Here is a 70826-nt window from a genome sequence, read left to right as displayed (position 1 = left end):
TGTCCTTGAACAAGGCTCCAGCCTGCAGTGCTCCTCGCTGGCAGTCTGCATCTTCTGTTTACAGTGGGAGCTCCATCTTCTGCCTTGGGAAGAAAAATAAAGAGGAGAGGAGTAAACAAGAAGCAGCTGTTGACTTTGCAGTCCTGCTTATTTTGATCCTTGCAGCCTGCTGTTTGATTCCACCTCCTGCCTCCACTGCAAGGATTGAGCTTTCCCAAATTCCCTTACACAGGTTATTAGAATAAACATTCGACTTGCTTTGTAAATAATATTGGTATAAACTCGCTAAAACAGAGCTTCCTTTTTACCTCTGCTCCTCTTAATGATATGTTGCAGTAGTTTATATCAGTGCAATGGTATGCAGCTGCAGGATTGCACCTTTATGACCTTGGGAAATCATTCCTGGATGCCTTCCACATGGGAGTGATGCAGTTGTAGCTCCACAGTTAAAATGTACGGCTTGATCACTTGCTTACTACATAAAAGTTCCTGCAGTGTTCTTTCAGGAGTTGGTGTCCAATTTAAACCTCCATTCTGCTCCCAAATATCAAAATATGCCAAATAGGTCATGTGCAGCTGAAGCAAAAGATTTTTATAAGCTTTCAATGGGAATTGAGGCTGAGCACCTTTGAAACAAAATAGGATTTCTATTCCTCCCCCCTCACCTTCCTCCAGTCATTTGCAATTCATGTGGCACCCGGGTGATGAGTCTGCAAGTGTTACTCGGAAATCATTGAAACATTAAAAAGGAGCTTGAGTATCTATTTTGCCCCCAAACTGTTTCTGTTTTATGAGCTCAGAACACAAGCTGCTGATGGAGTGAATTTGAAAACTAGGTCTTGCTCCATTCCCAGGGATTTGCTCCCTGGAGGTGAGTTGGTTTTGAAGCAGCAGTTGTGTGTATTTGACATTAAAATAGAGTAGTTTTGTTATGTGTTTCCTCTTGCCCTTGAAAATAATTAGTTAAAACCTTTTGGGGAAGCATTAACAGTATAATTTAACTAAGCAGGGAGTTTTCCAGGCTGGCAGAAAACAAAAGGGGAAGGTGTCCCTCCTGCGCAGGGTTGGAGTTAAATGGTTTGCAAGGTCCCTTCCAATCCAAACCATTCTGTGATCCTATGGAGAAGTCTGGTGATAACTGTGTCAATGAAATGCCTGTGGAAGAATAGTGATCTGAAGCAGTTTAAAATTTGAGGTTAATGCAGCTCAATTAGAATTATGGAAATATTTTTTCTTTAACTGAGAATGGATTTATTTTGAGCTCATCTTTCCCACAAAAAGCATTACCCTTAAGCTATATATCTAGACAAGAGATTTATAAAAATAAGAAATAGACAGAATTTATGAGCTGATGTACAGGATTTGTCAGCAAAAGTAGCTGCACTTTAATCAGATAGTCCAGTAACTGCATGCTGTGCATACAGAATCCCAGATTGGTTTGGGTTAGAAAGGACCTTAAAGCTCATTCATTCCCACTCCCTGCCATGGGCAGGGACACCTTCCACTAGCCCAGGCTGCTCCAAGCTCCATCCAACCTGGCCTGGGACACTGCCAGGGATCCAGGGGCAGCCACAGCTTCTCTGGGCACCCTGTGCCAGGGCCTGCCCACCGTCCCAGGGAACAATTCCTTCCCAATATCCCATTCATCCCTGCCCTCTGGCAGTGGGAAGCCATTTCCTGTGTCCTGTCTCTCCATCCCCTGTCCCCAGTCCTTGTGCAGCTCTCCTTTAGCCACTGGAAAGGGCTCTGAGCTCTCCTCAGGCTGAGAGCCTTTCCTTCTGCAGATGAACACCCCCAGCTCTGCCAGCCTGCAGTGCTGGACCAGTCCTGGCACGGGGGTTTGAGGAGAGCCCTCCTGAAGCAGACCCACCTCACAGGTGTGGTTCCTTTGGCTCTGAGCAGGTGACACACTGGTGACCAGTGTGCCATAACTGCCATGGGCAGATGAATCCAGCAAGAGAAGCATGCACCATTGCCTTGCACCCCTGCCAACTGCCAGCTCTTAGGTTTTTTGTTTAAATGCCAAATAAGTTTCTGTAGCTGACAGTGTGCTAAAGACATGACCTCGAATTGGCTCAAGCAAGCTGTTTGTAGAACTGACTGTGAGCACTTAAATGTAAGTTGCAAGTATTGACCAAACTACATCCAGTCTGCCCAGCAGTCTCATTAATTGTATTCATTAAGTGGATTTTAAATCAGAATCATCAGATCAACAAAAAAGGATGAGGCTCTCACTTTTCAACAGCACAAACAGTATTGAACTCTATCAGCTCTCCCTGTTGGGATGTAATGATCTGATTTTGTGCTTTTTCTTTTTTTTTTTTTTTCCTTTAAGTGCATATGTGTTTTTTCATTTAACTTGCAGCCACTATTTTGTGAACCCTTCCCAACCCATTACTAAATGTAGAGACTGACTTCCAACTGGCTTAGGAGGATTTGGACAGCACTGGCACAGCTCAGATTTGAAGTTCAGGACTAAAATACTTTAAGCCCTGTGTCAGATGTATTTTGAGTAGGGCTCGGTACTGTATCACTTAACCTCTGCACCCAGGCAGGTATAAATCCACTTTTTTTACTTTTATGGGCTCAAACTGTCAGAAATAATGGTGGCCAAACTGGACATTTGTTTTACATGCACTAATGGGTAATAAAGGAGGCAGGGAGAATGAGCTCTGAGTAGTGCTGTGCCCAAACCAGAGAGAAGAGACTTTTAATCTGCTCTTAGACATGAAGGCCTTTCCCATGCATACACTGGACACAATCCCTTAGCCTGCAGATAAGGAGGAGAGTGTTCTTTCATATCTGGCTAAGGGAAAACAAAAAGGTAGAAGGAGAGGGGGGAAAAGGGAAATCCCAAGCTTTGTTTAGCACTGCCTGGCTATCCTGTGCTCAGCAGTGATCATCCCCAATGGAGTTTGTGCTTCAGCACAGGCAATAGCTGGATCTGTTGCAGCCTGTGGAAGTGTTAACTCAGTTCCTAGGACTTAAGCTCGATCCCTTTTCTGTACATGAATGAAATGAATGAACCATCAGTCTTAATTTCTTGTCCTGTAGAAAAATACATGGAGTTTAACTCCTCACTTTAGCCAGAGCACATGGATATAACAACTCTACCAAAATTCTGGTGTGTTTTGACACTCTAGTAGCATGTCTAAGCACAAATAACTGCTTTTGATGGAGTAACTCGAGTCAGTGACACTCTGGAGGAGCTGGGGCACTGCTCTGCTGTGCTGTCCTCCATCAGGTTTATTTTGAGTGGCTATGACAATCACAGAATGACAATTTGCCTCCAGTTCAGGCTCTGCCTCGTGCTCCTCCAGGTAAGCAGCTGAAGTGCTGGGGAGCTCCCTGCATTTGGAGGAGGATTCCCATCTCTTATCAAGTGTAAAAGCTTAGCATTAGAGCACTTAGTGCTGTAGTGGAAGGAATTGGACATGTTTTTGCTCTTCCCTTCTGCTCTTGGGGAGCTGTGAGGAGGGAGCCCCTGCTGCCAGCTGGATAAGCTGTTTGGCCAGTGGTGTGCATCTGGTGGCACATCTATGGACATGTCCTCCAAAAGGCTGGGAATAAAACAAAGGATTAGAAAGAAATCCAGAGGGCTGCTCATACAGATTTGTTGTGGCTTTCATTTGGGGTTCCTGGGATATGCAAAAAAAATTGCAATTGGATTTCCAAGGAAGGCAGAGGATAAGGGAAGCCAAGGAGGCCTGCTTGGGGGAATCTGCTCTGCTGTTACAAGGGGACACTGGAGGCAGGGCAGGTGGAGACATAACAAGGTTGGTTCTCCTTCAGGGCTAAACAGCTCTGACTCAGGATTTGGTACCTGGAAAGTAAGACTCCTTCCAGGTGGGCGTTATGTTCTGGATCAGAAAACTTAGGCTGATCTCAGTGGAGAAGACATCTTTGTCAAGTGAAGAACATGGTGGAGTGGCTTCTGGCAATGCTTCCGAGTTCAAGCAGTAAACACCTTGGCATAGGTGATGACTTGCTGCTCCTCAAGGCATGGATTTGATAATCTTGGGGCTCTTTTCCAGCCTTAGTGATTCAAAGATTCTGTGACACTACTTACCAAAAGCCTTGAAAAGACTGGCTGAAACAGCAGGAAGGAAAGAGAAGGAAAACAACAAATGGCAACTGTGAAACAAACAAGGAAAGAACAAGCACAGACTGATCTGGGCAAGGAAGATGGGATTGGGATTGGGATTGGGATTGGGATTGGGATTGGGATTGGGATGGGATGGGAGCAAACAATTACCCAGAACATCCTGGACTCTGTTACAGCCTGAGAGAGAGAGACAGCTCCTCTTTCCAGACTGAGACACCCTCTTTGGCTGGGAATGTCCTCTGCCTCTCAACTTTCGTGGGGTAAATTACATTAGATGATCACAAATACTTGACAGTCATGGACCCTTCTATGTTGCCAGTGACCTGTCAGGTATTAGAAAGTGAGCACAAAGTCAGCAGAAAATGAAAGAGCACATCTGTTGCACCTGGAGGGACTTGGATTTCTGAGCTGCCACCTCAGTGTGCTGTGTCCTGCTCTGAGGAAGCAGTCTCTGGACGGATGGCAGAACAATACAGGTTTTAAATTAATTTCTACAGATGCACACAGGCACTAGATCTGGGCTTAAAAGCATCATCTGCTTTGCAAGCTTGGAATGTAAACAAGAGGTTTCAACTTTTAATGTTTTCAAAGGAGGTGGGCAGACAGTGACAGCACTGGGGGCAATGGTTTAAAAGTGACAGAGGGCAGGGTTAGATCAGATGTTTGGAAGAAATTCCTCCCTGTGAGGGTAAGCAGGCCCTGGCACAGGCTGCTCAGAGAAGCTGTGGCTGCCTCTGGATCCCTGGAAGTGTTCAAGGCCAGGTTGGACAGGGCTTGGAGCAGCCTGGGATAGCAGAAGCAGTCCTGGCCCACAGCAGGGTTTGGAACAAGATGAGCTTTAAAGTCCCATCCAACTCAAACCATTCTGGGATTTTGGAATTCTACAGGCACAAGATCATGGACACAAATCTAACAGCTCTGAGATGCTGAGCTGTGCTGTTCAGATGGAGAAAGGCTGGAAAGCCCAGGCTGCTCCCTCGCTGGGGTGCCAGCTTCCCTTAAGCTGTAATCCTCTTTTTATCTTCAGCCCTCACTCAAGTCTGTCCGTGGTACGTTGCTGTATTGTACAGGAATAACCTGGTTTCCTCCCTCTGAAGCCTGACGAGCGTGCTGACAGCCCCGTGTCAGCTGGTTTGTAGCTGGGCTTTGTTAAACCCAGGCGCTAATTCCCTTCGGTTCATCTGCCTGGCTCCGGTGAAAGCCATCAAACAGCAGGCGCCGCAGCTCTGCCCGGGATTTGTTTGCAAATGTAGACACTTAATGGTGAAAAAAGGTATGCCAGCACTTCCCAGCCTGGCGGGGGGAGCAGCTAAACCTGTGCTCAGCACTTTGAAACTGTAATTAAGAGTTCGGGAGTGTTCGGCTGATGAAGCCTGTTAGCTTGGCAGGAGAGGGGAATTGTATTCCCTGTCACGTCAAAGATTGTGACCTGCTTGAACGTTTGGTGTCATGCACGATGGGTGATGAAGGTGCATTCTGGGCCTGAAGATTCATTCTCACTTTGGGGGGTCGCTGTAATCTCTCTGCCGGCACTGTCACATTTTGCTGCAGGGACACACTGAAGTCCTGGAGATCCCCATCTCTTCTGCAGCAAAGCTGCTTGTTTCATGCATTCCTGGACTGTGTTGCTGCTGCACTATCCCAGCACCATCCCAGCAATGTGTGAGGTGACTGAGAAATATCTGTCACATGCTGTTTGTCCTCTCATCCTCTTCCCAGGAGTGAGTGCTGAGCGTCAAATGTGCTCAGTCCCCTATGTTAAAGCCAAGAGGGACACAGAAATGGATATGCACCCAAAGCTGCTGAGGAGCAGAGGTGAGCACATTGACAAATGATGCTGTTTGAAGAAAGACAGGTTTGTGGCCACTGATACCAGAATGTTATTTGGATTAGGTTTGGTCTGTAGCACAGAGGAGTATTCAACCTGCTGGAGAAAGTGAAGGTGTGTAGTTAAAGAGCTCTTATGATTAGATTGGGAGAGTCCCCTTGAAGTGGTCTCTGCTTCCCTGTAGTGCTTGAAAGCCCTTCCTTTGTTGACAGAGTCCTTCGAGAAGCTTGGTGCTGAACCTTTTGGGAGTATTCCTGGCCCTCCATTAGTGGGATGGGAAGACACTAAGGTTGCCTGCCAGCTGATCCCAGTCAGGAGGAGCCCTGCTCCAGGGATTTAGTTGGCTTGCTGCACCAGAGGGCTGAGGTGAGGAGACAGTGTGAGTCTAAGAGGTTCATGCAGATGGGCTGGAGACATTCCTGTCACACTCCTTTCCTGTAACTCAGGCCAGAACTGGCCTGGTTGCAGTGCAGAACCTGGGCTGGGTGTGGAGGTCCCAGGTGGGGCTGCTCAGGGCACTAAATGCTCGTTCTTTTCTGGTTACTGACCTCTCCCAGGTGAGGAAAGGACTTGCTGGTCTCTGCTGCTGTGTCAGTTCTTTAGGAACAGTCTCTTTCCCAAAGGGCAGCACAAAAACACTGACATGCAGGGGAATCCCTGCTGCAGCTGCAATGAGCTTGAAAAATCTGTGCTAAAAATTATTAGGGATTAAAAAAAAACCCAAAAACATTCTGAACTGGGATTTTTTCTGACTGTTGTACCAATATTCATTTGGAATGCTCAAGGATTAAATATAAACATAATGGTGGGAACAGACTGTGTTTCTTCAAAGGCTATAACAGGAAGGTAATGATGCCTGTCTTACTGTTCTAGTATGGATGGGATGGAATCCATTTTATTCACAGCAGCCTGAATAATGGTGTTTTAGATTTGGGACCGATGCAGTGTTGATAAGACTGAGGTGTTTTGGCTGTTGCTGAGCTGTGCTTGGGTTGAGTGAGGAACAGGGAGAGGGCACAACCAGGACACCTTACCTGAACCAACCAAAGGGATATTCCATGCTGCATGAGGATTACATCAGGTTGCCCAGAGAAGCTGTGGCTGTCCCATTCCTGGAAGTTCCCAAGGCCAGGCTGGACAGGGACTGGAGCAACCTGGGATAGTGGAAGGTGTCCCTGCCCATGGCAGGGGGTGGAATGAGATGAGCTTTAAGGTCCTTTCCAACCCAAACCATCCTGGGATTCTATTATGTTGTGCTTAGCATTAGGAGCTAATTGAAAGTAGGAGGAAGGGAGGATGTTCAGGTAAAATTTATTTTCATAGGGAGCCATGTGAAACCTTGCATCTAAAAATATACACACTTCCATATTGCTTCTTTGATACTAGAGAAAAATAGAGGCAGAATTACCTGCTGCACATCCCTCCAGCTGCACTAATAACCATCTCCCCAAGCCTGACCTCGGGTGCAAGCTACATTCTTCTGTGAGAATGTTTGCTGTAAACAATGTACTTGTTATCAGGGAAGTTTAAAAGAGACTTGTTAGATATCGAAGGGAACTTGCACTTGGCAAAAGATAAACTCCCAGCCATGCCTGCTTCCCGTTCCAAGGCTCAGGGAAAATCGCTGCAGCATTAAAATATCAGCTAAATTGACAGGAACGTGGAAATTACTTGAGATGTAGGGGCTGTGTGTGGTTCTTCCTCTAGCTTTTTTAAGGCTTGGTTGGTATGCTGTCCACAGCAACCCAGGGCATCTTGCAGAATTCCAAATCCTTAGTTAAATGCAGCTGCACTCTGTGAGAACTTCTTTTTCTGGCAGTTATAAAAAAGAAAAAAGGATGGGGGGGGGGGCAGGGAGGGAGAAGAGATGGTCAAAAAAATGCAAAGATAGAAAGGATTCTGATAAAAGGGAATGTCTTATTAAAGAGATTCAGGAGGAAGGAGAGTAAGAAGAGATTGTCTCATGAGAGATTTTGAATGGAGTACTTGGGGAAGAGAACTGCCCCAGGGCTGGGAGGTTGAATCTGGTAGGTTTTTATTTTAATTTGGGGAAACAGGAACTGCTACAGTGCCTGTATCAGTATTAGACAATGGACAGTAGTAGGGAGAACTGTGTGGAGCACAAAATGACAGGACATCTGTCTGTAGCTCACTTTGTAAGAAATGGCACATCTCTGTATCTCAGTCTCAAAACTGAAGGCTGGACCACATTCATGGTCTCATACCCCAGGAGAATGGACTCCCCCTTTCAGCAAAGGAATCATCTGGTATCTGTTGGATTTTACTTTTTAGATTGTTTTGGTGGATAGTTTCATCATTTCAGGCTTTTGCTCAAGGCAGGAACTCAGGATTCCTCCACCAGTAGTGCCTGTGGGGTTCTGTCTCTTGCTTGCTAATGTCTGCTTAAATTTTTTTCACTTCCTTGAAAAGGCAGCCTAGCAAATTGGAAGCATTTCGTAGGCATTATGCTGCTGTTAATTATGTAGGAGCCCAGACACTATTCACAACAGTAATAGGAAAACTACCAAAGCAAATGCAGCAGTCTGAAATGCCAAATTAAGGTCTCAGCTCTTGAATGCAGCTAAATCTGGAAGTGGATGCTGTACAGTGTAAGCGTGGGGGTCCATGCTTCCCTGAGTGGTTCCCAAGCTTTATCCAGTGCATGCATCCCAGACCTGTGTTTGCAGGTGGGTTCATAGGTGAGCTGGGAGCCAGGGGAATCACCAGGGTCTGCACTGAGATCTGGTGGAACCCTTCTGTTCTCCCCCAGGGGGTGAATTGCTCCTCCTGCACCAGGCTGCACAAAAGTAGGTGACACTGCTGTCAGTGTGAGCCTGGTGGTGTCAATTGTCCATCTCAGGGCTTCAGCCTGTTCCAGGCTCCTGGGGTAGCTCTTGGTCAGCCTGTTCCTGCAGCTTACTGAGGCTCACAGCCTGGAGGCGCCAGGAGGGGAGTGCCAACAGTCTGCTCCTGAGTTCTGGCACTCAGACCCCAGAGTTAAGGAGAAAGCTGCACACAACCTGTGCAGCAGCCTTTTGGACCACGTGCTCTCCAATTCATGCACTGTTTCTGTGTAACACCTGGGCTGGTATCCTCTGTGTGTTATTTAAAGCCCAGCAGGTGTTGCAGCTTTAAATTCTAGGTGGGGTCTCAGTGAGTGCTTGCTGTTTTCTGTCAAGGATTATTTGCCAGATGGCACTAAGGGAGCCACTTTTACAGTTCTCACTGCACCCATTCATGGCACTGGTCAATTTTATTTTCTTTGCTGTTGTAGACTCTCATGGCTGAATCCATAGCAGGGAGAATTGCCTGGACACAGTCCTGGGATAAATTCATCTTCATTACAGAAGGTGGGATTTCTCAACATCAGAGCTCTGCAGTGATATTTACATCAGATTTAGATTTATAGTAGGAAGAAATTATTGACTGTGAGGGTGGAAAGGCCTCTGGCATGGGATGCCCAGAGAAGCTGTGACTGCCCCATCCCTGGAAGGTTCAATATGTTTGCTGTAGCTGGATTGACACATAACTCTGGTGCCTTGTTGTCTGTGATTGAGGAATTGTTTTCTTTGTTTGCCACCTGGTAGTTTTCCTGCTGACAGCCTGGATTAGAGGTGGGAAATTCAACCAGCACTGCCAGGATCTTGTTTGAGTCCAGGTACTTTGAGGAACCATGCCAGTGCCAAAGTCAATTGCAAAATCAGCAGGTCCTGACTGAGTTTTGTCATTCTTGTACTGGACAGCCCCCAGACAGATCAGCCATCCAGCATCTGACTCTGGGCAGACATTCCAAGAGCAAACTCCTTTCTGTATTAAGTCTGCTTTGACTTTTTTTTTCTTTTTTTTTTTTTTTTTCTTTTCCCTCATCCTGTAGCTTCTGAGCTTGAAAATCATGCATTCTAATAACATTGTCCTTAGATATCCTGTTATAATGTGATACCTTTATGGGTAACTCTATATTCATCTTGGCAGAAGTAATACAAGAAAGATGCACTTGGACTGGGGGGGGGAACACCCCTCTACTTTCTACTTTGATCAGACTTACTGGATCTTTTCCAGTGAAGATTCTGCAGGAACTAGGAAGATATTCCCACTCTTCTTCTAAGACTGAAAGTGCCACAGGACAAAAATAACTGTCATTAATATTGTATGCATATTTTGCCAGAGGATGGCAGTGTGGAAGGGCTTGAATAGCTCTGGGAATGCCTTTGTCTCAGCTGGGGAAGGAAAATGCCATCTGCTTTCACAGGTGAGTCAGTTTATGCACCCAGACAGCTCCACCTTCAGCCAAATTGGAACAATGAGGTTGGGGGCTGGTGGGTTAAATGGATTTAAGTTTTAATATTGCCAAAGCAGTGACCTGCACTGACAGTGCTATCTTTAAAGAGTGAACAATCCATTGAAGAAATCAGTTATTTGTTAAAATACAAAGTTTGTGTGGGAAGGGAGAGTTAAATATATATAAACCAAAACTGGGACTAGAGCACTTAAATTAAGTAACACTATTCCAAAAAGTTCAGCTAGCAATCTGTGGGCCTCTTGGGCTAATCCATAAAAAAGCAAAAATGCAAAGTATGTGAGTTTTTTCCTATTTGGGCGTTTCATCAGCTTGTGTTGGTAAAACCTTTAGAATATTTGCCAAAATATTCATTGCCTGCTTCTCCAGCTTGCAGAGGTGGCATATATCTAGGCAAAAGGCTGAAAAATGTACTCAGTCTCCTTACTACCAAACCAGTGTGTTTCTTCTGTCTGCAAGGCATTGATCTAATGCTTACAAACAATTCCATGTGCACTTCAGCAAATCTAGTTTCCAAGGAGCTGCTCTGCAGCCTGGTGTTGAAGCTCCAGATGCTGGCCTGTCCCCTGACACTTACTCTTCCAAGGTCACAGGGGGAATTTGGATCTGTAACGAGCGGTGTTTTGCACCACACCACTTAATTAGTGATTTGTCTGGAGTTTCACTCAGAGCCAGGATTAAAAACACAAGAAGGAGACAGATTTTCTCATGGTTGGGCTTGGATGTTTATTAAATCTTATCTAAAGTACAGAGAGTTCAGCAACACTTCCAGCTACCAGCTAAAAGTGAGCAAAATGGAGATGAACCTAGCTGGCTACAAGGTCTCTTAAAGCTAAACAGTCCAATAGAGAATTTACACCTGTATTATTTATACTTTTTACCCAATAACCAAACCCCTGTGACCTGCAGTGCAGCCCTGTCCAACCAGAAACTACTGCCTGGAACCATTGAGAAGAAGGAAGAACACAGAAAGGAGACACCACCCAAAATCCTCCATTTTGTCCCATACCTATTACTGTGTTATAAAAAGCTCAAATTTAAAACCCCTCACCATGTGAAATCCCACACTTCTATTTAACTACACACCCATGACTTTAACTCCATCACTCAAATTTGGAGCCTTCTCCAAGGCCTCAGGTCAAAAGCAGTGTTCTCCAGGGGGTCAGTGCCAGAAAGCACAGAAAGCTCAGAAATCCCAGGTGTCTGGGATCCAACAGGATCCCCAGGCTGTTCCTAGGGTTAGGCTTGTGTCCAGCTGCCCCAGTTCCATTGGCTTTGGGGCAGCAAATACCAAGTCATCTTTGAGACCATGAGGTGTTTCCAGGGGCAGTGGTTGGTGACACCTTCACAGCCCCTCTGCAGAATTGTTTGGAATTGCTGGGCAATGAAGGGGTTTGCATCTCAGCAGGAAGCTGCTGCCCTCACCTGCGTGGTGCCTGCCTATGTGTGTGTGTGTGTGTGTGAGAAATATGGCCAAATATGGCCAAATCCTGCATCCAGGTGAATCCCAAGGAGGGGAAACTTGAGGTTCTCCAAAGAGCCAGGAGTATCAGGAAGAGGAGGCAGGGGGATACCAAAAGCTGCTAGAGGGATTGTACAATAAAATTAAAACTTGAGGGGCTCAGAAGTGCTTAACAGGGGCTTCCTAGTGCTGATAGCAAAGTGAAACCTCTTTCCTGTCCTTTGGAAGCCTGACTTCCTTGAAGGCTGTCTCCACTGGTGGTGTGAAATGTGTCTGTGCAACTTCTGAGCACTTGAGGCACTTTAGGCTGGTAAATACAGCTGCCAGTATCCCCTGCAATCCTTCCACTGGGACAGCAATGAAATGCCTCAAACACCACCAGAACCACAGCCAGGGCAGGGCTTTGCCATTTGAAACCTTTTCCTCAGGCCCATGGGGATGCAGCAGCAGAGCTGGGTGCAGGTAAAATGGTCAATGGAAAGTGCCAACCCAAGTGAGGGGATGGACCAGGATCCATCCAGGGGTACAGACAGGAGCAGCGGGAGTTGGGGCTGTAGGCAAAGCTGCAGATGGGTCCAAGGTGTCACCTGCCATCCAGCTCAGGTCAGAACTGGGTGCCAGGCATGGAGCTGAACAGGACCCTCTGGACAGGACTGTGGGTAGAGGCTGCTCAGGGCAGTTAGGGACTGCTGGTGCCATCAGTGTGCTGGTTCTTGTGGCTCTGCACTCAGCCAGCCTCCTGCTTCCAGCTCCATCTTCACTGACTTTTCCACATGCTGATACTATTGGAACATTTGCTGTTCCCCCTGCTTGGGAGAATGGGGAATGTTTCACAGGTAAATAGTGAACAGGCAATGAATACGTGTTTCTGACTTTCCACATTCCAACAGTGTTCCCAGTATCACTTGGAAAAGCAAGGACAAATTCAACAGCAAATTTTCTGTGGCTTACATAGGTCAGCACCTCAATGTAATGAGGCTGAGCTTAGCTGTGCTTTGACAGTCTTGAAGGCAAAACTCCCGAGCTGAAGATGCTGTCAAGTTGTTTATTTGCAATGGCTGAAGAGAACTGCTGCAGAAATAAATCCAGGTTTACCAAGGGAATTGTACTGTGTAACTTGGCATCTGTCAGCTGAGTCCTGGGCCAGAGTCACTTCCTTGGCTTCCTTCTCATCTAATCCTTAGCTGGTCACTTCTTGTAATTGGATTAAGCAGCTAGAATGCACAAAATAGAGCTGGGACCAAATTCCAGCCTGACAATGGATCACAGAAGCCTCTTCTCTCACACTGGCCATCCCCTGTGCATCTTCTGCCCAGCTGGTTGTGGTGGGGACTCGTGACACTTTCCATGTGATGCACTGCACAGCTCCATGCCTGGAGAAGAGGCACCTCAAAAGCAATACAAAGCTTTCTCAGAACTCAGCTGGGCTTTGTACTCATGAATAAAATATCTCCTCCCTTGGTTTACTTAGGGGTTTTGTGTGCTGAGACATGAGTGGTAAAAGGAAATCAGGAAACTGTTCTGCAAAATAAACATAGGGTTTATTTATGTGGCTGTCAAATGTTTGGTGTCCACACCAGGCTGAAATGATCCACCTCTTGTAGCAGAAAATCTCTGTTGCACACGGGGCTGTGCTGGCTGTGGGATGAAATCCTGTTGCCTTATAAAAGTCAGGCTTCAGAGGTTTCCAGTCTCACTGGGGTTGAGTTTTCTGCTGTCACTGGAGTTGTCTTTTCTGTCCTTTCTTGCCTCTGTTTCCTCCTGGAAAACACACAGAAGCACAGTGCTCCCATCTGGATTCTCCTCTTACTTGTGGGACATCTAGTGGCAGAAAAGAGACTAGATCTTGGGAGACAAAATTATATTTAAAAATGTGATTCCTGCTTTTAAAAGGACACTGAAACCTTTTTTCTTCACGATAGCTGGAGCAGAAAGAATTTTGTGGGGTTTTAGTATTGATATTTAAAAACAGGTTTGGCTTTTAGACTCAAAAGCAGCAGGGACAAACTGCAACTTGCTTTTCTTAGTGCTGCTCTGTTGAGAAATAGCTTCAAGAAAAGTTTTCCCTGATCAAGACTGATCCCTGTTCCAGCTCACCTCTCTCTGTTCCAGCTCCTGAGTCTCATTTATGACACCCAATTGTTCCTTTCAGAAGCTGTTTATACATTTTATTTCCCCTTGATGGTTTCTCTGTCTGGTATATTCTGCTGTTGTCCCTAAGCTTCTCAGGCCAGGTGTGGGGTCCTTCAGCAGATGGAGCAGAACTCAGCCTGGCTGCCTGAATTTGGAAATACAGATGAGTAGTGAGGTGGGGGACAGGAAAAAAGAAGTGTGCTCAAACCTTGCTACACCTGCAGGATAGTCAATGTATTCTGCTAGAAATATTTTGGAGAAAGAAACTCAGACATTTGATGGGTATGGCCTGGAATGGGACAGCTCCCTTTTCCCTTCTGTGTTCCTCTTTCCAGGCCAGGGACAGGTGCAGCACACTCCAAATAATGGATGCAAGAGGAGCTTTCTAAAAGGCAGCAGCCCTGGGCTCAGGGTGGCAGTGAGCTTGCACAGCAAGAGGTTTCCTGGTTATTGTTCTGCTGTCCCACTCCACTGGCTCTGTAAGAATAATTCTGGAAACAGTGGAATGTTCTTCCTTTTTCTCTTTGATTTTTTCTCTGAACTTTCCACCTTTCTTGGCAAAGCCCATGCAAACATCCTTTCTTGATGGAGCTGGAAGAACTAATGTGAACCTCTGTAACAGCTTTGGGTATTCCACAGCAGAACTGGATGAAGTAGAATATGTACCTGCCTTTGAATCTCTGCTTTAATGGTGTGGGGTTTATCATCTTCCTAGTACTTGGCCTGTTTGAGGGCTTTTTTTTTTTTTTTTTTTTTTTTTTACAATTATGATCTGCAGCCTTAAGGGCACAGAATCCACTCAGAAAGCAAATTGATACTCCTCTGACCCTCAGTTTTGGGAGTTTCTGTAGTGGGGCCCTAATGGGAAGATTAGCTGAAATTTCTGAGCTCTGTCAGTACATTTCTGCACTTGAGAGTCTGAAGAAGGTCATGGCTCTGCCATTTGCAATCAGCCAGGTAACAGCTGGACTCTGAGATGTTGGGTGACATCTTCAGTGAGGATGGAACACCTCGGAACCCTGTGATGCTCTCTCATGACACAACCCCACACAAATCCACCCTCTCTCCCTGTCCTCTTCAGCAGAACGGGGAACTAAATAAAGACTCCAAGGATTCCCTTTCGGGGTTTTTTGTTTTGTTTTGTTTTTTTTTTTTTTTTTGTTTTTTTTTTTTGGCTGAGCATGGTGCTACATGGTGTGAGCCATTGCTTTGGTCAGCTGTACTGGTTCTGAGGTGATCCAGCCACTCCAGTTGGAGGTGGCCCAAGGTCCACTACTAGCACTGGTTGCTAAAGGACGTGGGAACAACGTGGGAGTCTCTGGAGCTGTGCCCATGTGTAAAGCCATCTCCACTCATATTCAAGTCTATTAACCACCCAAAAGAAGCTGGAGCAGCAATTAGATCCATTCTTGTGGCTCTTTTCCAGTTCTGTAAGAGGGAACTGGGAAAAAGCAATTGCAGGACACGAGCAGAGGTTGTCTGAGGTGGAAGAGAGGGAACAGAACTTGGAAAAGAGAGGTGCCTGGAGGCAGCAGGCTTACATGGAGCTTCCTTCCCATGGGGAAGGAAGGCTTCTGGAGTGAAGTCCAGTGGCTCTAAAGGCTTCCATCTAGGCCTGCAACACTACAAGACATTTTGGAGAGACCCAGACTACTGTGGAATCTGTTATCACTGGGAATTCTGGGGTTGGAGAAGTGGTACCCTCCACTCTGGGTCAGGAGAGAGACTTCCCTGCAAACCCTCTTTCTATTCCCATTTTCCCTGCCTCCCTCATAGATCAGGTAGCACTTGCAGATCACACTTTGATATAATCTATTTTTTCTCATTTAAAATATTTTTGAATGTTTTGGATTAATTCAATTTGTAAATCAAAGAACAGTGTAGGCAGCCCCACCATGGATCTCTAGCTTAATTCTCTCCACATCTAAAGTTATGGCCCCTGAGGTGACCCAGGTTCAGCCACACTGTCACAGGTTTTACACCTGAGCATTCCTGGGCTCCAGTCTTTAGGGTTGTGCCCCTCTGAGCAATCCTTCTGTCGTCCAATGTCCCGATAGCCAGGAGCACCTGTAAGTCTGCAAGCTGAGCTTTAAAATCATCCAAACCATGATTGTGAAGTCTCATTTAAAAATGAACTCCTTAAATATGTGTGTGTTCAGGGGAAAGTGTGTGAGTGGCATAAACACTGAATTTTAAGAGAAATCTAGAAATTACAGTAGTTTGTTCCATACCTGGAATCAAGGGTGAATCAGTTAAGTTATTGTTACACAACTCTGGCAGCTGGTAGAGACAGAAGGAAAGGTTGAGAAAATTGGGATTGTTCAGCCTGGAGAAGAGAAGGCTCCAGGGTAACATAACTGACCCTTCCAGGTCCTGAAGGGAACCTACAGGAAGGATGGAGAGAGACTATTTACTAGGAATGGAGGGACAGGATACAGGGAATGGCTTCCCACTGTCAGAAGGCAGGGTTAGATGGGATATTGGGAAGGTATTGCTCCCTGGGAGGGTGGGCAGGCCCTGGCACAGGGTGCCCAGAGAAGCTGTGGCTGCCCCAGGATCCCTGAAGTGTCCAAGGCCAGGTTGGATGTGGACAGTGGAAGGTGTCCCTGCCCATGGCAGAAGGGATTGGAATGAGATGAGCTTTAAGAACCCTTCCAACCCAAACCATTCTGGGATTTTGTGTTCTACTCTGAGGCTGGTGCACCAGCCTGCTGAGCTCAAGGAATCTCTGGGACAGAGAATGGCAGGATTTACTGCAATAGCATTTGTTTATTTTGGCTATGACACTGGTGCTGTTGGGAGTCTGGTCAGTCCTACAGATCATGGGACAAGTCCATGAGCTGCCTTTGTGCTCGGGGAGGGTTGGATCTGGTCTTTCTGGCCTTGGAAATCCAAACTGCTGTGAAGGGAGCTGACTGCTTCTCTTTTTCTGTTGGGATGTTTATTTTCACAGAATCACTTAGGTTGGAAAACACCTCTGAGATGGAGTCCATTTCCTGCTTTCCTGCCGATTGAGCCACATGCACTTGGTCCTGGGTTAAACTCACCTACTGTGTGATGGAAAATTACTGCCCTCACATTCTGTCTTTGTCCTGTTGTAATCCTAAATACTCAGAGAGATGTTTATCCATGCTGTTAATGTGAAGTAATGGGATTGCTATTTTAAAAATCGATACAAATCTCACACTAAAAAAGAAAAGCTTATAGATTAGTCTGTCAAGAGCTGTCTTAATAGATCTGTCTGACATTTGAGACACTTTCCCCAAAAGAACTCTTTCAGCTTAAATTACTTCTTAAATGTTGCTGCCTGCAGATTCCAGGCCAGCTAATACAAATTGTCAGAGTGAAAACCTTTCTCTGCAGCTTCAGAGAAGCTGGAAATCATAAATGTTCTCATTATTTTTTTCATTTGATCAAGAATGTGTTCCCTCCTAAATTAGGGAGTGGTGGTTTCAAACACATCCCTTACTTTTGTGGTTTCAGCCATCTGGGTAGGCTGGAGAAGCCGGAGAGGTGGGGATGATGGGGAAGTTTAGAACGGATCTTTCTAATACTGCCACTTGCAGTGTGTGAAAAGCTGAATGGTGCTGACTCGATTGAGACTCCTTTTTGAGATGCAAAAAACTGCTAGCAGATGGTATATGCATTTATAGTCTAGGTAATTGAAGCTGGCTTTAATATCCCTTTCATATTTTAACAGTACTCCATACCCTTCTCATTTCCTTCCTCAGCTCTGGGTGGAGTGTCTGTGGTCCTCCTCTGTCAGTGCACTCACAGCCTTTCTCCTTCTGACTCTTAAAGGCCTGTTAAATAGCAATAATTGCAGTTATTCATCAAGTTCAGGGCCATGTCTTGGTGGGTTGTGTGTCCTGGTGAGAGCCAGAGACCAAAAGAGATTCCCAGTGCCCATAACTTGCTGCTATTGCTCTCTCTGAGAGTTAGCACTGCCCTGAGGGATACAAGACTTTGGTTCAGGAGCATGTTTGACTTCTCTTCATCTCAACATCTACTGCACCTTCCACTCCAACAGGGAGGAGCAAGGAACTGGCACAATTACCCCATTTCCTGTGGAGCCCACAGCAGCAGTGGCAAGCAGGGAGATGAATGGAGCATATCAAGAGGTGCCAGACATTCACTGCTGCAGCTGGGTGGTTCTTCACTCCTTTGGAGGTTCTTTCTGAGACTGGGCAGGATTTCTTCAATATATCAGGATGTTTTGTCCTTAACAGCATTTTGTGGAGAGTGGCTGTAAAACTCTGCTTACTGTAGGATCTGCCTGTAATAGCTGCCTGATCTAGGCTTTCCCAAATAACCTATGATCACAATTATCTTCTTAAAAGTCTTCACAGCACATAGCTCTTGTCATAAACTAAAGATTCCACAACCTTTTTGAGGTCTTCAAACTCTAATCAACATAGAACTGGATGTGCAAAATTAGTGTAGTGATGATGAGAAAATCCCAAATCTGGTGTGTTTGGTGGTAAGTGCAGTGAGAAACCTTGAAAAAATTTGCCATATTTGAAAAATTTGCAGTTGTAAAGAAAGGCCCATTGTGTTACCATTACTCTGATTCAGAAATAAAATAAGTCTAGAACTGGCAATTGTCTCTCCGCTCCCGGGTAACAAGTGGTGGGACCAGAGAAAATGCCCTCAGTTTGCCTCTGGGAAGGTTCAGGTCGGATATTAGGAAAGATTTCTTCCTGAAGGGGTGAGGTAGGCATTGGAACTGGTTGCCCAGGGAAGTGGTAGAGTCACCATCCCCAGAAGTGTTCAAAGCAATGCAGCCTTGGTGCTTAAAGACATAATTTAGTGCTGGGTTAATGGCTGACTTGATGTCCTTAGAGGGCTTTTTCAACCACAGTTAACACCCCTTTAAAATCTCTCTGCCTTAAAAAACCCAGACAGCTTCAGCCTTGCCTTATCTACATTTTAAAGCATTTTTGAGTTCACAAACTTGTTGTAGTGTTTGACATCCTGGAAGGTAACTTTAAATCTTATTTATCTAAGCCTAAAGGCCTTGGTATTGCAAGTAGGGAGGTTAATCCTGGCAAAATTTTGCTCCTGTTTTGTAGCCTGTTCCTCTCCACTACTTTTCCAAGGCTCCTGATTCCCATTAGTGTCCCCCAGTAGCTGGTTTTTAGGGACACATACCATTCCTGCCTCATGCTGGTCTTGCTGTGAGTGGTGCCTGTGGTTTCTGAGCACCCCATCCATCAGCAGGACTGCCAAGGTTTGTTCCTTGTCAGTGTCTCCATGGTGGTTTTGTCAGGTCTGTGACTATATTTCTTTGTGGTTTCTCCCTTTTTCCCTTGGAATTCTCAACTGACAGTCCCCAGTCAGATAACCTTGCTGGAGTAAATATTCTCACATTCTCACCTGCCCTCATCAACTGATGTACTGTGGGCATGAAGATACTTGCATTTTTTCAGCCCTCATCTTGGTCACATTTTCCAGTTGATACTTTTTCCAGCTGCTTTTTTCCAGGCTGTGCTTCCAGCTGGAACTAAGGCTGGGGTTCAGCACAGAACCCAGTGAGCTGTTTCAGCCTCACTGCAGGCCATTGATGGACCAGGACAGCTACAGCACAGAATAAATAAAGTACACTCCAACATGCTTGCTGTCCTTAGGAGGAATCTTCTGCTCTTGGGATTTTGAGTGGTCTTTAACCTTGTGAACAAAATATCTTGGGGGAAGAACGAGTGAATACTTTGCATTGCTCTTGTGCTAAGAATACTGGAAAAAAGGCAAGTAGAGGATCAAAACATGACAGACTTTCCCTGGGAAAAGTCCAAGCCTTACAGAAATGGATATTCTGGAATCAGGACTAAAGGGTTTAAGAGATGTTTATTAACTGAGTCAATGGTACCTATTCAGGCAGGGACAGCGAGACAGGTGTTTGTGGTTCCCTTTGTGCAGCTGGCTGTGACTCCAGGGACAGCCTGGTTGGGGTGAAAGTGATGCTCTGTGTCCTCCACTGCTGCATGTGAAATCTGGGGGGTTTCTCAGAAGCAGAAGCTCTCTAGAAGTTAAACTCCAGACAAGTCATGCACTTCCCCTTTGTGCTGTTCTTACCCTCAAAGCCAATCACAGCCACCCACTTCCCCAGACACCAAGCTCCTCGTGGGCTTGGGAAAGCAATGAAATGTATAAGTGAGTGGATCAAATTCATGGTTTACTTTAAATCACTTACCTTTCATTTTAATGCTGTCTGATGGACATAAAATCAAGTTGATAAACTACCCCTCATAAAGAAAGCACTGCTCGGTGTTTTTAAGTCCATAGGCTTGACAGCAGCAGCTGATTAATAATTAAAATAATGGTCAGGGAAAGAAATACAACTTTGCCAATCTATAATTACTTGGAAGCTTCTTCATACATTTTCCATGAGAGTCTTTTCCTTGTAAGACTCTGAAAAAGTATATTTAGTGTTTGTTTGCTTTCAACTATGGTTTTCAGCGGATATTGACTGAAACAGCATCTTAATCAGTCTGACCTCAGCCTCCAGGGGATTTTTTTCCATTGACTCTATCTCTTCCTTCTCTCCCTGTGTGCTGAAATTCTTGTCAGAGCTGCTAACTCTGTTACCTCTAATGCTTCCTTTTTCAAGACTCTTTTTAGCTCAAAACTTTTCCCGCACATTCCCATCTTGGGGTAGGGGGGGACAGCCGGCTCTTGCTGACTGTGACCTGAGCTAAATTTCTTGGAAGCAGTTTCTTCCCATCCTCCTACTTTTCTGAAACAAATTTTCCAGCAGCATCTGTGCTGAAAACAAATTATTAAGTAATGCAAAGCATTGTAGAGCCTTCAAGGAGCTGGGTCTTCTGTGTGAAGACCACTAAAAATGGGTATTTCAGCTGGGTTTTCCTACCTCAGACCTGGAGTGTGGCTGTTTTACTTTTTACCTGCAAATTTGGAAGGGTTCTTGTGTTGCTTTCATCTCTGAACTCTCTGACACTTAGTTTTTCATTGCTTCCTATTTCAGCAAGTTCAACTGATTCCAGCTTTTTCATTTCAAAACTCAGAGGTGTCCTTGGCCTCTTGTTCCCTTGTTTTTAGAAAGCAACCTGTTCAGAGTGATCTGGGATGAATGCTCACTTGATTTCCAACCACACCTTCCAGCTGGACATTTCTCCTGCACAGTCTTAGTATTATCTTCATGGGGTTGATGATGCTTTATTTCTGTCCCAATTTCTTCTGTGGCAGCAGGAAAAAAGAAACCAACAGAACCTGTAGTAGTTATTTCCTTGACCTGGTGAACATGTAGAAGTTATTTCCTTGGCCTGGTGAACAGGCACCATATTCCTAACAGCTGAAGGGTTTTTCCATAGCTTAGCTAGAGGTTTGTTAAATACCTGATTGCATGTTTTTGATCCTGTTCTAGGTGAATAAAATGTCCTGGAATCTTCCTGGTTAGAAAGTACCTTAAATATCATCTCGTTCCAACCCCAATGCCCAAGGAGAGCTTGAGATGGAAATGTGCTGTGGGATCTTCATTGTATCTGCAACTTCCTGATGTGGGAATGTGGAGAGAAAATGGATCCAGGTGTGTCTGAGATGTGCAGGAATGGGGCACTGGACACAAGCTGGAGCAAAGGAGTAAGTAGGAGAGCAGCTTGGGATAGTGGAAGGTGTCCCTACTCATGGCAGCGGCTTGGAATGAGATCGACTTTAAGGTCCCTTTCAGCCCAAACCAATCTGGAATTTTCTTATAGTAGAACACCTGAGGATGTTCAAGCACTGAAAAGATTCTGGAGAGACTGGGAGATTTATGTTCTTTGAGCTCTTGAGTCATGTGTGGTTTAGTTCTGACTTATTTGCACCTCTCGAGGTCCCTTTCCACTGACTCTGAAAACTCTGATTTCCATGGGTTAAAGGCATTTTACCCAAGATATCTTTGGATATCTGATTAAGTGTAGCATTTTGGGGTGGGATTATCTACTGCCTGCTGCTGACACACACCATTACCCTCACAGTGGTGTGATACTGGAATAGATGTGCAAGGTCTGCATGTTACACCCAGCTCCTAGAGAATAGAGACTGAAATAGTCCCAAGCATATGTTAATTTTCACTGAATATTAGATGAATTTGACAGTGTGTTCTAGTCATATGTGGAAACAGATGTACTTCTTCACTGCAGTTTCTTTGGATTAAATGAACATTTGAGAGCTTTTTCTTTGGTGTTAGCACTTGTCTTTGAGCTGTATGGCTTTGATTTCTGTATATGATCTCAGTGCATGCAAAATAGGCACAGGAAATTATGCATAAACTCTTAAAACAGAAAGATTATATAGTTTGGCTGAATTCTGAACTTTACAGCAGTGAGTGACAGCAGTTCTTACTAAGGATAATACTCTGAATCTTGCAACAATATTACCATGAGCCTTGAAAAGTTAATGAACTTGGTATTTTCCTTACATATTCTAGCTATATTCAAATATACTTGATTACTGAAATGTGTCCTTCCTTTTTATGAAGGTGGTTTTCATGAAGTTTTGATGCAAAAGTGAAAATAATTTATTTATTAGTTTAAATTTAAATTTTTTTTAGTTTTGAAAGTTTTGATTGCTGAGACTTCCCCGTGATTGTCACCAATCGGAATATTCTGGATTAATGCACATTTTAATTTTGATCCTAACTAAATTCTAAGAAATCCATGGAGCTTAGCTAAGATGTGAGCCTACTGCATTGAAACTGCTGGAAGAGAGTCTTCAGCTGACTGCTGAGTTGATTAGAGCCTTCTTCTTGCTTTTTGTTTGGGTTTTGGGTGGTTTTTTAGCTGATCTCAAGCATTCATCTCCTCCCCTCACCTCTCCTCATTTTTAAAGCTTGATGAACACTTTCTCAGAACATTTCCATCAAATAAAGTGCATAAAAGCCCGAGGTGCACAATTTCTAGTCACTCAACACTGATAAACTGAAAATTACATAATACTTTCTGGTGGATTTCTTTTTTCTTTTTTTTTTATTTTTAGGGCTTTTACAGAAAGAATCTGCCAGTGTTCTGTTCCTACCTATTAATATTTCACACCAAAATGCACTTTCAGAGCTTTCTGGGCTGACATGCACATTGGAATGATTTCATTGTTCTTCAAATGCAATGCACTCTCACACTGAAAGGAAATACAAGTGTCTGCATTTAGGAATGTAAATTGTGAAAAAGGGTTTTAAATGCTTGTGGACAGCAGGATGGGTGATGAGGGAGGGCAGGACCACAGCTCTCTGCTTTGTTGTATGCCCATTTTCAAGGCCCCACAGCATTAGGCCCTCACCTCTGCAGGGTCACACTTAAATTTTCCAGGAGACTTTTGTCTTTCAGCGAGACTAGTTTGACATTCAAACTACTCAGAAGTGCTTCTAATAGATTTAAATTTCATTAAAAATTCCTTTTTGAACAGTTCAAACATCACTGATTGTCAAAATATTGCTATTTTGCACTAGCCTATGTTCTCTTTTCTCTTTGGTGTGTCCTTCAGTGTGTCATTGAAGGCTTGATGGAATGTTTCTGTTACATCCTTAGGTAAACGGCTAAAAACTGCTTTCAGTAATTAATATTAAAATAAAAATCCCTGTGACTTGAGTAGCCAGATGGAAATATACCATTCTACAATATTTGCCATTCAAAATGAGTAAGAGTCACTGGAGCTGGGATCTTCTATGAAACTTAGGTTGTCTCCAGCAGTGCACCTGCCTTCCTGAATGCAGAAAAAAGGAGGAACCAGAAAGTGTTGCCTGCACACTGAACTTGAGCAGTTGTCACCACAGAAAAGTACTCTTTAGGCTTTTCAAAGACCCAAACCCCAAAGAAGTTGTGCTGTCTGTGTTTTTGTTGCCAAATTTGTATGTAACAGGATGCATCCCTCCAATGCTTTGGGTAGAACTCAGGTTTAGTTCGAGTAGTTTCATTGACCTTTCTTGCCCTGAAGAAGACCTCCCGTGGCTCCTCATTTTTACTGTGCCTTCATATAAGTCACAGTAAAATTCCTTACAAAATTAAGACAACAAATTGCCTGTATTATTACGGCAGATAATTTTCTGTGTTTCTCCCCAGCTTTGTTGTGCTCATGGCTCGTTATATTCGAGGTGCTTCTGAGGATACGTGCTCAAGTGTTGTCTTATAGTTCCCCTTCAGGTTATGAATCCAAAATCCCAACATAAAAAGGGTGAGGAGCCACACACAAACTACTATCCCTGTTCAAGGTGGGCTTCTACAGCTTGAAAACTGGAGAAGTAGATTTTTGTACAAGCAGTAAAGGGGTACAGAAGGCAGGTCATGTACAGCAAATGGAATTCTGTGTGCAGCTGCATCAGTCACAGTCTCTTGCTCAGAAACAGGAGCAGTGTTAACAGCTTGCAGCCAGAGCAAGAGAAATCCAGAGGGATTGGGGGATAGAAATGTTCTTTGTGAATCTCCATGTAACGCTTTGTTTGAGCTGCTGTAATTAGCAAGTACCCTGGCTGTTCTACGACAGTGTTTTGACATTTTGTTCTCTCTGGCAATCCATGGGGAGAGTTGAGATGAAGGAATGGTCATGATTAGCACTCAACAAAGTAAGTATTAGGTTTTTTTGGCCTATTTGATCCATCATACTTTTAACTATTGGATTCTGTGGAGCCTAAGCTTTGAAACCCCACGTACAAAATTTAACTTTAAAAAGACACAACCCCCCCTCTCCCTCCATCCCCAAGATAAACATTACAGGAGTGTTAATATCTATTACACAGGGAGTAGTGATAGGACAAGGGGAAGTGGTTTTAAACTGAGAGAGGAGAGATTTAGATGAGATGATAGCAAGAAATCCTTCCCTGTGAGGGTGGGCAGTCCCTGGCACAGGTGCCCAGAGAAGCTGTGGCTGCCCCTGGATCCCTGGAAGTGTCCAAGGCTGGGCTGGACACTGGGGCTTGGAGAAACCTGGGGTAGTGGAAGGTGTCCCTGCCCATGGGAGGGGGTGGAATGGCTTTTAGGTCCCTTTCAAGCCAAATCATTCCAGGATTCTGTGACATTACTAGACTTCACAGGTACATTGTCAATTCTGCCTTCAACCATACAAAGCCCCTTTCAAGCTTTCAGAGGTTCTGGGGTAGAAAGTGATTTACTGCCTGCCACTGAATTAAATCTCATTGTACCTTTTTTTCTGCACAGTGGTCTCCAATCCATGTAGCTCTTCAGGAACCATTTTCCTTAAATCTGCTCTCTGGCTTTCTACTTCTTTTTAAAAACACCATAAGGCTTCTTCAGATGGAGAAGAATCTTTTTTTCTTCAGTCTCTTCACTGCTCTCAATACAATGGAAAATATTTTTGTATCTATGTGAATTTCCACTTCTTAGTAATACAAGTGCTTGCTGCATTTTGATTCCTGCATAGATAACAAGGATTCGTATCTTGAGGATGACAGCTTTTACTTCCCTCACCAGGAAGACACGGAGCTCTTTGGCCAGGATACATAACAACACCTTTTGGTCGCTCACAAATAGCTCTCTCTAGTCCAAACCCAGAGTTACATTACTGCTGTGAATTGGGAGACACAGGATGTGCTGTGCAGTTTGGCAAGTTCTCACTGAATTCTCTGCTGGAGTCAGCCCTGATTTTGCTGGAATACGGTAAATATTAACATATTCCTGTAGATTTGGAATACCTATATGTGTATTCTTGGACCAAGAATGCAGGAATGCTGGGAAGTGTGAATTATTGCCCATGGAGGTGCTCTTATCTTTGGAAAATATTGGTTATCTTTACCCTAAAAACTTTCAGAGAATATTTTTGACTTATGTTTGGGATACCAAATTTCTTACTTGAGAACCATAAAGTGGCACCCAAAATCTGTCTCTTTTCCAGGTTTGCTCTACCTAAGAGGACCAGGCAGAAGGGTTTGTTCCTCAAATGCGCACTAATATTTTAAAAGGAATAACTGAGTTCTCAATTTATGTACTGAATAATTACATTTTTTGAGTTACCAGCCAGGCAGATTTCACAGGACAGTGATTGAGGGACTATCTGCAGGTATAAACCACGGTAAAGATTCATGTTCAGTACTTGGGGAATGTTGCTGCATGACCATAGTGCTGCTGTTCATGAAAACTCTGCTTTAGGGAAATAGGGTGCCAGAAAATGTACAGGAGCTATTTAGCTCCTTCTCAGGTTTAGCTGCAAGTCCTTGATATGTGTTTTCTTTATGTTCCTTAGGAGCAGCGGATCACTGGATGCGTTCTGTCTTTGGGCTCAACACACGCATTTTAGGGAGCTGTTAGATGCTGCCATGTGGGGTGAACTCCCTAAGTGATAATTTGTGAAAATACAGATGTGTATATGCCAAGGTAATGTGAGATTTAAGACAAATAAATCTACATTCCATCACAGAAGGAAAGATGACTCTGAGACTTAAAATCCTGGAATGATTTAGGTTTGAAGGGACTCAAAGCTCAAATTTTCCACCCCCTCTCATAGGCAGGGACACTTCCACTAGACAGGTTGCTCTAAGCCCTGTCCAACCTGGCCTAAAGTGGTCCAAATTGGGTGATTAATAGGCTGTAGGGGGTTCTCCAGCAGCAAATGGGATAGCATTGCTTTCTGCAAGGAAGGTGGCCTGGGAACAATCCATCTCTCCAAGGAGTCACTGAATATCACAACAATAGAAATTGTTTTACCCAAGTAAAAAGCTTTAAGTCAAAGGCAGGAGAAAACCAGATTACTCCATGCTGAATGTTAAACAAAAAACTAAGCAACTGGGTCTGATTTTTGTTGAGTAAAAACACTTTTAAAATCTTCTGTTGCACTTGAGAGTGCTTCAAAAACCTTGTAGTAAATTAGATTAATAGGTGTTGATTTTACAGCGGCTTCATTATCTCCTGCTACATTAAAATCTAATTATTTATTCCCACAAGTGTTTTCTTTTACTTCTGGCTTTTTACTGTTGCTGTTGGTGCCACAAAGGAGCTGTGGTGTTATCTGTTCCTGCAGCCCATGGGCAGCAGGTGGGACAACATCTCTCTTACAAATAACGCACGGCTGCTATTCCCTGTACCCTGCTGCAATTAAGCCTTCATTAGGAACTGGTGAATAATTCTGCTTTTCTTTGCTCCTGGACGTGATCCCTCCCTCCCTTAAAACGAAGGCATGACACAGATAAAGGTGGGGCTTTGCCAGCTCGAGTATTTCAAAGCCCTCCTCTTGGAGTCATGATTGCAGAAGGAGTCCTGGGGCATATTCTGGAGACTTTGGTAAGTCTGTGCTACTGATGAAACGTTGGGTTTTCTGTCCTTAGGAAAATGTACTTTGAGTTTGCTGAAATTATGGGAGCGACTGCAGCTGGAGTTTGTTGGCATCCTCTGCTGTTGGAGATGTTTCACGTAAAGCCAATGTCAGGAATTGTTAATGCAAATAGTGGTTATGTTTATGTAGGAGCTTCCTGAGAATGGAGCTGGTCTTGCTTTTTCAGTTGCAGGTGAGTTTCTAAAAGCCTCTTAATTTGTCTCTTTAGAACTAGGAAATTTTAATCTTTTTTTCCCCCCCTTTTTTTTGTTACTCCAGGCTGAAGATTTCCTCGGATATGCTCTTTGAATTGCTGTGCAAGTTACAGTCTAACACTTTAGAGGATTATTTTGGAGCTTATCCAATGGTTATTATTCTTAATATGTGCTGTTTTAAGGAATTTATGTTTAAATGTGTTGAAGATCTTATATATTTAATTTAATAGGTTGGAAATATGATAGAAAAAAGAATAGTTTGCCTGTTCCGTGGACTGCAGCTGTGTCACATCTTTGAAAATCTGTATAATTGCTGTGTTATCTCCAACACTCATGGAGTTAATGATCATTGCTCACTGGTATCAACTAAACACTGTGCTATCAGTGAGGCTTTTCAGAATTTACAATTAAACACCAGGTTTTCAGGGGGGCTCTTTGCACTCTCGGTAACTTTTTCAGTTTGTTTGCTGCATGTTCGTACTTATCAATTATTTATGAAAGCAGCAAGGCAAACTTGAATTCCTGTAGTGTTTGGAATTAATAATTTAATGCCCTTGTTTCCTTTTAATCTCCTCTCTGTGCAGTTATGTCCATAATCACTTTTCTGATGTTAAACTTTATTAAACAAATCAACAATGAAAGTAAAACTGTCAATAAATAAGTTGCGTAGATCCAGACCTAAATGTAATTTCCCTCCGTGGGGCTTTTATCTTGAATTACAGCTTTAAAACCATCTTTATACTGAACATTAATTATATGAAATATTCAGAATTGCTTTCTGCGTTATTAGGAAATTGGGAAATGTGTTTCCCAGTGCACAGCTGCCTGTGTCCTTAAACCTCAGATTTCCATCCTTATCAGCTGCCAAGTTGCAGTTTCATGGAGTTTCTTGCTGCCTGTGACTGTCAAAGGTGTTTTTTCATGTCTCTGATGTGTGCCAGTTTTGAGCCTCTGTATTTTGTGTACAGCTTCCCTCTTTTCCTCAGTATCCTGCTTGACAAGCCTGCCCCCTCAGAGATAACATTTTTTGGAATAAACATTGCCACAGTATCAATTACAGTTGCTGACCAGTTTTGGGTCAGGTTTGGGTGCCTTATTCTCTGCCAGTTGGGTTTTCCTCTTCAGTTGCTTTTGGATCACTGTTGAAGGGATCACACAGTCGGGGGTTTCAGAGGAAAGGGGGTGGTAGTTGTTGTTCCTTTGGGCTGAAAATCCCAAATAGCTGTGCTGGGGCTCTGTGGAAGGTGACACCAGGTTAGGAAGGTGCCTGAAAACCCTTTCAGTGATGAAGTTTTCCACAATATCCATCCTGACCTCTCCTGGCCCAGCCTGAGGCTGTTCCCTCTCCTCCTGGCACTGTTCCCTGGAGCAGAGCCTGACCCTCTGGCTGTCCCCTCCTGGCAGGGAGTTGTGCAGAGCCACAGGGACCCCCTGAGCCTCCTTTTCTCCAGGCTGAGCCCCTGTCCCAGCTCCCTCAGCCCCTCCTGGTGCTCCAGCCCCTTCCCAGCTCTGTTCCCTGCCCTGGACACGCTCCAGCCCCTCAGGGTCCCTCTGGCCGGAGGGCCCAGAACTGGACACAGCCCTGGAGGGGCCGGGCCCTGCCCTGGGGCTGTCACACCATGGCTGGCACAGCTCAGGGCCTCTTGGCCACCTGGGCTCATGGTCAGCCCTGTCACCAACACTGCCAGGGGCTTTTCCAGCTTCCCAGCTGCTCTTCCCTGAGCCTGCAGTTCCATGGGACTGTTGTAAGCCAGGGACAGCACCTGGCCTTGCTGAGCTCAGCCCATGGATCCAGGCTGTGCAGATCCCTCTGCAGAGCCTTCCTTCCCTCCAGCAGATCCACATCCCCCAGCTGTGTCTGCAGCTTCCTGAGGGTGCCCTCCATCCCCTCATCCCCATCCTTGATGAAGATAAAAATGTGAAACGGGACTGGGCCCACTACTGAGCCCTGGGGAGCAGCACTGGTGACTGATCACCAGCTGGATTTCATTCTGTAATTCTGTTCCCTGCTTTATAAGCCCAGCTTTTCTGCCATTCACTTTCCAGCTTCCCCCCCACCCCCACTTCCTTGGGTTGAAATAATTCCTGTATCATACAGGAGCTGGGAAGAGGGCTTTTTTCTGTACTCTTCCATTGCTAATCAGTGATAGAGTGATACAGATCCCTGGGCATGCTGCAGAATTTGGGGGAAGTAGCTGAGGGCCTCTGCCATGCACAGTAAACAACAGTGAGTCAATCATGCTCCCCCTCAACATGAAATGTTTTTCAAAGGATTTTTAAAATAACTATAACACATAAATATACATGTCTTTGTGGAAACTTGCCTTTTTTACTGCTTTTGGGGGCTTGCTCACATCACATTCCATCATTCTGTTTACAGCTGCAGCTTCCCACTGCCTGTGCCATTCCTACTGTGTTGAGAGCCCCAAGGAAGTTTTCACACTTGCTGGTTCTTGGCTCTCAGGAGTTCTATATTTACAGGGTGATGCTTCAGTGTTGCTGTGCCTGGGAGGGGTGCTTTGTGTGCCATGCAGTGGCAGTATCACCCCCAGAGGCAAACCCAAAGCACACAGCCAGGGAAAAGACAGGAGAGAAAACAGTGGTGGAAACACCAGTAGGCTCTGAGCTCTCCATGTTAGCTGGCTGACAGCTTTTTTTCTCAGAAAAAGGCCTTTTCCAGTATTTTTCACAGAGTAGCATGAAGGGAATTGAAATACTTGTATTAAAATAGATGTGATTTTGTTCTGTGCTTTGCTGCAAGTGCAGTGATGCTCCTTCAAAGACAGTGACTTCAACGCAGGGATCTGCTTTAGAGGGCAATTAAAATGTTTGCTTCTACAGGAAGGATTTTGGATCCAATATCCTGTAAATCCACTTGCTCTTTGCTTTGCTTGTGTTGACTGTCCTTGTTCCAGGAGTGGGATCAGTGGTGGGTGCTTTTCCTCTAAGCTCCTGGGCTCCTGCTGGGCAGGCAGCTTTGACACTGAAGTTGTTCCTTTGTGCCTGAAATGTTTCCTCTTAATATCCCCTTTAATTTGGAAATACATCGGATTAAGGGCTGTTCATGTATATAAGCCATGAGCTTGCTCAGAGACAAGAGTTAAAATATGGGAATGGATTGAATGGGATGGCAAAGAAGGTATGTTCCTTTCTCAAAAGATGTTGACTTGGAGTTCTTTTGGAGATGGGAAAGATAAAATGAAGTCTTTTGTGGTATGAAATAACAGGAAATATTTCTGAATTTTGGTTTCACATTTTAGGAATAATACCCCTCCTGATTCTTTATGCTGGATTCAAGTAACCTCTTCCTTGCATTGCTTAGGGTGTGAAGTGCCCTTGCTGTTGTCTAATGCTCCTCCATCTCCCCCTCTACCATGCTTTTCCAGGTTTCCATGGGCAGCATGAGACACCGCAGAAATGGCAATTTTGAGAGTTCCAGGCTGCTCTATTCCAGCATGTCTCGCAGCATAGACGTGGCTTGCAGCGATGCTGTGAGTACCTGGTACATGCTGGTGCTTGAGGGGCCACACTGGTGGTGAATTCAGTCAAGTTAGGAGCAGAGTGATGAATTTGTCACTTCTTCCTTTATGGAGAAATTTTCCTAACCAGTCTGAAAAACGAGGTTTACTTTCTTGGTAGACTTTAAAAAGCTTAATAAAAGACAAAAAGAGACAAATAATACAGCAAAAGGTTATAATGGCTGGGTGTTTGGTATTTAGCTAAGAGCACACTTGTTTTGGAGACACTCCTTAAATTTATTCGCCTGTTGCATATTTATAGACTTATTATATCTTTTTAAACTTTTTATAAACTATTTTTTATATTTTAGGAATTGTTTTACATGGCTACTTTTTGAGTTTGTTGGTTTTTTTTTTAGGGAATGCATGTTTTTTGGTTGTGGTTTTATTTTTTTTATTAGTCTTAATTCAGGCTGTGGTTTTTAATTTTTACAGATGTGTTGGTAACCGGTATGTTAGTAGCACATGTCTTCACTGGGTGTTATTCAATTAAGCAGGTAGTTTACTTATTACAAAGACATTATATTAGTTTGTTATTTTTAAAGAAATCTATATCCTAAAACCATTTCAGCAACTATACAGGTAGTATTCACTTTAATATTTGTAAAAAGCCAATACCATAATATGTATTTACAACACCTTCAAGCAGCAGCTGATAGGTGAAACCCTAAGGGTTCCTTCCTTTTGAACCCTGTAGCTCTTTATTGTGTTTTCTTCATTACTTCTGGTTTTGAACCCTTCTCCACATGTCAGCAAGAGACAAATTTCTCTGTATAAAGAATCACCCCAAGCTCTTCTAGCAGCTTGATGGCCAAGACGGCCAACATGTGGTTATGTTAAACATCCTTTCAAGCCTGAAAGATTTGCTGATTCCAGCAGTCCTGTGACAGGTTCCCTGCTCCTCATGGGTTTGCAGAAGGCCTTGATGGCCAATTCTTCCAATTCTTAGGACTCTAGCAAGTGCTTCCCCCTCCTTTTTTTTTTTTTTTTTTTTTTTGGTCTTGTACATTGTGACTTTTACTGGTTGAATGCATTTCCTTCCATTTTCCTTGTTTTGGATATAATGCTTGTAATGTTTTTTCTGCTTGGAATGACTTCTGCCTGCCGTTTAACCACCAGTGTTGTGTCAAACGGGTGAATTAAACCATAGCTGCATGTCTTCCCTTTATGTCTGAATGAAATGTTGCCCTGCAAATCTATGCTGTGCTGGAAAAAGCTAACAAAAACCCCCAACCCTTTATCAGCAATTGAGAATTCCTCTTTTCAGATTAGGGATGAATTTGCATTCCCCGAGTATGAAAGCTTCTCCAGGGAGTTTCAAAGTTAATAGGAGTGTTAATGGTTAGACAAGCTGGAGAAACTTCTCATTCCACTGAGCTCCCATAAAGGAGGACTTGAAGTTGTTCTGGACACCTGCTGGGGTCTTTGTGTGTCGAATTAAAATAACCCCTACCCTAAAGAACCGTACTGTCTTCTCTTTTTAATCTTTATTTCTTTCACCATTGGGAAGAATGTTTGCCATAGTGTTTTAAGCAGTATCGTTGTGTTCACACTGACTGTGCTGTTACAGAGGTCTCTTTTGTTTCCTGAGTTATCAGAAATAAACTTTTAAAAATTATTTTCCAGGATTTGGCCAACTTCATCCAAGAAAACTTTAAGAAGAGAGAATGTGTCTTTTTTACAAAAGACACCAAGTCAATGTAAGGAGATACTTTTCTTTTTCAAGAATGGGGGCTGTAGGTGAGGATATTTCTGTCTGTAAAGGCAGGGAGTAAAGTTTTGGGCTTTTTTGTTCAGAGTCTGATCTAGCAGTGCAATCTCACATTGGTCTCCTTGTTTGTTACTCCACAAGTAACTTGATGCCAAACTAGGGCTCTGATCTTCCAGCAGCTCCACCACAGGCTTTAAAATCAAATTCCCTACTTGAAGGGGCAATATATAGGTGCTTTGGAGGATGCAGCACTGGTATTGGTGTATGACAAGGTATGTATCAGAGGTTTGCATAATTTAAATTTTCCTTTTAAACCCAAACCACGAATTTCATGCGTACCCAGGCACTAGGTTTTGCTCAGGCTGATGTTCTCTTAAGACAGGATTTTAAACTGGCTCCATTTTCAGTTACATGTACCAGTGTAGTGCTAGTTTGAAGACCATAACGTTGCTTTGTGGTTTTGAGTTTGTTTTTTCTTTAGGCTCAGGAGAAAAGCGATCAAACTAATATAGCTGCAGAAATCCTAATATTGAGGTCTGAGGGCTCTCTGACACCACTCTTCTCTGAACCTGGGAGGAAAAATGCCTCAGAGAAAGGGAGGGGAAATTAGTCTTATTTCAGAAAGTCTTGCTTAGGTCTTCCTCTGCCACCAAAAATGGGATGTCTGGCAAGGCACCAGCAAAGGATGGAGGAGCTGGTTCTCATCAGCTTCTCTTCCTGCAAGCCCTCTGGGAGAGAACTGCAGAACTTGCTGCGGGGTTATTTTTGTCTAGATATTTTTAAGGTAAGCTGGTTTCATTTGCAAGGCAGAGCAGAGTAAAAGAAACCTTTCTAAAGGAGACAAGCAATTATCCCTGCTCCACGTCCTCTGAGGAAGCAGGAATGTGGGCTATGGAGAGGACCTTTAAAATCAAATCAGCCCAGCACCACCACTAAACGTCATCCACAAGTGCCACATCCACGTGGTTTTGGAATGCTTCTAGGGATGGTGACTGCACCATGACCCTGGGCAGCCTGTACCAATGCCTGACAGCCCTTTCCATTATTTTTTTTCCCCCTGTTATTCCGTCTCAATTTCCCGTGGCACAACCTGAGGTCTTTTCCTGTCACTTCCTACCTGGGAAAGGAGATGCAGTGAACTCATCCTATGTGGTTAAGAGCACAAAAAGGGGAGGAAACCCCTTGTACACCTCGGGTTAGCAGCAGGTGAGGTCACTGAAGCAATGTTTTGCTTCAATTTCCTCATTTCCATGCCCAGCTGCAGAGTGTAACATTCCACTGCTGGTGACCCTTGGTTTGTCACTTAGGTAAGGCCCATCCAGATGTGCCAGCTCATCGCTCAGCACAGCCTGGTTCCTGAGCTGTGTTCCACTTCCCAGTGCTGGGCAGAACAGGTTATGGGGGAGGAAGCAGGATCAGGTGCTGCTCTGCTTTGTCAGGTGGTAAATCCCAGTGGAGTCCCACACACAACTGGTTCTGTAACTCCATCTGCTGCTTCCCCTGCTAGCAGAGCTCACTTTTCTGTGCTCAGGATTCCTCAGGGGTCTCATGTCTATTCACTCTTCTTTCAGGGGCAACCTATGTAAATGTGGATACCCTGAAAATCAGCATATAGAGGGCACCCAGGTTAACACCACCGAAAAATGGAACTACAAGAAGCACACAAAGGAGCTTCCTACTGATGCCTTTGGGGATATTCAGTTTGAAAACTTGGGAAAAAGAGGAAAGGTAAGTGGAAATATTAAGGATATTCATGAGGCCCCTGTTGAGTACCAGTGAAGGCTCCTCAAAAGCAAGGAAGGTGAAATGGATTTTATTCTTATGGCAGGAGTTAGGCTACAAAAGGATATGAGTTTGTTTCTCAGGCCCTGAAAATAGGTAACAGAGGATAATTCCTTCTGTGTTACCTGTTGGTTAGGCTGGTGATGGGAGTAAAAAGAAATTCTCTCTTTTTGAGCATGGCAGGAGAATGGGTGAATGAGGGTGATATTCAAGGATTATTTTATATCCACATAAACCAGCTTGCTCAAGCCTATAAACAATTGAATATTGAGTATTTCCCAGGGTGGAGATGCAACAGTGAGCGTAAGATATCTGTGGAACTTCAAAAGTTTTATTCCATTTTTTTTTTATCTTGTGTCTTTGCTCTGAGTGGGGAGAGTGGAGGTGTGGGAAGAAGAAAATAGCTGCTGTTCCTGTTTCTAGTGATTTATACTGATGCTTGTGAGGAGCATGTGGCTGAGCTCATCTGCCTCCTCTAAATGGCTGATACTTAACACCAGTGCAGGTTGCTTGGGACAATCAAAATAAACGAGGAAAATCAGAGCCTGCTATGTAAATTAATTTGGTTTGTTTTATGCAAAGTAGCAGAAATAAGAGGCATTTGAGTGGGAAGTGAGACTGAAAGTTTCAAATCACACTTAAACAGATCCATGTACTTCACATATTTTTTGATATGCACATTTTAGCTTTGTATTCTGTTATAAGCTGCTGTGTGACTGTACTGGAACAAAAAGTGCTTTGCTCTGTTGCAATATTTCTCACTTCTCAAAAGTTAAATGTTCTTTCCTTAGGTTGTGTCTTCTCCACTTCCAACTTTGGAAATCAGTTCACGTGCCCTCACTTGTTTTGTGCAGGCTCTCAAGGCCACTGTGCATATTTCAGAGCATATTTTGTTCAAACACTGCATACAAGTCTCCTAGTCCATCCCATTGGAATGTTGGCTGGGTTCGCATCTCAATTCCCTGTTCTTATTCTCTACACAGCAAGGCACCTGCTGCTCCTGGAGATTGCCAAGTATTTTCTGTTCATGAGCAGCAGGGAGGACTTCAAACTCAGGTGACCTAAGAGCTGCTGTCAGTCATCAGTGAGGGATGGAAAGTTTTATACCCTGCACTGTGCTTTTTAGGACAGATGAGTCCTAAAAAGTTCTGAGGGAAAATGAGATGTGTACAGACCCATAAGGAGGTTTGAGGCTGGGAGAGCTGGGGGTGCTTAAGCCTGGAGAAGGGAAGGCTCCAGGGAGACCTTAGAGTCCCTTCCAGGGCCTAAAGGGGCTCCAGGAGAGCTGGAGAGGGACTGGGAACAAGGGATGGAGGGACAGGACACAGGGAACGGCTTCGACTGCCAGAGGATGGGATGTTGGGAAGGAATTGCTCCCTGTGAGGGTGGGCAGGCCCTGGCACAGGGTGCCCAGAGGAGCTGTGGCTGCCCCTGGATCCCTGGGAGTGTCCCAGGCCAGGTTGGATGAGGTTTGGAGCTACCTGGGATAGCAGAAGATGCTCATGGCAGGGATGGGACTAAATTAGTTTTAAGCTCCCTTCCAGCCCAAACTACTCAGGGATTCTATAAAATACCACCCTCTGGAACTCCAGCTTTTGAGCTCTTTTTTTCTGCTGTGCTGCTCAGACCCACAGCATTGCAGTCACTGCATTTAATGTTCTGAGAGCCGAAATCCCATAAAGACTTCCCTGAATCATGGCCATGGTCCAGGAGCAGCATCCAGCAGTACCAGGAGATGGCATCCTTGTACTTCGGAGGAGGGAGGCGGCTGAGCTGACAGAGTTTCCCCGCTGCTGAGGAGCTGACAGGGTTTGCTGTGGGCTGGTAATCTTCCTGGTAGCTCCCTCCTCTCCTACAGGGGATCTTCTCCAGGAAAACACCCGAAGTTTCATATGGCTGACGCTTCGTAAGGCAGAAGGTGTGGCAGTCCCTTAGCTCTCCTGTGTAGCTGCTGGAGCCTGCTCCGTATCCTCTGTGATGCCCTAAATGCTGTAACTCTTGCGAACCTGTCCTGAAACATATGAATGTTTTTATTCAAGTTCAGTGTCTCTAGGCTGGGACATTTCCTCCTCAAAGTAATCCTTTCATTTTGCTCTCCTGCAAATACTGGCCAGTCGATACTAAATCCTCTAAGATTCAGGTCCAACCCTACTCCTTTTCTCCAAATCTCATTTGGCTTGTGCAGCCATGAATGTTTTCCAAAAGTGATGAAACTGCAAAGAGGCTTTTGAATAGCAAAGCAAGACAAGGCCAGAGAAGCTTTTACATAAATGGAGACATGTTGAGCTCACCTGAAGCCACATTATCTCTCTTATGTGCTTTTTGGCATCTAGAATGTTCAAGCTTTACTACAAACTTGATGTATTTTCTTTGTGCTATACTTGAAGCGCTGGAGTATATGTTGTGATAGGGACACAACTCACACAGAGGCTGGAATTTATTTGAATAGTGTAATCAAAATACAACTGTCATTATTATTAGTTCCCTTGCAACAGTGCTGCTGCTGATTCATAATCTAAGTTTTAAATAGCACTGTTGGAGTTAGTTGCTACAGTGGTGGTGTATTCATCCTTGCAGAGTTCCTCTGAAGCCCAAGGTCACTGCTCTTGCCTCCTCTAGAGGAAGGTGGATTGGGTTCCTTGTTTTTGGGGAAGGGTGAAGGTGCTTCAGAGGAAGAAACAAGGATTTCATCATCACCTTGCTGTTGGAACAAGGCTATGCCGTAGAGAAGAAAATGCAATCCCCGGGTTATTCCCAGCCATCTCGTTCCATCTCCTGCTCTGTTTGTTCTCCTTTTTTCTCTCCCCCAAGTACATCCGTCTGTCATGTGACACGGACTCGGAGACACTCTACGATCTCATGACCCAACACTGGCACCTGAAAACCCCAAACCTCGTCATCTCCGTCACCGGCGGCGCCAAGAACTTCGCACTCAAGCCGCGCATGCGCAAGATATTCAGCAGGCTAATCTACATCGCCCAGTCCAAGGGTAATCACCTGCTTCTGTTGCTCCACTGCTTCACTGTGCCTCTGTCACTTCACTGCTACACAAGAGGGCTGCAGAGGTAGCAGCTCAAAGGTTCTGTGGGAAGGCAGAGTGTTTGTTTTGCTGCTGCACTTGAGGCATGTGTGACTGTAATGGTTTGGAAGTAACATCACTGGGAGTTAGGGGATGCCTGTGGTAACATGAGGTGAGATGTGTAGCATCTCCTTTGTCTTCAGTTGAAGAATAAAGCCCCAAGGTCACAAATGGGGTTTGGGTTATGCCTTTAATGCTCTGGGAGGGTGGGTGTTCGGCACCCCCCGGTTGACTGGGTGTGCTTCCAGGAGCCTGGATTTTCACCGGGGGGACGCACTATGGGCTGATGAAGTACATTGGGGAGGTGGTCAGAGACAACACCATCAGCCGCAGCTCCGAGGAGAACGTGGTGGCCATCGGCATCGCGGCCTGGGGCATGATCTCCAACCGGGAAACCCTCATCCGCACGGCTGACAGTGACGTAAGGAACACAGGGTCCATTCATGTCATTCATGAGCTTAACGTTAAGGCTGGAAACCTTGGACTTCAAAAGTCATCAAGGGCAGCTGTCAGCCCAGCACTACCATCACTTTTATTATTAAACCACATCCTCAAGTGCTATGGGGATGGGTTGGTGGGGAAAGAAAGAGGAGGCTTGGCCTCAAAACGTCAGGAGTTCTTCCCAGAACAGGAGGAAAGTAAAATGTTCTCACACCCAAGTTGGTCACACACATCAGGCCTGGTGAGGAGGATTTCAGCTCTGCCAGATTTTGGCATGTCTGTGTGGGAGTTCAGCTGCTCTAACTCCATGTCTGGCATTGCTTTAGGGAATAATCACTCGCATGGATAGTCTAGCTCTGAAATTCCCATGCACTCACTCCCCTACAGTTGGGATTCCCATGAGCTAAGGCACGTGGTACCTGCTGCTGCTGCTGCTTGGGCTCTTCATTGACACTGCCATCCTACCTGCCAGGTGCCCTGGGGTAGCCCCCTTGTCTCTTGTCCACCAAACATGACAGAACACATCTCAAAAGTCATCCCGCTGCATAAAGGTAGCTGTGTCCTTGAGTCTCTGTCCAACACTGTGCTCATGCCCCCAGGGGAGCTACTTGGCCCACTACATCATGGATGACCTGAAGAGAGACCCCCTGTACTGCCTGGACAACAACCACACCCATCTCCTACTGGTGGATAATGGCACCCATGGGCACCCCACCATCGAGGCCAAAGTGCGCACCCAGCTGGAGAAGTACATTTCAGAGAGGGTCATCCCAGGTATCCTCCTGTCTTTGCATGCTTTGGGGCTGATCCACTGGGATTTTCTTGGAATAAGGAAGTGGTGGCAGCATCCTGTGGCTGCTGAGCTGGAAGGGACCTGTGTGTCAATGGAAATGCATCTGGAGCTCTTTCAGGAGCAGCACCTTCCCTCGCCTTCCTCTCTGTATGTCCTTTGTGTCACAGCAAATGCTTCATTTCAGCCACCCAGCCTTCTCTTGCTTCCTCTTGGAAGCTGACCCTTCCATATACATCCCACCTGTCACTGAATTCCAGGTAGCTGGAGCACAATTACACAGGAGCTAAAATTGTTTATTTATGAGGTGAATGAGCTGCCTGCTGCTAAATAATTTCTTTCACCCACTTCTTTACCAAAGTGAAAATAAAAATAAATCAAAGGCCTTAGCAGGAAATCCTTAACCTTTTGGGTGTATTGTTGTTTGGGTTTTTTTTCTTTGGTTTTTTTTTTTTTTTCAATGTCTCAAACACTAGCTCCTAGAGTTATAGAAATTTGTGATAAGAACCTTTCACTGACACTCAAGATGGTCAAAGGAGTGGATAAATACAATAAAATTCCATTTTAAGGACTTCAGAGATAGCAAAATTTAGAATTTCTAGAAGGGAGAAGCTTCTGTTGGAGAAGGGTGTCTCAAGTCAGCTATGTAGAATGTTAGGAAAAACTGAGTTTTTGTTAAAAAGCTGCTAGTAACTGACAAAATCGGCAGCAAACCAATATTTGCATGAATGGCTTGGAAATTCTTTAATTGTACTCAAAAAAATGCGTTATTCAGACTGCATTGATTGATTTAATTTTTTTCCTTCTTTTTTTCTTTTGGCATATTTCACAGAATCTAATTACGGTGGGAAGATCCCAATTGTGTGTTTTGCACAAGGTGGTGGGAAGGAGACTTTGAAAGTAAGTTTAGCTCTTTTATTTGTTTCCAGGAATGACAGCAGGGGCATTGCTCTAATATAGAAGACTCCAAAAGAAACTTGATGAAGTAGACAGTGCTGTTATTTACAGAAGCTTGCCTAGCACTTGCTACAGAAGAACCTTGTTTGCAATTTAAGCTTATGAAGTTTGTTTCCATTAAAATTTCTGTGCTAAGTTTCTTGTCGGCCTTGGGCTGACATCCTGGAAAAGCATTGGCTGGGACAGTTCATTTGTCTCAGTTCTTCCACATCACAGAATGTGAAGGGACATTAAAGACCAGCCAGTTCCACCCCCTGCTGTGGGCAGGGACACCTTCCATATCCTAGGGTGCTCCAGGCTCTGTCAGCCCAGCCTTGAACATGTCCAGTGATCCAGGGGTTGCCACAGCTTCTCTGGGCACCTTGTGCCAGGGCCTCACCACCCTCACAGTCAATCACTTCCTCCTAATGTAAATATAAGTTTCTCCTCTTGTAGTTTAAATCATACCATCGCTATCTGCCCATGTAAAAAGTTGCTCTCCCTATTTCTTACAAGCCCCTTTAAGTACCGAAAGGCCACATTTTAGATCTAGACCTGGTTTAAATCTTATCAGCTCAGCAGGGCAGGAGGGCTCTGCTGGCTCTGACCCTTCTAAGCCTACATGGGAAAGGAACAAACATCATCTTCAAACAGGTGACAGCCAGGAGGAGGATGGACAGAACTAAGAAGCTTCTTGAAACAGGATGCCTAAGTGACACTGAGGGAAAGGGAGATGGCTTCTAAATTTCTCTCAGGGTTAAAAACCAGGGTTGTCACTTGCCCATTCACCTTGCCAGAGTGAAGATGAGTGGCCTGAAGGAGCAAAAGGACCTGAGCCAGGGTTTTCAAAGGGAGGGGATGTGGAGTCAGGCTGTGTGGGAAGGGGATAGTAACAGTGAGGACAGGCTCTGACCAACTACAGGGAGAGCTGCTTTTAGCCTGTACTGACGAGCTGGGAAAGGGACTGGATTTTGCAAGAGTAGGATGCATCAAAAATAAAGTTGAAGCAGCATGATATTTATGACTGTTTTGTTTTCAGCTGTTACCTTGGTACTTCCTGTTCTGACCAGAGCTGTGCTGTTACTGTCCAGGTTAATCAAACTACTTGGCTTGTTAGGAGGATAAACAATTTAATTGCAAAGCATGATCTCTGCTACCATTTCACTGCTGATGTTAATCAATTGCTCTGAACCAGTGTGTGAAATTCCAGATGGTTATCCCAGCCTCCCTGTATGTTTCCTGGGAGTTGTTTTCCATTCACTTGATGAATTTTATCTTTGCCTAATTGTAGAATGCAGATGCACTGTTAATCAGAGGTCCTGAGATGAAATGAAGCATCCATTCAGGTTTTAGAGGGAAGCTGTGCTTAAAGGCTTGTGTTGAATATGCCCATTTCCTTTTAGCTCCAAATTGCTGATGTTTGAGAAATGATTTGGCCATCACTTAAGGAGCTGACTGACTGCCAGGTGCTATAGCTGTGCAGATTTAGGATTGGACATTTTTTGGTGAGACCTTAAACCCGCTGTTAAGCAGTGATACATAACAGACTTAGTAGCTGCCTTACCAGAATGAGTAAAAGCCTTTTAAAATCAAATTCATAATTCCAGGCAAGAGCTTCCTCTGGGAAGTACCTGGATGATGACTCAGTTAAGGGTTCATGCCACTCTGTTGGCTGTTTCATAGAATCATGATAACAATGAGGTTGGAAAAAACCTCTAAGATCCCAAAGTCCAGTGGTCACCACTGAACTGTGTCCTCAGGTGCTACATCCACACATTTATTTTGAACACTTCAGGGATGGTGACTTCCTTAAGCAGCCTATTCCATGCCTTGACAACCCTTTTAGGGAAGAATTTTTCATGATACCCAACCTAAACCCCTCCTGGTGCAACCTGAGGCTGGCTTATGTCACACTGAGTTTTTATTTCTCAGTGTTGTAAGTGCACTGAGATATTTGTGCCTGCCCTCTTGCTCATTTGTAGATGAAGCCTTTTCTCAAGGACTAAACTGAGTCTCTGACCAGCCCAAATGGCTCGGCAGAGTCCATGCTGTGGATGTCTGTCCTTGCCATGCCTTGGTCTAGCAGTGCTGCCCAGGAAAGGCTCCCTCTTTCCTCAGCTTCTGTGACTGGTACATTATGACAAGAATCAGCATTAGCAAGGGAGAAGTAAAACTGTTCCAAGCTTCTGTTTTAAATTCCCTGTGATGTAAAACATGCACTTTAGCTGAACCCTCTTTTAGAAAACCACTTTCATCTAGCTGATAAGAAAAGCCTCCTTGTCTTTGTCAGAGACCTGCTCTCCAGCTGACAGGTGGAATGTGTGTATGGTTTTGATGACTGAGTTATTTTCCTTTTTTTTTTTTTTTTTTGTTCTCAAGAAACTCCTTTAACTAATAGATGAATAGATGTGCTGTCTTTCCAGTGCTTGATGATAACTTGCACTGCCTCTCTTTGCACAATTTGCTGGCAGCCAGCTTATGCTGTAACTCTGTCAGTGTAGTGATGCAAATGAAATCAGTGTTTCCTCCAGTGGTCTTTGCACCAGGAGGGTTAATGGTCCTTCCAGCATGATTTCAGCAGATTTTTGTCTTGCTATTAATCCATGTACAATGCTGCTATGTGAGAAGTCATGTAAGTGGCTACTCGGAGACTTTCAGAAACATTAGAATTTGATGTTCTTGTGATGCTGCAGAAGTGATCTCTCTGTAAGACACTGCTGCTTCTGCCTCCAGCATATAAATCCAGAGCCCTTGGTCTCAGCTGAGCAATACTGTGCCATAAACCAGCAGTGACTATAACTGAGCAGCACTGTTGTGTGACCTGAATGCCATTTCCACTTGGCAATTGTCCTGATCTGCTGATTCACTCTAAAACTGAGCAGCCTGGTCTAGTGCAAGGTGTCCCTGCCCATGGCAGGGTTTGGAGCAAGATGTGCTTTGAGGTCTCTCCCAACACAAATTGTTCTGTGATTCGATGAAAATCTGGCAGATGGTGATTTCTGACCCTCAGTCTCCATGGGGCTCTTCACAGCTCTCTCTCATTGGATGGATGATGCTTTAAAGAGTTGTCACTGGTAATGTATCAGTGGATAACAAAAATACTGCAGTGGACTGTGGGTTTCTGTTGTTCTCTAGGCTTCCTTACTCAGTAGTAAGAGTCATGCTTCAAGTGTTCTCTCCCTGTCTCCTTAGTCCATCAACGTGGCCATCAAGAGCAAGATTCCCTGTGTGGTGGTGGAAGGCTCTGGGCGCATTGCTGATGTCATTGCGAGCCTGGTGGAGGCTGAAGGCACTCTTGCTTCCTCCTGTGTCAAGGAGAGCCTGCTCAGGTTCCTGCCTCGCACCATTTCCAGGCTCTCAGAAGAGGAGACCGAGAGCTGGATCAAGTGGGTGAGTGTGGGGTACTGTGGGAGGAGGGTAGAGGGAGCAGCTGGTGACTTCCATGTCAGGGGTGTTGTTATCTGGTGATACCTGCGGAGTGTGCAGGGCTCCTTGCCACCTTATAGCTGTGCAGGTTTAAAAAAGGAAAATTCTGAATCTACAGGGATTGGAATAAAAGCCTGGGGGGCTGCAGTCAAGTCAGCATGTGTCTAACCACAGGAAAGCTGAGAAGGTTCCAGAAGGATCTCTTCCCTGTAGAGTGTGGAGCTGCTGAAGGCAGGGTTCTCTGTCTAGCCACAGCTTCTGCTGGGCTGCTTTGGAGTGTGCCTCCTCCTGCATCAGAAATGGATTTTTTGTCTTCTATGTGCTAAAATGAAATTAACTCTACAAGGCTTCATTATGTGAGAAATTATCTGGTTTTGACAAAGCACAAGGAGGTAGAGGCTCTTCTCTAACAAACTGCTCAACATAAGATGAAACTTGTGCTGTTACAATCTTTTCTACTTTGAGAGTCGCTTCTAATTACTGAGATTATATCTTCTTGTTAAAGATGATCTACATAGGGGAATCACAGTTATTTGCTGTATGTTCAGAGGATAATTAATGTTGTCCTTTGGTGACTTTAAAATCAAGCTCATTATCTACTTCTATTTGGACTTGCTGAAATTTGTTAAAACCCAGGACTGATGAGAAGCAGCTTTGCTACGATGTGGTGGCAATTTTTTTTAAAGGATCTCAAAGATCTGCTACTAAACAGCCTTGATAGCTTTGAAACAGAACTTTTTTTTTTTGGTAGATCAAAGAAGTCCTTGAGAGCCCTCATTTACTGACAGTGATCAAAATAGAAGAAGCTGGAGATGAAATTGTGAGCAATGCCATTTCCTTTGCCCTGTACAAAGGCAAGTAATTGTTTTTCTGGATTTGTTTGGGGATTTGAAAATAAATGGAAAAGGGAGGCTATTTATTCTCTAGAACAGGTTTCCTTAGAGCTGTGCCATCTCCCTAGAGCTCAGCTCCTGCCACAGTGTGGAGCCTGTGTTCCTCTGAAGGGGTGTGGGCAGGCCGCAGCAGCAGTGTGGGATCTCTCAGTGTGGGCAAGATCCAAGCCAGGTAATTGGGAAGGCATTTTGGAGAGCCTGGGGATGCTGGTAGGGCCCCACTGGGAATCCTGCAGAATTTCTCTTGTGTAGAGGGTGCAGGACTCTGAGGAGCCTGACAGCAGAATTGTGCTGATCTTGGTTTTGAGGCGCTCCTGGCAGCTCCTCTGTGGCCTGTCTTGGATATAAATGTATCCCTGAGCCTCCAGAATCCCCCAGCCCCCAGCTGGGAAGAGGCGCATGAATCTGGAGAAGGCCACTTGGAAGGATCTTGTCCTGGTAGTGTGAGAAGCAGAGATGATAAATATGCCTGGTCTTTACCCAGAGGCTGTTCCTCCTCTGCAGCTTTCAGCACCAATGAGCATGACAGGGATAACTGGAATGGGCAGCTGAAGCTGCTGCTGGAGTGGAACCAGCTGGACCTGGCCAGCGATGAGATCTTCACCAATGACCGAAACTGGGAGGTACAGCCCCCGTCTGAGTGAGTGCAGGGAGCTGTGGGAGGGACACATCCCAGCAGGAACCACTCTCAGCACCTCAGCCTCTGTGTTAAGAGAGTGTCTGTGGCTGCTGCACTGAGTGTCCCCTTCCATTCAGCCTGGAGAAGAGGGGGTCAGACCTCCTTGGGAGCTGCTCACAAAGGACAGCTCTCATCTCTGCTTACTGTGACAGGGACAGGACCCCAGGGAGCAGCTGGAGCTGTGTCAGGGCAGCGTCAGATCAGGGAAAGGCTCTTCCCCCAGAGGGTGCTGGGCACTGCCCAGGCTCCCCAGGGAATGGGCACAGCCCCGAGGCTGCCAGAGCTCCAGGAGGGTTTGGACACTGCTCTCAAGGGTGCACAGGGTGGGATTGTTGGGGTGTCTGTGCAGGGCCAGGGGTGTTGGACTTGATGATCCTTGTGGGTCCTTTCCAACTCAGGATATTCCGTAAAGCCATGATCCATCATCCATGATGATCCATTCTATGATCACTGGTTGCAGAGGTGATCTGCCCATGCCAGAAATGTTCTGGGCTAGCCAGCCAAGGCAGTTGTGTACAGAAAAAAACCTGATTCTGATGAAAATGTGTCAGTGGCCGTGTGTCAGGCCTTAGATAAGATTTCATGTCTCACATGATCCCTAACATTTGTTTTTCCATTTCTTCCAGTCTGCTGACCTCCAGGATGTGATGTTCACAGCCCTGGTGAAAGACAGGCCCAAATTTGTCCGGCTCTTCCTGGAAAATGGCTTGAATCTGCGCAAGTTCCTCACCACAGAGGTCCTGAGGGAGCTGTACACCAACAACTTCAGCAGCCTGGTGTTCAAGAACCTGCAGATAGCTAAGAACTCCTACAACGATGCCCTCCTCACCTTTGTGTGGAAGATGGTGGAGGATTTCCGGAGAGGTTTCAAAAAATATTACAAAAACAGCAAGGATGAGACGGAGATAGAGCTTTCGGTGAGTGATGAGCAGTTTGATCCTGCTGTAAATGAGGTTATCTGGACTGTGGTGCTTAAAGCAGGAAGGGCCTTTTATGCAAATATTCTTTAATGCCAGCTTCAGGAAAAAAAGGGAGGTTGATTCTCCCTTGTCAAATACGAAATTTAATAGAAATATTAAATATAATCTAACTCACAGTAGTGTGTGACAACTGGCAGAGAGCTGAGAGAAGGGATTGGTGGGGTGGCTGTGAAAGGAAGAAAATACAAAAGCAGGAGAGTCCAAGCTCGGATTTGTTCCAGTTGAAAACATTGGCTGAGCTTAGATCCGAGTTCTGCTCTCTTTCAGGAGGAGTGTCCTATCACAAGGCACCCATTGCAAGCTCTGTTTATTTGGTCAGTCCTTCAGAACAAGAAAGAGTTGTCCAAAGTCATTTGGGAACAAGTAAGTTCTCCTTAATTCCTCTCTGCTATTAGTGCAGTGGAGTTCTGTGTCTTTGGTTTATTGGCCTTTGAAGGCTCCACATGCAGCTTCCAACATACCACCACAAGAGATAATTGCTAGATGACTCCCAGTAGGTTTTACCCATTTTGTGTCTGGGTGTGGACTTCATACTTCCCTTTCCTAAGGCTATGTGTGAGTCAGCAGTCAACATCCATTGTGTGTTGTCATCTGTGCTTAAGCTGGGATGCCGAGTTCCCACCCGTTCCACAGCATGGATGGGTTCTGGTTCCAGGTGTTTGATGGAAATACAGTTTCTAATTTGGATTAGACAGTAATTTAAGGATTGTAGAATCAAATAGATCATTCTGGACTGGAACTGAGAAGCTGCAAAATGGAGGATAATTTTTAAAGGATTCCTGCCTGTGGTAGGGGATTGGGATGAGATGGTCTTTAAGGTCCTTTGCAACCCAAACCATTGTGGTTTCAGGATCATGTTCCCTTCTCAGAGGGATTTGCGTGACTCTCTCTCCACAGACCAGAGGCTGCACTTTGGCAGCCCTGGGGGCCAGTAAGCTCCTGAAAAGCATGGCCAAGGTGAAGAATGATATAAATGCTGCTGGTGAGTCTGAGGAACTCGCTAACGAGTATGAGACAAGAGCAGTAGGTAAGTGCCTGCTCTGTGAGCCCTTTAGAAATGTAGTGGGAAGGGTGAGACCAGGGAATTAAAAACTAGATATCCAACATTAAATACATTTTTAATGTCAACATGTGATTTTACTTCTTGGAAATTCCTTCCACACCATTTGTTCCCCGTAGACATTTTGTTTCATGTCTTAAGAGCTTGGTTTCAAAAGATGGGTGTTGTGAAGTGCGTTTTTTTTGGGGGTGTAGAGAATTGCTTTATGGGGAAGAAAAGCTACTTAGCTCTACTGGCAAGGCTGAAGAGGGGTGCCCACAAACAGGAAGGAGAGTATGGAAAAAGGGAAAATTCCACAAGTACTGGTAGTATTCATGTTGGGAAAAACCATCTTTCAGATTTCTGGGAGTGCTTTTGGGAAGTGAGAACAATTCACGGGTAAAAAGTAGATTGATGATTCTGTGACTTTATAAGGACCAGCTCAAGGCCATGCTGGAAATGCTGGAAATATCTTGCTTGTTTCCAGAGAGTATCTCCTATTCCACAAACCAAAAAATGCTTAAATAAACTTTTAAAAAGGTATGTGCATCCCTCAGGTCTGATGATTTAGCAAGACACTAAGGAGTGAACAGTGCCTTTCCCAGTGAAAAAGCATCAGATCCTGACTTTTTCAACTGTTAATTTTGGACTGACTATAATTCATTAGATCTGTGTCGAATTTAACAAAAGAGGATGAAACCTGTAGATTTGCTGAGTTATTTAAGGAAATTAACTTTTTAAACTCAATTTTTTAGTGCAGAACTAAATGCTCTGTGTGATTTAGTGTTAGTTTTCCATCCAGACATGAATTTTGTATCAAAAGTTGAAGATGTGCAAGTGGGGTTGTAAAGGGATGCACAGTCATTCTGCAGTGCTGAAAACATGAAAAGGGTTCTTGTCTGCGTGCTTTGATATTACAAACCTTACACTGATGATATTTGCACCCAAGTTGGTGTGGGATTGAAACTGGAGCTCAGTGTGGAGCTGCTTCTTTCCTCCAGAGCTTTTCACCGAGTGCTACAGCAACGACGAAGACCTGGCTGAGCAGCTGCTCACTTATACCTGTGAAGCCTGGGGAGGGAGCAACTGTCTGGAGCTAGCAGTGGAAGCCAGAGACCAGCAGTTTATTGCCCAGCCAGGTGTGCAGGTAATGGCAGTGAAGGAAAGGAGTGCAGGTCACTGCACCTCTTGTGCTCTAACAGGGCATGTGGCTCCTCTAGCCACAAATGTAAATCAGGAGGAAAAAAGTCTTGCCTTGGGGCTATAAATCATAATGAACTGGGTAATAAATACTGCCTGAGGTGATTTCTGCTTTGGGCATGCATGGTGTGGATGTAACACCCAGCATGGATGAGCACTGCATATAATGCAATGGTTTATAAGTGTTTCATCAATCAGGTCAAGTCCTGCTCAGCCTCATTTTTAGCTCTCATTATGCAGGTGGAGGATGGCTGCCCTAAGGAGCCAGCATGTTGTTACTGATGCAATCTAGTATTTTGATTGAAATTTCAACGTTTGGGGTTTATTTTTACCAAATCAAATGTTCTAAAATAGCATTCCTAGTTTATTTTGTTGCTGTTAGACCAAATGAGGGTGTTTCCTTCTTCCCTGCAGAATTTCCTTTCCAAACAGTGGTATGGAGAGATTTCAAGAGACACTAAGAACTGGAAGATTATACTGTGCCTGTTCTTTTTCCCTTTAATAGGCTGTGGTTTCATCTCATTCAGGTAATCAACTGACTTCTCATTAGTGGGAAAATTTTCAGAGGGAAAGCAAGTTAATTAATTGTAGAATCTTAGAGCAAGTTAGGCTGGCTGGAGATCATCCAGTCCAACGCTGTGCTCAGACAGGGACAGCTGGAGCAGGTTGCCCAGGACTGTGTCTGGTCTTGGATGCCTCCAAGGGTGGAGACTCTACAGTGACTCTGGGGAAGCTGTTCTAGTGTTCAGTCAGTCCTAGATAAAGGTCTTATAAAGCCAAATGAGCTTTTGACAGTTTGTGTTTCACTGCTCTTGGATTTAAGATGATAGAATCATAGGATGGTTTGGGTTGGAAGGGACCTTAAAGCTTACCTTGCTCCAACCCCTGCCATGAGCAGGGACACTTTTCACTATCCCTGGTGTCTCCAAGGCCCATCCAAGTTGGAAGATGTACCAGTTTACTGCCTGAGGGCAGTAGATGCAGGATGTTCTTACCTCTAGAGTAACACCATGAGCTAGACTTTGCACCCTTCTCTCTTTCACTTTGAACGTTTCCAGGCATAAAAGCTCTGCTTTTCCCTCTTCTAATTCCTCAGGAAAAAGCCTGTGGAGAAGACTAAGAAACTCTTCTTATATTATGTGTCTTTCTTCACCTCCCCCTTTGTGGTGTTCTCCTGGAACGTCATTTTCTACATTGCTTTCCTGTTGCTCTTCGCATACGTGCTGCTTATGGATTTCCAGAAGGAACCCACGGCCCTGGAGATCATCCTATACGTGCTGGTCTTCATTCTGCTTTGTGATGAAGTGAGACAAGTAGGCAGCGCTTGCAACCCCAGAAAGTTTAGTGTCAGAGCCACAGCCTTGTGGTTTTTCCCCTCTAAGGCAGTGCAGGCTGGTGCTCAGTGGAACCAATTCCTAGCAGAGATGCTCAGGCAGCTCAGGGCTCAGTGAGGGATTTTTTCCTCTGATGATTCCTGCTTGTGACCCTGTAGGTGCAGTGTCTGTGCACCAAGAGGATAAACTGATGTCAGTGCAGATGTTTCCCTGGAATGCTTGGCTTGCCAAGGTAGTTGATAATAAAGGGTTTGATTTTAGCACATTTATCTTGGTGCATACCTTTAGATTAAGTCATTCCTTCCTCTCTCCTCTACATTTCACCCCCTTTATTTTTTATTTTACCAGTAAGCCACGTGTTTTTATGCATTTCTATTAAGCTTTTAATCATCTATATGGTTTTTACTGGTTTAGTGTAGTCTCAGGGACCAGCTTTGGGTTACCTGTGGTGTGGGAACAGCATGTGGGACTGCCTGTATAGCTGGCCACTTAGCTGCTATCTCCTCCTGACTTGATGTGGAATCTGGTGGGTTTGGGGCAAGCTGGTCTCTGCCAGTCTGTGATCAGAGCAGTGGGAGCTGCTGGGGGAGTCAGAAGAGCAGTGGGTGTGGGTTTGGTGCAGTGCTGCTTTCTGACTCTCCTGTAGGGCCCGAGTCACCTCATTAGTGTTTGTGGGTGATCTGCTGGATCATCCCACCCTGAAAGAACGGTTTTTACGTGAGCGCAGATGACATTTCTGATGCTGCTGTTATTGTGGTCTTTTCCCTTTTTAATAGTCAAGGTGGAAACCTGTTAATGGCTTTACTTGCTAAGAAAATGGGGGAAAAGTAAAAGACTTTTTTTGCCACAAAAACACTAATGGAGTGTTTGTTTCTGCTGATTTAGGTTCTGGTGTCTCTGGACCTGTCCTTGCACATCCTGTGTATACCCAGCAAAAGCCCTGGGGAAAGCCTTAGGGATAGAACCCTTATTTTCCTAACTATGTCCCTTTTTCTCACTACCCTGAGCAGGTAGAACTGCTGCAGTTCCCATTAGTAACTGGTAGCCAGACTGTATCAATTTGGCAGTGGAGGCAGCTAAATTTGAAGATTTAAAGTTATCTGAAGGCAGTGTTCTGGCTGCAAAGCTGTTTTCCTGAGGAGGAGAAATGGAGCAGAATGCAGAGCAGTGTCCCAGTCCTCTAAACTTCTCAGGAAAATTCCTCCCTGGCTTCCTCTGAGATAGGCCATGTGTACATTGGTCTAACTCTGCATCAAATTTATGTCTGTGGCCTTTATATTTAAAGGAAAAAAACCACTGTATCTCAGATTTTGTTTTCACACCCAAGGCAAGGTCAGAGCAGCTTGCCTGCGGTCCCACTGTAGCTGCTGCAGTTGGATAACCAGTTCTGGGGAGAAATCAGCCCTTGGTCTGCAACAATCTCTGAACTGTAAGCCCTGCTTTCCCTTCTGGTGGTCCCAGGGATCTGTAAGTAGCTGGAGCTGCTCCCTGTCTTGTTTAGAGCTGTCATGGCCATAGTGAGATGGGAGAGGCCTTTTCCCTGTTGGCTCCTTAGCTACATGGAGGGTAGCCTCCAGCCAGGTGAGTGGGTAGAGTGGTGGGGTGTGAAGAAAAGCCCTGTTTTCTCCAGTGGAGAAAGAGTCTGGACAGAACCTCTGTGCACTTTTAGCTCTGAGCTTGGAATTTGGAGGACTGACCTGTACCTCAGTCCCAGATGTTTCATTCAGGGAGCTGCTAGGCAGAGACAGCACCTAGGAGAAAACACCATTTGATTTCTGTTTGCCATAGAAGTACTAAGGGCAGAACTGCCTTCCTTGCATATGCCAGTTGGATGTTCATTGAGCACAACTCTTCAAAGATTTGATTATTTCAATGAAAATTGAAATTAATTATGATTGGGGGTGCAGTTTATTTCTCCAGACCTTGCAGTAGTTTGTCCTGATTAAGCTTCTTGTCCTTATGAGTCACCTCTGAATTTACTCCAGAAGTTGGTTCTTGTACTAAGGATCCAGGCTGCTGTGCCAGTCAGTCTGGGAATGGGCAGGGATTCTCACTAGACTTGCAATTCAGAAATAGAGAGCTATGTAATTAGAAGAATAAATTAAATCTGCATCTTGGTTCCAAATCATGGGCATGTAGCCGGGGGCAGATTAGTGAATGTGTTCTGTGAAGGGAGAGAAGCCAGGATGCATCAGCTACCCTTGCACTGTGACCCCCCCTCCTCCCACAGTGTTGCCTGGGTCACACCAAGACCCAAGAAAGCAGGCTGCCAGTAACTTGTGGCGTTGCTGGATACGTTAAACCCCTCTTCCTGGGGAAATTGAAAGCCATCTGAACTCTGGTGTTACCTTTGTGTGACAAAAAGTTAATTGGGCAAGGGAACTGTGCTGTGTGGGGGTTACTGTCTGTTCTTTTCTCTTCTCAGTGGTACATGAACGGCAGCAAGTATTTCTCAGACCTGTGGAATGTTATGGATACCCTTGCAATCTTCTACTTCATAGCAGGGATTGTGTTCAGGTGAGTAATGCCTTCTCTTATGTCTGTGTTATGGCTTTGCTTCCTTGGTGGGGTTTGGCTGCAAACTGTAATGAAATTTTGGGGAGCTATGTGTTCATGAAATTCTCTTTATGAAGGCCCCAGTACTGACAAGTGTTGACTAAAAAAAACCCAAAAAACATGATGGGGTGAGTTAAAAACCTTGGCAAAGAAATGATGAAAAAAGCACTTTCCAAAGCAATTGTTCAGTCAGCTGTAGCTTAGTCCTTGTTGCCTCAGTGTAATGTTCATCCTCCCCAACAGCAGTGGAGCAGCTGTTGCACTGTGGTGGTTTCAGAGGGCTGTGGGAGTAGCTGCAGGTACAAATTTCTTTGCTGTTAATAGCATTAGGATAAGGGAAAAACACAGGGATGATGCATGTCAGGAAGAAAGGTGTAAAGGAGGTGTACATTAACCATCTCTGTCACCTGTCATTAGGTGGGGGAGGCCACAGGGCCCTGGGTAGCTGTGCTCTGCTTTCCAATTACTCACTTTCCACTCTCCATTTCAATGTTTCAGTGTGTTTTAACCTGATTTCTGCATGGTTCACCCAAGGCTTCTCTTTGTTTTCTTTTGCTGTCTCCATCAGGCTTCACTCTGATGAAAGCTCTTGGTATTCCGGGAGAGTAATTTTCTGTTTGGACTACATAGTTTTTACCCTGAGGCTCATCCATATTTTCACAGTTAGCAGGAATCTAGGACCCAAAATTATTATGCTGCAGAGGATGGTAAGATTCTGGCAGCTATTCAAGAGAGTCTAAATAAATGATGTGACACTTTTTTTTCCCTTCCTCCTTAAGAGTGAAATAACAACGTTCTGATGATGGCAGCAAGTTAAATCTGCTAAACAGGATGAATTAAGGTTTAAATGGGACCTAATTAAGAACAGGGCATTTTTTCTGTGTGAAGGGAAAGAATAAAGATCAGGCTGAAGAACAGCAGAGGAAATTTGCTTTCTGGTAGCTTTTGTCTTCCATGCCTCAGGCATTTCAGTGGTATTTCTGTTGCTGCCATGAGTTTTCCCCAAAGGAGACAGTGATAATAGATGGTACAGCAGGAGGATTTTGGTCCTCCACTACATCCATCCCACGAGTACCTGAGGAAGAGGGTGGTGAGGAGCCTCTCCTACAGTGCTAGAAATTCATGAAACCATTAGTCAAAGTGTCTGGGCTCTAAATGCTGCTTGGAAGCCACCCAGAGTGGCAATTCCAGAAGCTTTCACCTCATGGAGTGAGGTGAGGTGAGCCACAGTCCTTGTACCTGGTTCTGGCTTTTGTGGAGCCTGTTTAATGCCAGGAGGATATTCTGTATTCCAAAACATACCTTGCTGTTATGGTTGCATAAATATTTTGGAAGTTCTCTGAATGGGAGTGGTCAATTATTAACATGTGTGTTGGTGAAATTAGCAGCAGAAAAGCTATCCATGTGTGGCTTGCAGCAGACCTGCAGTGGGGCACTGACTGATGCCTGTTGTCCTTTGTCAGATGATAGATGTCTTCTTCTTCCTCTTCCTCTTCGCTGTGTGGATGGTGGCCTTTGGTGTGGCCAGGCAAGGCATCCTGAGGAAGAACGAGCACCGCTGGGAGTGGATCTTCCGCTCGGTCATCTACGAGCCCTACCTGGCCATGTTTGGCCAGTACCCTGATGACATTGATGGTATTCATCTTCTGGGGACGTCTCTCCTGAGTGGGGGAAAGGCTCTGTCCTTCTAGAGGTTATCCAGCGCTGTGCTGACCTCTTGCCTCCAAGGGACAGAGGAGGTCACAGGGATGAGGGCAGGAGCTGGGGTTGAGCCCAGCAGAATGAGGAGCTCACTGTCTGCTCTCCCCTCTCACCCTCTCAGGTACCACCTACAACTTTGACCACTGCACTTTTTCTGGGAACGAGTCCAAGCCCTTGTGTGTGGAGCTGGATGCCAACAACCAGCCTCGCTTCCCCGAGTGGATCACCATTCCCCTGGTGTGCATTTACATGCTCTCCACCAACATCCTGCTTGTGAACCTGCTTGTGGCCATGTTCGGGTGCGTAACAAAGGAGCCACGGCTTCCTGGTCATCTCTGGACTGACACATCTCTGGGAAAGGGGGTGGAGTGTGCTGGAAGACAGCAGGAAGCCAGCCCTTGCCTCTGCATCTGTCACAGCAGCCTGGGGGAAGCTGGGGCAGTGTCCTGGGGAGGGACTGCTGCCTGTTCTTTGCCTCCATCTCTAAAAGCATCCTCTGCACAGTGGGCATGGTGTGGACCCCAGTGGGTCACACACGGGGTGATGCTGGGTCAGGGCCTTACCAAGTGTGAGTTGCTGCCCCAGTGACCTCACTAGAGTGAATAAATGAGTTACTGTCACTCTTCAGGACACTGTAGTTTTACTAAGCTGATCTGCTGCATGGTGAGGATGGGTCTGATACTGCCTTGATGGACCTGCCATTTATTGTTCTGCCTTAGACCACAGGCGATGGGCCACTTCCCTTGGGACATACAAAAGGACTTTGTCTTGAGAAGTGCCATCACCTCTAGACCAACAAGGGCAGGGAACATCTTCCTCAGCTTCTTTCAGAAATCTTTGTTGCATCTGCTGCAAGCTCTGACACGGAGTTGATTTAATCATGGAAAGTCCTTCAGATCAGACTTTGGGGGTGTGCTGCCTTCAAGTCTCACTGGGGAATGCAGCTGGATTAGTGCTGTGGCTCTGTTCCCATTCCCAGCCTGCTCCTTTTCTGCTTTACACTCACTTACAACAAGAGCAGTCGAGACCTCTGGCCACCACTCTTGAGGACCACTAGATTTATTCTTGTGTTTTGATGGTACCTTGGCAGGAGGTTGCTTTGGCAGCAGGATGATTGACGGGGCTCTTGGTGCTGCTCAAGAGGATCTCTCATCTGAATGACACTGCCTGAGTTTGCTGGCCTGAGATGTTTGGTTGAGAATGCCTCAGATTTAGGTTCTGCTCTCCCCTTAGCTCTGAGCCTTTCTCCCCAGGCTGATCTAAAGACAGTTGGAAATGTTATTTTTGGCAAGGCAGCCAGGATGAGTACAGCATATCTGTGCCTGGGGACAGACAAGCACGCTCATGCTCCCTAGAAAGGGTGTGAGTACCTCACAATAATGAAGGAAAGTGTAGCAGTAAGCCAGCTCTACCCTAAAAACCCTTAGTATTTGCTAGAACACTTACTTTAACAGCACCTAATGGTAAATGCTCTAGTTTATGCTGTTTACACCAGTAACAAATGCTCTCGTTTTTGCCTGTTACATTTATCTTTTAAACAAAAGGAGAATTTCCACCAAGTGAAGGTTTTCATTTATCTCATGTAAAGGTCCATTAGGCTCTCAGCAGAGGCATTTTGGGAGCATCCATCTGCCACTTAATGTCACACTGAAAGGTCAGGCAGCCTGGGAGCTGCTTCCTCCCGTGGTTGTTGCTTTGCTGGGTTCATACAGTGCTTTGTGGATTTGATCCATGCCTGGAGTGTCCTTAATACCTCCACTAAAAATCACCAGAGCATTTACATTTTTTGAAAGTATTCTAGTTTTAGGTTTGGGATTTTTTTTCCCGAAGAAAGAAGTTATCTGCTCAATTAATAAGACACAATATCTTGTGAAGAAGCATCCTGTTCTCATGTTTCTAGGCTAGAGGAGGATTGCTTAGAGCTGAGGCTGTAAAAGTATATGGAGTGTTTTCTTCCTATTCAGATTTTTTCCAGTTTATTTGTAACTTCAAGGGGTGTTTTTCTACTTAGTTCCTCCCATTTGCAAATGACTCTCTGAGAAGAACAAACTAAGTAACCTCCTAGTCAATGAAAATTACCACCTTCAGAATGGCTGGGGCCCCTATCAGAAGGACCGGGAGCTGCTGGAATGAGTCCAGTGGAGAGATACTCCAAGGGTGGAGCCCCGCTGCTCTGGAGCTGTGGGTGCTCACCTGGAAAAGAGAAGGCTTCAGGGAGAGCTCAGAGCCCCTTCCAGGACCTAGAGGGGCTCCAGGAGAGCTGGAGAGGGACTGGGGACAAGGGATGGAGAGACAGGACACAGGGAATGGCTTCTTCCACTGCCAGAGGGGAGGGATGGATGGGATATTGGGAAGGAATTGTTCCCTGGGAGGGTGGGCAGGCCCTGGCACAGGGTGCCCAGAGAAGCTGTGGCTGCCCCTGGATCCCTGGAAGTGTCCAAGGCCAGGCTGGACACTGGGGCTTGGAACAGCCTGGGACAGTGGAAGGTGTCCCTGCCTATGGCAGGGGGTAGGAATGGGATGAGCTTTAAGGTCACTCCCAAGCCAAACCACTCTGGGATTCTGTGACTATGAAACCATGCCCTGGTACAGCAGAAGAATGCTCTCTTCTTGGTTCTGATGCAGCAGTTTGGAAAACAACTAATCCTGGGTGTATTCTGTCTTTCCCATTAGTTACACTGTTGGATCAGTGCAAGAGAACAATGACCAGGTGTGGAAGTTTCAGCGTTTCTTCCTGGTCCAGGAGTACTGCAGTCGCCTGACCATCCCCTTCCCCTTTGTCATCTTTGCCTACATATTCATGGTGATGAGGAAATGCTTCAAGTGCTGCTGTAAGAAAGAAAGCAAAGAGCCATCGATTTGTTGTGAGTTGGATTTTTCCTTGTTGCCCAAGTCATCTCTGCTGCTGGTGCATTGCAGTTCCTGCATGGCATCCTGTGCTTATTGCAGGCATTTTGTGCTGGGAAATTTCCAAGACCTCTGTCATGCAAATCCATTGTGCTGCTGGAAATCTCTTCAGTAAGATTCAAGTTTTCAAGTGAGATATATCCAGTGCTCTCTTGCCCAAACTGTTTCAGTGTAGAATTGCCTTGTGTGTGTAAATCAATTAAGACTTCAGATTAATCCTAACTCTTTAGGGCTGCCTGTGCTGTTTCACAGCTTTGCAAAGTCGTGGGTTTGGCTTTTTTGTAATTCATTCTGCTTGCTGGGGAGTGACTGAAAGATAATAAACAGTTTCCTGGCCCTCTGGATGTAGCCGAATGAGCAAACCACCTCAAAAATGCAGCAAGTCAGTTCTCAAGCTCTTTCTCCTTTAATTTCTTTCTCTGTCAGAGGACACAGATAATTGTTTTAACAAGCTTCCCCCCACCCCCCCACTCCAGCAAATGTAGTGTGTTCTCAGCTGGGAGAGCATAAGTTGAGTTAATGACTGGCTTGTTCCCATTCATCAGCAACCTGCCTGTTACCCTGCAGCAGAAGCTGCACTTGTTACCAGTTTAGGAGGAAGAGCCTGCTTTGGGGCATGAAATTGCTTAGCACTGAATCATTTTGGCTGTCCAAATCACTGTGTGGATTCCTGGCTGGGGAAACTGAAGGCAGATATTGCTGCTCAAATGATGCACAGTTGATGTTGCAACTCTGAAAGAATGGGAGAGTTGATTAGAGCCAGAAAATGATTGGTTTCACTGATGATAGGAACTGAGAACTGCATGGAAAAAGCACGTTGATATATTGACTGTTGTAAAATCCTACCTTTCCCTCTCAACTCTTACAGAAATGGTTGGGATTTGGGTGCTTAAATGCTTGCTGGAATGTGAGAGAACAGCTGAGGGCTGTGTGAGGTCAGAAGAGCACTGGGTGGAAGAAAGGGATCTTCATCTGTTTGCCAGCTCTAGGCTTCTTTTGTCTTAGTTAATTTAATTTTATTTTTTAATTTGAACTCCTGTGTTTATGTTGTCCTCTTAGAACAGCATAAAATGCTGAAGTATTACCTTGGAAAGAACTTTGATGCCTCAAAGTGGGCTCCTCTATATCAATTGTTGAATTTACAGTACCACCACAAAATGCTTTTTAGAGAAGGCAATTCTTCATCATTCTAGAGTGTTTCAGTTCAATGAAAAATCATACATCATGGTTCTCTTAATGATCCAATATGGGATAATGTAGAAACAAATAGAAAGCTCAAACCCAGATGGGAGCTTCCTGGAATGTCCTATACCTGTTAAAGCAGAGGCACCTGTGTTAACCAAGACTCAAAAAAGTCCAGAAAGGCTTTGGAGCTTGTAAGGTTGGGGGATTTTCTTGTGTGTTTGTTTGGAGGTTTTGGGGGTTTACGTTTCTTCATATTTTTTATTTTTAAGTGACTCTGGTTGCCAGGAGCATTCAGTGAAAGGCGTTAGTGTCACACATGTCAGAGCTGAGTTGGGGTGGGCAGTGGGGCTGTGAGTGCTCAGGATGTGGAGAAGGGGAATGATTAACCTCTGAATGCACACACTCACCCAGCATCTTGGCTTTGGAAAGACAAATCAAGAATTTTTTTCTTCAAATACATTTCCCAGGCTCAAGAAATGAGGATAATGAAATCCTGGCATGGGAAGCTGTCATGAAGGAAAATTACCTCGTCAAAATCAACACAAAAGCAAATGATTCATCTGAAGAGTAAGTCTGCCCATCTTTGCCTTCATTCTCTTAATTTTCTCTTGAACATTTCTAGTGAAGGCAAGTTTTCAGCAGCTCTAAATGTTTGCAAACTAATGAGAAAGTAAATAAACTCAGCATAAATATGCTTTTCATTTCTAAAGTGAAATGGTGCTATTTTTGTCTGCTGCAGAGAAGAAAATGTCTTCCCGTGGTGTTTTGAGATCTGATCATGGGAAGCAGTGCTACAGCTGACTCTTCTTGTAGCATTAGTTTGGGTTGGATATCAGGACACAGTTCTTTATGGAAAGGGTTGTCCCACTCTGGAACAGGCTGCCCAAGGCAGTGGTGGCACCCTCATCTCGGGCTGGGGATTTAAAAGCTGTGTGGACGTGGCAATTGGAGATATGAGTGGTGCAATTTACTCCATCTTTTCCAACCCAAATACAGTTAGCAGAGAATGTTTACCATTAGGCCTGGAATACCAGACATTCCCACAGCAGTAATCCAGATGGAGATCTGTAGGTAGTAGCAGGAGTAGGAAGACCACTGAGGAGGGGAAGAGGCGCTTTGGAATCATGGTGTTTGAAGCTGGGAGACTCAAACTTGGATGTTTCTTTGCCAGCTCATAAAAACATAATCTTTGGGATCTGTCTCACTGTTTTCAGAATAATAGTATCAGACAGAAAAGAAAGAGAAAACAAGCAAGAAAACAGAAACAGAACAATGCTAGAGAGCAAACCTGCTCTGTATGATTGCTTAACTGTGCTAACTTCTGGCAGCTTGAGTATTTCCCTTAATCAGAGAGCTGATAGGAATGGGCAAGGAAACCCAGACCCTTCCATATCCATGGGCATGAACATTGCTGTCCACAAATAAGTGTTTAGTGTAAGACTACCCAGAGACGTGCATTGTTGGATAAGATGCCAAACAAATACCAAAAACATCTCCTTGGTACTGGAAGCAAAAGTGTCTTGAGAAGGAAAATGGAATAGCATCCTACTAATAGTAATTCACATGTTAGTTCATTTACTTGTACTAAAAATGATGCCAGTCGTGTGCAGCCCTGCCTCCCAGGGAGGATGGAACACTGAGGGGAGTTGGGATGTTGTAATTAGGTAATTAGCTAAGTTTTCCTTAGTATGCAGACTGATCCTTTTGCTCTGTGTTCTCCTTCTGCTTCTAGGATGGTGCATCGATTTAGACAACTGGATGCCAAGGTACTTCTGTCCCAGACTGCTCTGGGGAATGTGATTCTCTCTAGTGCGCAGCAGGGGCTGTGCCATGGCAAGGAAAATCACTCTGAGAGTCATGTGCAGTCTTTGTCACTGTCACCAGGACCGCATTTTAATTGGGCTTTCATTCCATAGATGGGAATGTCAGGCACATAGTGATTGCAACAAGAGGGAATGGTTTTGAACTGAGAGCAGGTTAGATGGGATAATGAAATTCTCAGCTGTGAGGGTGGGGAGGCCCTGGCACAGAGTGCCCAGAGAAGCGGTGGCTGCCCCTGGATCCTTGAAAGTGTCCAAAACCAGGTTGGACACTGAGGATTGGAGCAACCTGTGTCCGTGCCCACAGCAGGGGTGGAACACAACAAGCTGTAAGGTCCATTCCAAGCCACATGAGCTTCGTATTGTGCTGGAAAATGAAGCAGAAAGACCCCTGCTTAGCACTGGAGGAGTGTTTCTCAGTGTTCCTTATGGGATGGAATAGAGTAAAAGTGATTTCCATCTTAGAATAAGACTGCAATATTGGGCTGTGTAACAGGCCCATGAAACACTAATGGAAAGAAGGGGTGTCACACACTTGAAATGTCCCTTTCCCAAAAGTGTCTGTCAAGTTTAGCTTCTGGTGCTGTAGGCATGGGATAATTAAAGTAATTTCACGATTACAAGCCGTACCTGATAATAAGCCACATGTCCGGGTGTCAGCAACGTTTAGGTCTTTGTCCATGTATAAGCCACGCCGGAATATAAGCTGCATTTTCGTTCGCAGCGAGGACCCGCGTGCAACAAAGTAATGAATTAGTAACGGAATCGCAAGATCGCTCGCCCTGGCCCGGCGCTGCCCTGCGGTGCTGGCGGGATGGGGAGGCACGGAGCCCGCCTTCACCCGCGGCAGCAGCGGGAGAGAGGCACGGAGCCCGCCTTCACCCGCGGCAGCAGCGGGAGGGAGGCACGGAGCCTGCTTGCACCTGCAGCGGCAGCAGGAGGAAGAGGCACGGAGCCCCCCACCTCCCCCTGCCGTGGGGCCAGCAGGAGGGAGCCCCCCACCTCCCCACCCCCGCGCTGCTGGCATGGAGCCCGCCTCCACCCGCCGCACAACAGAGTAACCAATTTGTAGCAATCGCGCAATCCCGGGTTTTACTGGCAGGTGCTCAGCTCGGCACCTCGGCTTGCACTTCCAGGTTGGGAAATTTCCGAACTTTTTTCATATATTGGCCTCTCCTGAGTGTAAGCCGCATTTCCGGGTTGGGAGCAAAACTTTAGTCAAAATGGTGCAGCTTATAATCGTGAGATAATAATGAGAATTGCCATACAAATAAATTTTTTATGCCTGTGATGTTGAAAAGACCTTCACAGAGAGTATTTTCTGAGGCTTGATGGAATTATGTATTTGGCCTCTGAAGTGGGGTGTCTGCATACCAATGCTTTGGTATGAAGAATAGAGTTCGTATTGAAGGAAAGCTACATGGACTTTACAAAAATAACCTTCTTCCTTTTTTTTAAGCTCTCTGATTTGAAAAGCCTTCTGAAAGAGATTTCTGGTAAAATTAAATGAGTGCAGCTGAAATCCAAGTGCAGCTACTGGAGCAGGGTAAGCCCTCTTTAAATCCATTCTCTGCCTTAAAAAAGTTACCAGCATTTATGGTGTTAATTTGTGTCTTTGAAAGAAGAATTAGTATCAATTGTTAATACTTGCATTCTTGTTGATAGGTGAAGAAGGGAGACCTGAATTCTCTTCCTTGTTTGTGTTTTTCTTTCTGAAAAATACAACTTTGCATCTGGGGTTTCTGTCAATTTTTGTCACAGTTTAAAATACCTCATTTTGCTGGATTGCCTTTGAAAAACTGTGACTAACCCAAGGTTATTTTAGTTGTCTTTGTATTGGAGGCCCTGTAGAAAATGAAGAGCTGCTGTGCTTGATCCCTTTACCCTTGGTACCTTTTAACACTGAAGAGCAGGCAACCTAAACAGAAATGACACAAGTGAGGGCAGGAATAAGGTTTATTTTTCCACTATCAAAGTGGGAAATTATGCTGGATTGCTGTAGCCTTCTCATGTCCTATACAGTAAGCTACAGTGTGAAGAGCTGACCCAAAGCCTCTGGTCCAGTTGAGTGTCTAGTCATGAGCCTTGTGTCCTTTTGCCTCCAGTTTTGAGGAAGAATTGGCTTGGAGCCAAAATCACCAGTGGGATGTGAAAGGCAGACAGAATACCAATGATGCAGAGAACACTGCCATCTTTAGAGGCAGCAGGTCAAGGACTGTAACTGTTGAATGGGATAATCTGGAACAACTTGATCAGCATGGGCATTAGGGCCTGGCTCCTTCTTCCACAGAGATGTTTTGTCCAAGAGAACTTTAAGCTGTCACAGTCAGCTCACCATTTTCCTGGGAGAACTGAATGTTAGCTTGACCTAAGTTCCATTTAGTCCTGGATGACTTGCAACCACCTGGGCTGGTTCTAAGGATATGCTGGACTCCAAGTTTCCTGAAAAATAAGCTGTAGAATAGTGGAATTCTGGAGGCCATCCAGTCCAGTGCAGCTCAAACAGCTCAGATCAAAGGGAGCTGCATTGTGGCTGGAAAAAAGGTTATAATTAGATATGCTGGGGCAGCCTGGGACAGGGGACAGCAGTTTATGATGGAGCTTGTGGGAAGAGACCTCTCATTATAGATGTTAACTGCCTTCAGAAGAGTCCTAGAATCCCAGAATGGTTTGGGTTGAAAGGGGCCTTAAAGCTTATCCAGTTCCACCCTCTGCCATGGGCAGGGACATCCCCTCCTCTGCATGAGGTATCCAGTGACCTGAGCTGATGGCATGAGGGTGAAAGCAAAGCCTTGAGGTGGGCTGGAAGCTCTGCTCTCCAATTCTTTCTGTTGCTCACACAGGTACAATTCATGAAGAATTGCTTGGAGCTTGCAGTAACCCCCAAGCAGATGGTAACGGAGGCACCAGAGTGTCACGCTCTCTGCAGGAGTCAGCAGGATTTTCTTGCTATTTTAATTTTTGTTCAAACAGCCCATTCTGCTTGTTGCAAGGTTGTGGTGAAACAGGAGATGACTGCTTATCTCCTAACAAGGTTCCCACATTACCCAAATTATTCTTCTCATCTGCCCTAACATCCAGTGGCAGCAGTTATTCCTTTTAAGCTGTTGTTGCAAAGCACTCCTATTTCTAAGAGTTCTGCTGCTGTTGCCAAAATCCCTTTGCCTTTCCATCTCCCTCAGAGGGGCCTGTGCATGGGTTTCCTTCAGGCACTAATTGTTTGTCTGAATGAATCCATCTCTCCTCCCATTCCATCCCGTAGTAGCCAGATCCTGCTTGTTCCTTGCATGAGCTCTCTGTCAGACCTGCTGGGGTCTGGAATGCTGGTGTGCCAGAATGCAGTGGATTTCAGCATCATCCCCGCCAGGAAAGCCTTTGGTCCAAGACTGCTTTAGACTGTACAGGAACACTGTGGACTTCTTCCCACTCTACCTGGATCCATGCAACAGTGCAGAAGTTCAGCTATTACAGCCCTGCATGGGAGAGACTTGAATTCATCCAGGAAGTGTTTCCAAAGGCCTTGGTGTGCAATCCTTGCTTGGTTTTTTCAGTCATGATTTGTATCCTGGAAATGCTGGAATTCATTTGACTTTTCCAGCATGTGTTTGCTGATTTTTGCATTTGGAAATGGACAAGAGATTGTTGGAAGCTTTAAAAAGAACAATGCTTGATATGGTGATGTGGCGCTTTGTGCTTTCTGTCTAAAATAGCAGCTGAATTTTGTCACATTTTGTGTGTTATAACTGAGGGCACAGCCAACTGAAGGCACTAAAAATGGCATTTATGTACATGGCAAAGCATTGTATGAGTTTTCATTCTCAGTGTCTAGGAATCATGGAATCATATACTCTCCAGAGTGGAAAGGACCTGCAAGGACCAAAGTCCAACACCTGGCACTGCACAGACACCCCAACACTCCCACCCTGTGCATCCCTGGGAGCAGTGTCCAAACCCTCCTGGAGCTCTGGCAGCCTCGGGGCTGTGCCCATTCCCTGGGGAGCCTGGGCAGTGCCCAGCACCCTCTGGGGGAAGAGCCTTTCCCTGATCTCCAGCCTGACCCTCCCTGACACAGCTCCAGCCGTTCCCTTGGGTGCTGTCCCTGGGCACAGCGAGCAGCGATTGGAGCTGTCCCTCAGGATGAAGATGCAGGCCATGCTGAGATCTCCTCCCTCTCTCCTCCTCTGCTCCAAGCTGAACAAGCCAATTGGCCTCAGCTGTTCCTCATACAGCTTCCCTTCTTGCCCCCTCATGCCCTTTAGATACTATCTGCTAGCTTTATATCCTTATGATACTTTCAGAAAGGTTGCTGCTCTTTTCTTCCTGCATCCCAACTATACTGTATGCTGTGCATGACATCATGCTGGGGATCCAGCAGTAACAACAGCAGTGGTATTTGTTTACATGTGGAAATAGTTGTATTTTCCTGCTGAAATGTTTCTAAAAGAGCCTGGGTTTCACTGATCCATGTGGCAGTTAGCTTGCATCATAGATTTGTAAGATAAGGTTCCTTTCTGGAAATTATTTTTCCCATACCATTTGTATGATTTGGATGTGAAAATCATGCTTTTTGTTCACTCCTTTCCTATATAAAACCTCTGTGAGACTGCCTGTAGCTCCAGAGATCCGTTGTCTTGTAAATGCATTAATGGAATTGTGACACCATGTTCTGTAAGGTCTGAATTCTGGAGTCAGTCTGCATCCAGTGCTATACCCAGGGGGCCACATGGGCTCTTCTCCAGGCTCCTGTGGTGTGGGGAGCACCTGGGAAAGAGGCCCCAACCCTTCCCTCCTCCTGCAGCTTGGCCTGGCACAGTGGAGCCCTGATGGCCCAGTGCCCAGTATTTGGGCAAGGAGAGTAGGGGGGCCCTGCAGGGGCTGTTGTCTGGGTGCTGCCAATGAGGGGCAGGAGGCAGAGGCAGGGCTGGTGGCCAGGCCACACTGCTGTCACCAAGGCTCCCTGACAGAGAGCTCTGGGCCGCCAGAGCTGCTGCCACCACGGCGAGGGCAGCGATGTCCCCTCTAGTAGGGCTGCCCCAGCTGCTCCGGACCCCACAGAAACAGCACCAGAGCGTGCACAGGAACATACACAACTTCCACCCCTTCCCTTGGCTGCTCCTTCGGGTGCTGGCACCATACCTGGGGACACAGAACAGCTCCTCCTCCCAGAGTTATTGTGAGCACTTTGCAAATGCACTGGAGATCAGCTTCTGGCCTCAGCTGGACACACAGAAAATGTTGCATTAAACTTAAGACTTGGCTGTTTTTTTTATTTCAGAATGCTTGCAAAATGTGCAGGAAAGTCCACGGAAACATGACAGTGTCCCTGTAGAGTATATTTGTCCTGTGAAATTCAGTAGCTGTTGGTGCCTTTGTGCTGCGGCTAATCAATTCTACAGAAAAAATCATTTCAGGAAAGAGCACAGCCCCCAGTGCACGTGGCCTTTGGCTCCCTCTGGCACAGAAGCCCCTCGGGGCACAGATCTCTGGGGCAGGAGCCGGGAACCAGCACTGCCAGGGCTCAGGGGGTGTCAGCTCTGCTTGGGCAGGGACTCTGCCACACCTGCTGATTTCAGCGCTCGCTGGGCCCCAGGGGTCAGAGCAGCATTCGTGCCCTGGCCCACACGTTCCTTGTCTGTGTCCCAGACGCAGGTTTAGGATGGCCACCAGCTGGGACGTGTCCCAAGGAGGTCGAGGCAGCTTCTGTGCAAGGCCCCGTGCCCTTCCCGCTGCGGCTGCGTCGGCAGCCCTGGGGGCTCCTTCTGCTGCCCTGAGCCTGCAGAGCAGGGCAGCGTTTGCTGATGGCTTGAGCTGTTGCTAAAGATCCTGTCGGGCTATCTGAGACACTTGGAGTGAGGAATTCCTTCATCCCTGGGCCACTTTGGGTGGGCTGGGGACAGCCGCAGGGCAGGTGGCAGTGTGTGCAAGGGCCGTTTTTTTGAAACGGTGCAGCATGGTCACCACGGTATGGAACAGGACAGAGTGTCCAAGGACCCATTCTGACCGGTGGTGACATAGGAGCTGGCAGTTACACGGCCATGCCACAGTGCTCGGAGCACGCGACGGGACAGGACGCGCCAGAGCAGTGCCGTGAGGAGCCCTAGCACAGCGCACTCGTTCGTCTCTGATCCGGAGCTCTTCTGAGGCGTTATTCCTGCAGGTGACCTCGAGGCCAGACCACAGGGCTGGGTGACTGGTGGCCTCCATGAGGCTTCTCTTTTGCAGGTGCCCTTTAGGACTTGCTGACTTGGAGCTCCGCTGAGGCATCTGTCTGAAGGTGCCTTCGAGGCCAGCCTGTGGCATGGCCGGCAGATTCGAATCTCAACCTCTTCTGATGGTATAAAAAGAATGGGTCTGAGGCTGCCCCAGCAAAACAGCCTGAAGAGCCACAGGCATTCCAGCCAATGCAGGATGGTGAGTGGCAGAGCTGGGTCACGGGGCTGATGGCAGCTTGGCCCCATGCCCTCCCATCCCCTGTGGACATGGCCAGGGACAGCATGGAAGAGGGGCTGGGCAGACACCCCACAGCCCCGTGCTCCATCCCCTGGGGTATTCCGGGGCCTGTCACTGCTGGGGGAGGGCAGGGCTAGCCTGTGCTCTCTGGCCTCTTCCTCAGCCCCTCAGCTCTGGCTGTGCTCGCTCTTTGCCAGGTGCTGCCATGGACCCAACACAAGAACAGGAACGCCCCCCTGGCTGCTGGTTCTTTATAGGCCAGGTACTCTGGGCCATCCCCATCTGTGCAGCCGCACACTGCTGCTGGAGCACTGTCTGGGACATCTCTCTCTTCCCTGCCTGCCCTTCTCTTGCAGATACTTCGCAGCCTCTTAGGCACTCGCCACAGAGACATCAACACTATGCCGACTGAGACTGCAGCAAAGCCTTGCCCCATGCCCACTCAGAGTGTGGCTGCAGCTCCCAGTCCGGATCATTTTGGGACAAGCGTTATCTCTAGTCCAACTGAAGTACGCAGTCTGTAGTCAGAGCTTGAGCCTCACAGGGATAGTGTCACTCCTCAGGCTGTGTCTGATGGGCTTCCTCAGCCTTTGGGGCCAGCCCAGTGTGGTGGGAAGTGAAGCACTTCTCTGGGGAAGCTGGGGCAGTTGCTTCCTCTGGCAGCTTACCAGCTCTCTGTGTGCATTCTCCAGGTGCCTGCCATGGTGAGGAACATGCACCAGACACTTGTGTCCAGTGCATCTCCAGATGACAAGCTCTTCATTGACATCCTGAGTCTGACTGAGGCACACCCTGCTGATGTTGCAGTCACCCTCCTGCGCTGTGCTCCATCATGTGACAGGTATGGGAGTCACCTTCCTTGTGGCCTCAGAGGTCACTCTCATTAGGGTACATCACCCTGTACAGGCCATCCACTGTGCTCTGATAGGCAGAGAGTTCCAGGACCCAGCAGGCCCTCTGTTTCCCAATTGTGACATGTCAGCCGACCAGCGCGCTGCCCTGCTCCCTCCCTGCCCCTCACAGCACCACAGCTCTTCCACCTGGGCTCCCACAGCTGCCCAGGCCATGGTGCTGTGGCTGAGATCCTCCTGACACACAGCTCTGGCCCCACAGAGGTGCTACAATCATGTGGAGGACAATAGCCTCATCAAGAAAGGCAGTGGAGAAAGTGCTGCCAACACTGCTTGATGTGCTGGAGAACTGGCCAGAGCACAGCACGTGCACCTCTGATGGGGACAGAACGGGTGTCTTTGCCCTGGCTGTGAGTTTCTCGAACTGACCTTTGCCCTCCCCAAGGCCGCCTCTGCAGCAGCTCTCCACCCTCCTTCCCCCACTGCATCTCCCTGCCTCAGGTGCTGGGCTGAATCCTGGCCTAGGGGCAGCTTCAGGGGCACCAGGCCCGGTGCTCCCCCTGCGTCTCCCCTGACCTTTCTCTGCCTCACTCGGGCCCTGCCACAGGGACACCTGGGCACCGAGTGCTGTCTCGGGGTGCTTTGTCCTTTGCAGGCAACTGTGGTGATGTGGGAGATTCTCCGCCTGCCCTGGTGCCCAGAGCCATTTATAGAGTCTTCCTCTCGCATCATCTTGGCTCTTCTGTTCCAAGTGTTCTTCAGCACAGAGGAGGTGGCAGAGGAGGTTGATAACTTGTGGAGAGAATGCCAAAAGGAACACCACCTTCCCACCCGCATCAACAGGTGCTGAATTCCAGTCCCCAAACTTTGCCATCCCCTTCTGGCCAGTGTGACCTGGGCTTTGCTCTGCACACAGATTTGCAGTGCAGACCGTGAGGGCACTGCTCTGCCGACTGCGGTGTCTGGATTTACGGATGGCATTGGTGCGCAAGCGTTGCTGGGACACACTGATCTGTGCTGACACCCAGCACTATGCCATGGGTCTGCTGGCCAGGTGAGAGCCCCCTCTCCCTATTGCCTCTGACATTTGTGCTCTGTGCCCAGGGTGCACCACACAGCTCCTGTGGTCACGGGCCAGAGGGCCTTGTCACCAAGGGACAGCCAAGTAGATTGGAAAAGGCTGGGAAAGGAGGGTTGGCACCTTCCAGTGGGCCCAGGTCCCCTTGTAGGGTGGTGGGGGAAGACCAGACTTCTGCAGGTCAGTCCTGGAAGAGGTTTGCTCTCCCTGGGTCAGGATCTTAGTGCTTTTTTCCACCTTCCAGGGAGATGCGCCGGGTCTCAAGCCCCTTGTGTTCTGGGATTGGACTCCACCTGCTCCAGGTGCTCAGCACACAGGAGCCACGCTGGGATCTGCCTGCCCTGGCATTCCTTGTGGAGGTGAGCCTGATGGCCAGTGCTGCACTGCTGAGCTGCCTCCCAGCTCTCTGCCCTCTTGTAGCTGCAGCTGCCTGGGACGGTGCCCGTGTCCTGTGCTGCTGCCTGGGCCCAGCCCTGTGCAGTTCCGGGCTCCTGCTGGCCATGTCCCCTGTCACTGCCCTGTGCCTTTCAGGTCTTGGATTGCCTGGACTTGACAAAATATGGTCGCAGTGTCCTGAGGATCCTGTCAAGGTACCTGCAGGGCAAGTGCAGGGAGAGGCGTTGCCTGGCACTCAGAGGCCTGGTGGTTCTCAGCAAGGATCTCTCGCTGGTGAGAAGGAGGCAGTGGCTGCAGCTGCGCTGGGGAATGCAGTCACATGGGCTGGGCTGAGCTTCGAGTGCTGGGGCAGCTGCTCCCAGCTCTCCTGCCTCCCGGTTCAGCTGCCCGAGTGCTCCGGGACATGACTTTGGCCTCCGGGGCCTGAGGCAGCAGGGTGGCCTTTCGCAACTTGTGTTCTGCACAGACAAGAAGAATATGCAGTCTGTCTCGACACCTTCTGGAGCTTCTGAGTGATGCAGATATAGACGTTGTCAGCATGACTCTCTCTGTGTTCACAAATGTGCTCCAGCATGACGATATCCTGATATCCAGCGTCACTGCCTCAAAGCTGGCTGAGTCCCTCCTGCCACATTTGGGCCACGTAAGGCTCCGTGCCCCCAGCCACGGCCACTGCGTGCGCTGCCTAGACACTTTGTGCCCTGTGGATTTTCAGGCCTGTACCTACTTGGGCCTAAAGTAGTTGATACTTAGGTCTTTTCCTTTCCTCCAGGACAACAGCCACGTTCAGCTGCTCTCCATTCGCATCTTCTGCAAGGTGATGGAGTTGGTAGTGGAAGAAGGAAAAAAGGCCCTGAAGAGACAAGTGTGCCAGAGCCTGCTCCCACTTTTCTTCCACTGTCATGATGAGAATCAGCTTGTGGCAGAGGTGAGGACTCGTGGGTTGCTGGTGTCCCCCCTGACAGGGGGGCTCAGCTGCCTCCTGCCCTGGCACCTCCCAGGCTGCAGCCTCCTCCAGGCCTTGGCACAGGAACACGGGTCCTGTACCCTGGGCTGTGGGGCCATCTCTGCTGCTCTGCTGCTCTCCAGGCCTCTTGGGAAACGCTGCGTTGTGTGGCTAGGTTCCTGAACAGGAGGCGTCTGAAGCAGCTGGTGAAGGAGGAAGAATTGTGGATGTTTGGCGAGTGCCTGGTAAGAATGAGCTGGAGAAGCCCCCTGAGCGCGGTGCTCACTGTGTGTGCTTGACAGCTCTGGCCTAGGCCCGCGCTGCATGCAAGGGCCGTACGGGCTCTTCTCCAGGCTCCTGTGGCCCCGAGCCGGGTGCCCAGGGAAACCGGGTCCTGCAGGACTGCGTGGTGGCACCGTGGCTCCCCGGGCCACAGCCGAACCTCTGCCCCTGCAGAGCCCGGCGCCAGCGGCTGCCGGCCGCGCCTCAGGGCTGGGCAGCCAGGGGAGGCCGAGGCCGGCGCGGGCAGCGCCTGGCAAAGGGCCGGAGCCCACCCCGACCCTTCCCTGCCGCCGCTCTCTGCAGCTGACAGAGGACAGGAGCCGAGCGGCCGAGCACCTGCACCAGGCTCTGCCGTACCTGCAGAGCCCACAGGAGTCCCTGAGAGCAGCGGCCATCAGGTTCATCGGTGAGCTCGGGCTCCCTTCCCGCCCCGCCAGAGCTCGGCCCCAGCCCCGCCTGCTGCCCCGGCAGCGCCATCCGGGCCCGGCGCCGCGGAGCCCCGGCTGCCCTCGGGGCTGCTGCCGACCTCTCGCAGCCATGCCCGTGGGCGTCAGAATGGGGCAAAGGCCCGGGCTGAGCCCTGCCGGGCCAGGAGGGCGAGTGGCCACAGGGCTGGCAGCACCACGGGAAGGGAGCTGTGCCACTGGGCCTGTGACAGGCTCTGTCTTCGCAGGGATGGCCGGGGCATTCATGAGGGGGCAGAAGGAAGAGCTCCAGGTGCTCAGTGAGGGTGAGTGAGCACAGCTGGCTGTCAGCAGGGAATGGCAGGAGGAGCCGCAATCCCTGCCCTGGCTGCCGAGGACTTCACTCCCTGTTGTGGACAAAGGGTAGCCTGGGCATAGCATACAGAAATTTCCGGGATGCGGGCGGGAGTATTCATGGCCAGCAACTTGATCTCATTGGTCGCTTTACTCTCTTGGCCATGGTAAGAGCTAGGTGGGATGGCCCTGGCAGGAAGATCTCCTTGGATTCCCTCAGATCCGGGTTCTGACCATGATTCTGTTCTTCTCTCTTCTAGCCCTTCAAGCCCTGAGTGCAGACAACAGCCCTTCCCATGCAAACACAGTAGTTCAACTTGCATTCATCCAAAGAGCTGCAGAACTACGTTCATCTGATGGCTCAGACAAACCAGTGTCCCTTTAAGAACTCCAGGTTCCATAGAAGATGAGACTAGCTGGTGCTCCAGGCACAGCTGATGATTGACACAGTGGTTGTGGCTTCAGCCCTCTCCCTGCTTGTGCATAGCTCTCTGCCTCCAGCCTTCAGACACTGCCTATCCCCTTTTTTCCCCCTCTACTCTCTCTCCCTTTTGACAGCTCCCTCCCTCCAGCCCTCAGACCCTGCCCATCCTCTTTTTTCCCCTCCAGCTCATCCCTTTGCTTTGCCTTCCATCAATAAACAGTTTGGCTTCTTCACTTTGCCTGCATCTCTGTGGAGCTCAAGCAGCGCGAATCCGGAGCCCTGGGACACACAGGCCCCTCCTGCCGTTCTCTTCCGCGCCGTGTTTTGTGCAGAGACACAGAGGAACGAGGGCAGATGAGGCTGGAAAGGTGTCTGT

The 70826-nt window shown here is 46.5% G+C and overlaps 1 protein-coding gene across 1 annotated transcript; it reads left to right on the top strand.

Annotated features, from left to right (window-relative positions):
• Nucleotides 1-26963: 26963 nt before the first annotated feature.
• Nucleotides 26964-63229, top strand: TRPM8 (transient receptor potential cation channel subfamily M member 8). The gene is made up of 26 exons (XM_033065381.1): nt 26964-27042; nt 30675-30779; nt 32433-32506; nt 34089-34245; nt 37111-37288; nt 37627-37799; nt 38419-38593; nt 39442-39509; nt 42738-42935; nt 43723-43825; nt 44369-44487; nt 45170-45460; nt 45791-45886; nt 46421-46550; nt 47564-47709; nt 48177-48289; nt 48859-49075; nt 51522-51613; nt 52221-52359; nt 53116-53287; nt 53475-53652; nt 56027-56217; nt 57913-58012; nt 59178-59211; nt 60725-60811; nt 62109-63229. Exons 1-25 carry the CDS (start codon nt 27001-27003, stop codon nt 60773-60775), a joined length of 3342 nt encoding a protein of 1113 aa, XP_032921272.1. The 5' UTR covers nt 26964-27000; the 3' UTR covers nt 60776-60811; nt 62109-63229.
• The last annotated feature ends 7597 nt before the right edge of the window (nt 63230-70826 follow it).

This window comes from Catharus ustulatus, chromosome 7, assembly GCF_009819885.2.
Source record: "Catharus ustulatus isolate bCatUst1 chromosome 7, bCatUst1.pri.v2, whole genome shotgun sequence".
Classification (NCBI taxonomy): domain Eukaryota; kingdom Metazoa; phylum Chordata; class Aves; order Passeriformes; family Turdidae; genus Catharus; species Catharus ustulatus.
Note: the sequence above shows the minus strand (reverse complement) of the source record. Positions and strands in the feature narration are given on the sequence as shown.

Coding starts and splice junctions, on each gene's coding strand:
- TRPM8 (XM_033065381.1), top strand. CDS start 27,001: ATGATTGCAGAAGGAGTCCTGGGGCATATTCTGGAGACTTTG. Junction 42,936..43,722: donor CCGAGAGCTGGATCAAGTGG/GTGAGTGTGGGG, acceptor TTTTTTTGGTAG/ATCAAAGAAGTCCTTGAGAG. Junction 48,290..48,858: donor TGTGGTTTCATCTCATTCAG/GTAATCAACTGA, acceptor CTAATTCCTCAG/GAAAAAGCCTGTGGAGAAGA.